Source organism: Fundulus heteroclitus, chromosome 24 (assembly GCF_011125445.2).
Source record: "Fundulus heteroclitus isolate FHET01 chromosome 24, MU-UCD_Fhet_4.1, whole genome shotgun sequence".
Taxonomy (NCBI): domain Eukaryota; kingdom Metazoa; phylum Chordata; class Actinopteri; order Cyprinodontiformes; family Fundulidae; genus Fundulus; species Fundulus heteroclitus.
In genome coordinates, this window is record NC_046384.1 from 4723833 (window position 1) to 4794880 (window position 71048).

Genomic DNA, 71048 nt, shown 5'->3' on the forward strand with positions numbered 1-71048 from the left:
GGAAGTGCCTGTAACAGGGATTCATACAGACTGCTGCAGACCGTATCTCCTTGAGCCCAGTAGAGACAGACATTGACCTTTGCAGCTGCTCTCTGTGTGATTTTCACAGCACGTTCAAAAAGCTGTTTTTTACCAACAACTGGAAGATGCAGGTCGTTTTTACACAGATGCAGTAATTCTGCACATTCTGTCTGCCCTTCACTGAGAAGGACAACCATCCACAACTGCAGAGGCAGACTGTCATGCCTGTAATGAAAATGAAAAAAAAATAACTATAGAAAATAATATAATTTTAGCACTGTATTTAAAAACAGATCATGTATAACTTTCATTTTGAGTATAGGTCTTAATCATGAGGAGTGAGTCAAAACAAAGCATGTAACGTCATACCATTCAACATTTTGAAGGCAACCAAAGAACTGTTTCATTCCTTGTTCTGATACAGTCACATCTTCAAGGTTCAGATTTATCTTCCTTTCTTTTGACTGAGTGACCACATAGGCCACAGCACAGCAAGAATGAGGGTCCAGATCCTCTCCACTGAGGTCCAGATAGAAGTCCAGTTTGTTCAGAAAGTAAACACAGGCTTCAGAGCTCTGGGACTCATACAAACACTGGCAAAGGAACAACGTGTCGACATAAAGCTCGTTGTCATCAGCTTTGGTGGAAAATGTATCAATCATCTCTTCCATGAACCAATTACGTGTTTCCTGGAGCTCCTCAGCTGGAGTCAGACAGCTCATCAAACATGGACTCTTCTCAATCAACAAACGACACATGAAAGGGATCAGATGCTTCATGTGTTTCATCTCCTCAGTGAGGCACTGCTGGAAAACCTCCCTGATCTTATCAGGATTCTTCAACAGCCACAGAGCTGCAAAAAACTCCTGCATGGTGTAATGGAGAAAAGCATAGACAGTCCTGGTTTCAGTAGGAGCCACTTTTACATCAAGTTGTTTCAGGAAGGAAAGGACGCAGCTGTCGTCACAGGAAAGTTCTTCCAGGTTCACAGTTTTTCTTTGAGTTGCATAAAAAGCAGCTTCAGCCAGAGACAGGATTTCATTTGCCTTGGTTTTGATGAACTGATTGAGATTCTTGATCCTGGGTTTGTTGCTGTTGATCTGGAGACAAATCCGAACAATATTGATGCATATTTCAGTTACAGTTCTGGGCTGCAGAGAGTCTCCTGATGAAAAGCTGGCAGCCACCATCAGTGCATACATTGGAACATGACAAAGAGTCATCAGCTCCACGTTACTCAGAACCTCCCTGTGATCGTCACCCAGAGTTGTAGATAAATATGTTTTTATTGTCTCCTCGCTGAAGCCTTTCACCTCCACTCTGAGCCAGTCTTCAGGACAGAGGTCTTCCTCATCATCTGGTCTGCAGGTAATGATGATTTTTGCATCAGGCAGCAGATCTTTCTCCACAAGTTTCTTTACCACCAATGATGAAAGTTCAGTGACTCCATCAAAAATGACTGTAACATTATCAGAGTGGCTCTTCATATCCTGTAAAACTTCATCCTTGTCCTCATCTGGTTCACTGTACCCATTAAAAAGAAGATCCTCCAACCCCAGGGTTGGTGGGATGCTGGTTATTTCCCTCATGTCAAAGTAAAACATGTAATCCAGATCCTTGTTGTCTCTTTCTGTCCACAGTCTCAATATTTCATGGCTCAATGCTGTCTTTCCAATTCCAGGTTTCCCAACCAGGAGAATATTTTTATCTGTTTTCAGAAGATCAATGGGGGATAGTTTTGGTTTGTCCTCTGGAAGGTAAGTCCTGAACTTTTTAGGGCGACTCAGTTTGCTTTTCCTGCTTTTTAATTTCTTTATTTTGGAAGGAGAGATTTTCTCTTGTGTGTCCAACACAAGTGAAGTGTACGATAGATCAGGACTCTTATTCTCCATAAATAGATTCCTGCTGACCCTCCAGAACTTCTTTGATAATTTTTTTCCTTTTGATTTCAACTTTGATTGATATCTGTGGCATGGCCTTGGCCCTAAGATGGAAGTAACAAAAGGTGCATTTATGAAAATAAACTAACATTTGTGTTGTAGCTCTCAGAATAAATAGTTTTGACATAAGCACACAAAAATACGAACATAAAGGAAAGTTCAAGATTATACCTCATAAAAATATATGTAGTGCTTCCAATAATCCTTCCAACCAAGATAGGGCCTTCAGTTCAACTATATCATATAACTTCCCTTAGTAGATTCTTACCTTAGTTTTCTAATGCTTAAACATTCAAAACTCAATTTAACAGCAGTACGTGAGTCCAAATTATAAAACAGATCTTTCCAAACACTACCTCATTTATTACAAGGATAAACTTTAAAAAAGTGTATTTTCTCCAATCTTTTCCAGAATAATAAACAGGTTGTATCATATTTACTTAACACAAATTAGATTCAGTTTTGTCAAACCAAACCTTACTTTTAAAATTAATCCTCCCAAAATATATAAAAACTGAAATTGGGTAAACCTCAATTTATCCCTCTGAACACAACCACTGGGTCTTTCTTTTTTCATTGCATTAATGACAAAACCTCAGACCTTAACCTATGGATCCATTTTAATCCTAACACCAGCCAGTGATACTAAATGACCATAAACACATGAATAAATTAATATCAGCGCCATTTGGGTAGTGCGACCCATGTACGGAGGCCTTAGTCCTCGACGTGGCCAACCTGGGTTCGAACCCGACCCACGGTCCTATGCCGCATGTCTCTCCCCCTCTTCCACCCCCCCCCTTCCTGTCAGTCTACTGTCAAAAAAGCGAGCCACTACAGCTGCGAAAAATCCCCCCCCCCCAAAATATCGTCTGATTAGCATATGCAAATTAGCCCCCTCATTGCAGGCCACACCGCTTCAGCCAGATGCAGCAGCATCTTATTTTCGCTTCAGTTCGGCTATTACACTGCTTTTGGTAGGAAATACCTTTCTTAAATGTGACCGTTTACTTCTGTAATTAGCTTACACAACAGTCCAATCAGTGTTTCCCCAAAAAGTCTTAACTTTTTTCAAGTGAAGTCGCTTTTTCCTTCCAGCCCTGTCTCTCGATTCTCTCCTTCTCCTCCCCTGCAGTGTTTTTTTCTTAGACCCTCCTCGCAGATAATCCAAAATTGATCGGTCATTCATTTACATCTCCAATCTCTGAATAATAATAAACCAATCATGGTTGCTTTTCCTATGAAGCACATGTCTTCCACCTGTATTTCAAACAAACAATGTCTAAAACTGCAGTACCCCCTGCTGGCATGTTCACTAACTGCATAAATAGTCAGTGCAGTTCAACACAACTATGCATCAGATTTATCCTGTTCATTACCTTGCCTGCTGACAAAGGTCTATACAGTTTTTGATTTTTTACCACCCTAATAAATATAATTAGGGCTATATATATTTTCAAAAAAGTTTACATATAAATACCTTGCATGTAATTTGCATCCATTTCTACATCTTCTGTGAAAGAGAAGCAGCTGATCCAGTGGTTCAGGTCAAACTTTTTAGTCTCAGCTGAAGCTTCATGACTGTTCTTGAAGACAGGATCGGGCCTCTCCAAGGTTCTTTTCCTCGTTTGGTAAATAATCTTCAGTAACTGATAGCAGGCTGCTTCACCTTTTTTAGTGACTGAAGACAGTATTGCTCTGGTTCTATCATAGTCATCTTTCTCTGCCTTTATTTTGCTGACCTCTTCATCATGGAGGACTCCTTGCTTATACAAGTTCTCAAGAATTATGGAGAGATTCCTTAATCCTCCAACAAGCTGAACTCTGGCATTCCTCAGATACTCCAAGGAAGACTGTGATGTACAAGCCATGACTCCAGATGTCTGTTTTCAGAAAAACCCAGATTCACTGATCTGAAAGACAAAACAACAGTTTAAAGGGTAGTTTTGGAAGACAACACACATGAACACAGGCCAATATATTGAAGACTGAATGTCGTTATAGACTTGTGCACCTTTGAATGCTACAAGAACAACTAAGTGAACCCTTCTTATGGTACATCCCACCAGGTAAAAGCAACATTTGTTATCTTCTGAGATCATGGATAACTTCAGTCACAGCAAGTCTTTGAAAAGGTGAAGAGCCCAACAGAGCAGCGGTGTCATAAAAGTTATTTTTACATTATTTTGAAAAATGTGCCCTGTGATGGACTTTAAATCTTATTTCAAGGACAGTGGCTGTTTCTCTGAAGTTCAGAGACCTGTAACCTCTTCTTTAAGAAGCTCTTCCCCCTCCCACCCGCTACCTGTATAAATGAACGTGTTACCTGTATAAAAGACACTTGGACACCTGCCCTTAAAAGGTTACATATTGCAAACGCAAGGTAATTAACACAGGCTGTAAGGTAACAGACATAAGGTGATTCATGCATTAATTTCTTCTATGCATTTACCCAGCGCTTAAATGGGTTCATAGTCTTCTGGTGACATTGTGATATAGAACTGTGGGTTGTCTGTATAATTATAGTAAAATGTGGACTTAAAACAGAGACTGGTGCAAATGCCTATTACGTGATTCTGGTTGAGTGTCAGGAGCGAATTTCCCCATGTGTTCGCCAATGCCATGAGAGTCCTGATCCCCTTCACCTACACTTACCTATGTAAATAAGGGTTTATGCTCTCACCATAAATAAAAACCATATACCGGTCCGGAATATACCCCCGGTATATGCATTATACACCCGGTATATGCGGGAATGCATTTTAAGATTTTCTGATTACAAGATCAGCATTATTTCCTACTGTATCATGTGGCCTCTTTCTGCAATAGCAGATGCGTAATGTTAAGATGCTGGAAATAAAGTTACAGTGCAACTTACTCGTGAACTGGGTCTCTCAGAGGCACTTCTTCATCTTCCTCAAGTTCCAAATCCAAGCTGCTGTCTGAAGATTCTTCGACTTCTCCATCACTTGTCCGCAAAATTTCCTCCAAAGCTTCCCAAACAGTTATTTTCTTCTTCTGTGCCATTATTATATTTGATGATTATAAGAGAAAAGAAACAACACCAAAAAGATTCACAACCAAATGTAGCAATCTGCTCTTGGGGCCCACTGATCTCAATTTATTCACTGGAATTGCTGATTGGCCCGAAAAACTGAAGTCACTGGCCGCCATCTTGCTACTCCCTACTTTCACAGAACCCCATAGGATTTGGTTGCAACAACAAGCAGCTTTCTGGCTGTGGGAAAACGTTTCACAGTTAATTTTACAGTGAGTGGATGTACTAACAGTATCAAATACTGAGAAAGTAATAATATTAATAAGATAATTGAACTTTTTTAATCTCACAATGGAGAAATTCACTTCTGCATCTTAACCCATCCCCTTGGGGAGCGGTGGGCTGCCACTGTGGGGCGCCTGGGGAGCAACCTGGGGTTAAGGGTCTTGCTCAGGGACCCAGAGTGCAGGCTGTGGGGATCGAACCGGGTACTTGCAACCTTCTCAGAGCTCAAGCGCACTGCTCTAACTAACCACTGGGCCACCACTTCCCTAGGGTCAGGTGTCAGGTGCTGAAATATTTTGCATATTTTGTACATATAAACATATTATATATGTTTATATGTACAAAATATATATATATATATATATATATATATATATATATATATATATATATATATATATATATATATATATATATATATATATATATATATACACTCACACACACATACACATCTATATACATATACACACACACACACACACACAGGGGTTGGACAATGAAACTGAAAAAATTCTCATTTTAGTGAGGAAGGTTTCATCTGCGCGTGTTAACCCGGATTGTATCCAAATAACATAAAACCACGGCTCCCCAAATCACAGCAGAATTAAATGTGCACCTCCACTCTCCTCTTTCCACCAAACCTGTCCGTCGGGAGCTCCACAGGGTCAATATCCACGGCCGGGCTGCTATAGCCAAACCTTTGGTCACTCGTGCCAATGCCAAACGTCGGTTTCAATGGTGCAAGGAGCGCAAATCTTGGGCTGTTGTAAACATGTATTGTTCTCTGATGAGTCCACCTTTACTGTTTTCCCCACATCAGGGAGAGGTACGGTGTTGAGAAGCCCCAAAGAAGCGTACCACCCAGACTGTTGCATGCCCAGAGTGAAGCATGGGGGTGGATCAGTGATGGTTTGGGCTGCCATATCATGGCATTCCCTTGGCTCCATACTTGTGCTAGATGGGCGCGTCACTGCCAAGGACTACCGAACCATTCTGGAGGACCATGTGCATCCAATGGTTCAAACATTGTATCCTGAAGGAGGTGCGGTGTATCAGGATGACAATGCACCAATACACACAGCAAGACTGTTGAAAGATTGGTTTGATGAATATGAAAGTGAAGTTGAACATCTCCCATGGCCTGCACAGTCACCAGATCTAAATATTATTGAGCCACTTTGGGGTGTTTTGGAGGAGCGAGTCAGGAAACATTTTCCTCCACCAGCATCACGTCGTGACCTGGCCACTATCCTGCAAGAAGAATGGCTTAAAATCCCTCTGACCACTGTGCAGGACTTGTAGATGTCACTCCCAAGACAAATTGATGCTGTATTGGCCGCAAAAGGAGGCCCTACACCATACTAATAAATTATTGTGGTCTAAAACTAGGTGTTTCAGTTTCATTGTCCAACCCCTGTAAATATATCTCAATAAACATAAATCAATATACACACATGTATATTGATTATAGTGATGCTGTATGGATGAAACAATGGGTGCAGAATGTGAGAAGTGTGCAATGGGTGCATACATATTTGTATGTATAGTATATGCAAATTCTCAACTAGAACAGCAAATATGTATATATTACATCATTGAAGATATTTGTTGGTAATTTGTTTACTTTCAATATTGTTATTATTATTAATATTATTATTATAATGCAGAAATGGGTGTGTTCATACACACGCTGTGTATGTAATGTATAGATATACATGTACACTTTAGTGTGTATTTTGCTAATTTATGGGATTTTCCAAGTGTAGAAACTGAAGCTCTGTGGAGTGTTTAAATTGAATCATTAATTTAGCTCTATTGTAAATCTATGTCAGCTGTTAAGGCTAATGCACAGAGACAGCGTAAAAGTATATGGCATTTGACATTTTAAAAGTCTTAAGCCCCCCCTGAATAAAAAAAATCATCATTGTTCGATGCTGTAGTGCACATATTCCCTAGTTACTGGAGGAAAATAGGGAGTACCAATATGGCGGCTGGTGGCCTCACAGCGACGTGTACTACCGACGGCCAATTAGCAATCCAGTGAATAAATACAGATCAGTGTTGGGGCCGCGTGTAAACAATATGAGTTCAATGCATCCATTCTACAGATTTTACGCACAGAGCATGTCTGTATTATGCACGAAAATTGCGTCACCGGAAATGATCAGACAATAACCCACGACCCCCCTGATGGAAAGGTAAGAGCCTCTAGTTTCCAACAAAAACAGCCATGAGGATGCGGGAGAAAAAACAGCTGCGTGCTTTTGCATATTTCCTGCAGAATCCGACAGCCAGTCATGGCAGACATTTGGCAGGTAGACAGGTAGACATTTGAATCTCATTTTGTTTGTTTACACTACTGTAGAAATAGTATTTGTGAAAAAATAATTTTGCGATATGTTTTAGAAAGGCATGTGGGAGAAAAAAAAACATCACCGTGTTTCACCCATATCTAAAAATAGCTCTAAATACGCACCGGTCTGCTTGATCCGAACTTGAAATCAAGTTAAATACTGTTTTTTAATTGAGCAAACCTGCATTATGATAGTTGTGCGATACTGCCGGTAGATGGTGCCATGTCTGTTTATACCTGGTCATCGACCCCAGCACTGGGGCTATATTTATTAAAAACATTATCAGGATGGAGGCTTGGTGTATATAATTTTCTTTTATCATGATAAACGTTTTTTGTGGTCTCTTTTATAAGCATAACGTGGCCATATACCTTTTAAATGTGTCGTCAGATGACCAATTTCTTCTGCAGTTATCTAGAACAGGGAGTAGCACGATTTCCCCACTGACATAAATTAGCACTAACTACAAGCTTGCATATTTACATTGTGTTCATTAATAAGCGTGTCCCTTTATAAATAAATAAATAAAATTACAAATCACCATACCCTCCCATAATTGTGTAACGCTCATATGCACTTAGACAAGTTACATTATATAGGCACATAAACAAATTCTAAGCACTAACGGAACCCCATACTCTTTTCCGGTTGACTAATTCAAAGTCCGTTACGTTCTGTTTCCGTGTCCATCCAAAGCTTCCCCATTTGTCTCCTTTATTTTTGTTTTAAGGTTCAATGTTTCTCCTGTTGCAGGATCTCTAAACAATGAAAATCATCCAGTTTTTTTTTTTTTTTTTATAACAACTATGCCTTCCTGAATTCTAGGAGCACTTTTCCTTTTTCAACCGGGATATCGACCCTCGTTCTGACCTGGTTAGTCTACTTTAAAGTCTGTCTGTGTCTTTGTGACTTGTAGAAACAAAAGAACAAGTCTATTGTGTTTCTTTTTCAGAAGAGATAGAAAATTGTTACCTCAAAATAATCATTAAAATCTTCTTAAATCCTACCTGTATGACCTCGTGTCTCACAGCTTTGTCGTTCGGTCCAACATTTCCTCATCGGAATGCTGAAACTCCGCCTGTACATATATTATTTTCCATGTGATCCCTGTAGTATCCACTAGATGGCGGTATTGCACAAGAAACCCCACTGACAGACCCAATAGTAGGCCTATGCTTGATTGATTAACTCACGCAGGAAAAACGCACCTGTAACGAGCTGAATACCTGCAATTAAATCCTTTAAACTGTGACGGTGTTAGGCTACTCCTTTATAAACAGACCACAGCAAAATGGTTCCTGTTAATCCCGTTTTGTTTTTGATTTAATCTGGATTTTTTTTTCACATTGAAACGTTTCAATCGGTTGTTCAATGAGGTTGTACAATTATTTATAACATTTATTCAGTTAGTTATTTTTTAATATGTAAAAAACGTCTAAGTATTGTTGTTGTTGTTATGTTATCAGTCACACGAGTGAAAGATTTAAAATGACGTATAATCTATTTTTTATGTCACCAAACCTGGTTTTTAGCAGGTTTTGTTTTGTTTTTTAACCTTCCATTTCCACTTATAATCCTAAATGAAGAATCTACATGTGACGCAGATATCGATCTACATGCAGTTTAAACTATACAACAGACCAAACATTAATTTACATGTAATATTAATGTCAAAGTTCAGAGAGGAACACTTTGATACTTTGTCTTTATTTATCCATTTTTTTTTTATTTATTACCAAGATCAGGAGGGAAAAAAAATATCAAAAGATTTCAGCATTTTATTCTTGCATTTTCCGTCCAGGCAGTGAGACTTTTATAGTTTCCAGAAAAATATCTTGTCTGAATGATGTGAATCTCCTTATGATGTCTACAGCTTCATTAATGCGATGATCCACCAACAGGATCTGATCGCATCATAAAGTCGCTGTCTAAAGTTTTGCAACACATTGTGGTGAAAAGGTTTAATTCATCCGTACAGAACCTCCATTGCGTGGCGCAGCCAGGGTTGCAGCCTGCAGGGGGCGCCACATAAAGCTCCATCTGTATTAAAGCGCTGCACCATCAGCCGGTAACTCAGTCCTCCAGACACAGTCGCTCCTGCCGGCCTGCGCTATGGGCTGCCGGGCAGCTGCAGCCTGGCCTCTCCGCCTCCCTGCGCTCTCCACCCGGACACTGGCAGCGCTCCGGCCCGGAGCCTCCGCTGCGCTCTGGACCAGGAGGAACCTGAAGGTGCAGGCGGCCGGTGAGCAGGCGGGGAAGCTGAAGAGCGTCGCTGATCTGCCGGGGCCCAGCTGGTCCACCACTCTGTACTGGCTCTTTGTCAAAGGCTACGCTGACAGGGGCCACTTGCTGCAGGTAGGCCTGGCCCTGGCTCTCTGCGCGCTCTGATCCATCCAGTCCCAGAGTTTGGCAGGAAAGCGTCAACAAGAGTGACGTCATCAGCCTGAACAAAAAGTCTCTGATTGTTGGACCCAGCAGGTGGAAAGTTTGGCATCTAAACTGATCTGAGAGCAGCTTTCTGTATTTTGTTCCTGTCCTGATGTTATAGCAGGATAACATATTTTCTACTTTGTTTCTCTGATCACTGTTAAATATTAGTAATAAATATTATATATATTAAAATAAATATTTTAGAACAAATAGAACAACAGATTAATGTTTGTTTCTTTACCCAGAAGTTATCAAAACGGTGAAGATGGGGTACATGTTGAACCGAAAGATTTTTATTAGATTCTCCCAAATTATCTCCAGAACATCAGATAATCATAAGAACATTGTTAAAATGATCCAAACTTCTCTGATTTTTATGGATAATTAATTTCAAAGATGCAGGATTTTGGCTGAAAACAGAGTAATTACATGTTAACGTCCACTGAAAGCACAGAACTGACACCAGAACCAAGTGACGATGCTAGCAGGCCTCATGAAGCCGGACTAATCAGCAGTGAGTGTAGACGGCCACCAGGAAGAAGAGCTGGTGGAGACGCTCCTGCTGGGAACCATTGGACCACGATGGCAGGACTCCCAGGGGTGTCATTACTTCTTGAAGCTCCCTGGAGATCCTCCAGTTTCTCTTTTAGATCCTTGTTCCTGTGGTTAATTTAGTTTTCTGTTCTGCAATTACGTTCTCAGTGGACTCTTCTATCTGTCACTTCCTGTTTCCGTCAGCTTCTGTTCTTTATGATTTCTGTAGTTCTGTTAGATCTTTATATGCTGCCGCCTCTTTCTTAGCTTTTCTGGTCTGGCCATTTTCATGTTTTCTGTTAGATTCTGTCATCCTCCAGCCCCTGCCAGTTCATCGTCCTCCCCTTCCTCCAGCCCAGTTGCCTTCACTCTCTTCACCTGTGTTCATTTACTCCGCGTCTCCTCCCCTATAAGTTCAGCCACTTCTGTCACACTCATTGTCAGGTCCTCCGTCATACTAACCCGGCTGTGGTCTCATCCATGCTATGTTCAAGGTCCCGGTCATCCTTGTTGTTTTGCAAGCCTTCTTTATTTAATAAATCGTTCGCTCATCATTCAGTGTGTGACTCCCGAGCTCTTCTGCCGCCTTAAATTCAATTCAGTTCAGTTTTATTTATGTAACACTAATTCACAACACATGTCACTATGCAAAGATACACAACAGAAAGTCTAAATTGAAACTTGTGCATTCAGCTTTTCAGATTTACATTAAATTAACTTTTATGTGACTAAACTAAATAACCAGCCATTAGTTATACTGTCTTGTTAAACGTTTTACATTCTACATTTACATGGCATGACGTCCAATGCCCCAGGAATATATGGGCTGACTAGAAATCATTTTCAGTCAAATTGAGAACCAGAATAGGCCGGTTTAGAAAATGGATGGACGTCGCCTTAAACCCACGTTTAACGCCCAGTCATCGTTTTTTTCCAGTGTTTACAGAAGAGTCGCTACGGCCCCATCTGGCGCTCCAGATTCGGGCCCTTTGACATGGTCAACGTAGCGTCGCCGGAGCTCATAGCCCAGGTGATCCAGCAGGAGGGTCGCTACCCGGTCCGGATAGAGCTGCCTCACTGGAAGGAGTACCGGGACCTGAGGGGACAGGCGTACGGCCTGCATGTGGAGTGAGTTCAGACCCTTTCATTTGGATTTCCATGATTCGGGTTCTTAGACGTCCAGGACATAAGAGGTGAATAGAAGACAGGAAGTTTTACCTCTGATCCAAAAGGCTGATTCATAATTCTCTACAAGAAGTTCAGCCTGGGGGTAGGGATGGGAATCGAAAACCGGTTCCTGTTCCGTGTGTTCCAATTCCACCGCACCGTTTGGCAGCTCGCTTATCGATTCCTGGGAAGTACTATTTACGTCACGTTTTTTACGCAAGTTACGCACACGGCATTCAGAAAGCAAGTACAACATGACCAGGCGTAAGTCTAGAAAAGCAAAACAAAAAAATGGCGCCCCATCGGGTAAAGCGATCAAAAGTTTGGCTTCACTTTAAAGGGGAAGTCCGGTCAACAAGAAAAATCAGTGGATCATTAGCTATACCTAAAACTAATACGTTGGTGGTGATTTAATGAATTTAGCGTTAATCAATAAGAAAATAAAAGCATAAATTGTCGTCTCGATCACTGTGTATGGGGGCGGCCATTATTGACCAAATATGGGCAATAATGGCCGCCCGACATCACATCCTGTGATGTAATGTTGCGGTAAGGCACTGCGCTCTACAACAACAATTATTTCGTATTTCCAGAGGACTTCACCATTGAAATTCGCGACAGCTATTGTTGAAGCAACAATGCTCACGTACATGGCCTTTGGATGTAACAATACATCGGGTAAAAGTGAAAAAACAGTTTGTTCACCTTTCCGATTCATGATCGACCAAGGGTGCTTTTGTTGGATTACCACAGTGAAGAGAGAGGATTTGCCATCGTGCTTCTGGCCAGAGAGAAAACACGTCGTCCGTAGCCAACATTTGGAAGAAGAATGTCTTCAAGATGACATGAGAGCGAGACTTTTTTAGTAGGTTTTTCTTTTTATAATGTAGAATTTGCCGGAACATTTGTTTACCCAACCAGAGGGGCGGAGGGATACGACACACTTCGATAGAATGCTCACTGTTGTGAAGCCCACTTATTTTATACAACTTTTGTTTTATTTTTTCTAAAGTCACTTGTAACTTTCATGAGTTGCGGGTTGCAGTTTATTTTGGGCTTGTTTCTGAAATAAAGCGGCTTGTTTGGGCTCTAAACTAAGTGATGCCGAAATATCCTGACAGGAGCAGAGAGTAAACTCAGAAGGAGCCGATCTGACCGTATTTTCTGCAGTTTACGGTTGCAATAACTGATGATAACTGCTGAAAGTAGATTAGGCGTTGCAGATCACCAGTTTGAGCAGAGATTGGTTCTAAAGATGGGTTTTATACTCATCTTATAACATTGCAGAACCCAACCTATAAACCGTACTTTAATCCTTATTTGTTGTCTTTTTATGTCTCTAAAATGTTAAATTAGTATTACTTTAAATTTAAATGCTTAATACCATGTCTATCTTTGTTTAAGAGGTTAAAAAATTTTCCCCAAATTGAAATCGATAAGAGAATCGATAAGGAATCGAATCGTTTCACTAAATCGATAGGGAATCGAATCGTTTCACAGAATCGATAAGGGAATCGGAAACGTGAAAATCTTATCAATTCCCAACCCTACCTGGGGGTTTTCTAAGTTTTACAAATTAGAAACCAACTCTAGAAGAAACAAATTCCTGGGGAATTTGTGAGCTTTCATTGCAAAATGTGAGTAATTTTAGAAACTACAATATGCAGACATGTTTATAAATCCTTGGTTTCATCACCGGCCCGGTTCTAGAAATGGCCTGTGCTTTGGATGTGATGGAGGGGCGTGGCCAGCTTACCTGCAGTGAGCAGAGTGCTCTAGACTGAAGAATTAATCAGATGTATTTACTTTAAATCTGCCTGTTTCTGTCAGGATCATCCTAATTTATTAACTAACCCAAATATATTTACCACAAAAAACAAATAAACTCTGTTTTAATGGAGCAATAGTGCTTCTTGGCAGCACATCTCATTTTGCCACATTTGGAAGAAGAAATGCATTTGTGGGCAGAGCAGCAGAGCCTAGGATGTGGGCTGCAGAGAAACCTGCTGAATCCTCTGAGCTAAAGACAGCCAGCTTTTGACGGAGGGGCTGAGATGGTTTGGGGCAGCATCTGCCAGCAATAAAAACAGGTTTGGTCATGACTGCAGGAACAGCCTCAATGACGAGAGAGATAAAGACGAGCTCTGTGAGCGGATGCACTCTCTGGTTTTAGTTCAGAGACTGCCTTCAGATCTTGGGACAGGAGAGGCCTGGTCTTCTGACTTTAACCCAACTGAACACTTATAGATGAGGTTGGATGTGCTGTTTGAGGCAGAGTGAGCGACACAAACCCGTTGAGCAAAGCGCTGGTTGAAGAACCGGAGCCCATCCAGCAGCAGTGTGTGACCAGGCTGGTGACCACCATGAGGAGGAGGTCCCATGTTGTTGTGCTTGTATACCACTCTCCCCCACGCAGTACTGAGACCTCTGTTAGATAAATAAAGCCAACCTTTCCTTCAGACGTCTATGATCCAGTCCAATAAACCAAACCCAACAGGAGTCAGAAGAAGAAGCTGCTGGCATCGGCTGAGGAGAGCTTTGGTGGCAACAACCCTTACTAACTCAATAACTGACTCCAATTTATGAGTCTGGTTACCCTGATCCCCTCAGAACTCCCCGATCATGGATTAACCTTCAAGAAAAACCTTTGATTTATGCATCCAGGCTTGTCAAATCGCTGTCAGATCTGGGTTCACGAGTCTGAAGACGTTGGCTCGTAGCCTGGCCAGCCAGGCTGACTTATGTTGCGTATTAGTCTGGTGAGGAGATGGTAGAGTCCGACTTTAAAGGCGGGACTAACAGGGTCAGCATTGTCAGGTCAGATAACTGCGGCTGTGACGTAAAAAAAAAAACTCCAAGCGACAAGTTCTGTTTTTTTCCAATCTGTAGTCCTTGAAACTTGTCATGCCATTAAGCTAACAATCCAGTTTTTTTTGCCACTTTTGTCTAAAAAATTCAGAGGATACATGATGTACTCACATGCACTTTCTTAATCTTCCAAGGCATCAACAAAAAAAAACTATGTATCTTCACTGTTGCGGTAGCAGAAAAACGCTGCTGCATTATGGGTAATTTTGCGGCTAAGACTGACGCATCGTACAGACCCGCCTCCTCCTGCGCTGTGATTGGTCCGGTCTGTTTTAGACCGGAGCGTTACGCCAGGCTAGTTGGCTCGAGCTCACTGAAGCGTTTAACCGTGAAACAGTTTCTTCTGATCCTGCAGCACAGGACCAGAGTGGCACCGCATCCGCAGCGTCCTGAACCCCAAGATGCTGAAGCTGCGGGAGGTGTCGGCCTACGCCCCCATCATCCACCAGGTGGTGGGAGACCTGCTGGGACGGGTCGAGCTTCTCCGCCGTCGCAGCCCGGACCAGGCCACCGTGTCGGACCTGGCCGCTGAGCTCTACAAGTTCGGCTTTGAAGGTGGGCGTTTTGGCCGGTACAGACTTGGCAGACGATTCAGGCGGAGCGGACGCTGACTCTTCCCCCCCCTGCAGGTATTTCAGCCGTCCTGTTTGAGACCAGGCTGGGCTGCCTGCAGGAGGAGATCCCTGAAGACACCCTGCGCTTCATAACTGCCGTCAACAACATGCTGACGCTTTCCGACATCGTCATCCTGTTGCCCCGCTGGAGCCGCAGCGTCCTTCCCTTCTGGAAGCGCTTCGTCCAGGCCTGGGACGACCTCTACGGTGTCGGTATGTACCGCAGAAGTGGACGCCCTCCCGCACCGTCATGCTTTCAGTCAAGATGTGTTTCGTTCTGCAGCTCAGAAACTCGTGGACCGAAGGATGGCTGAGCTGAAAGCTCAGGTGTGCAGCGGCGAGCCTGCGGAGGGGATGTACCTGACGTACCTGCTGTCGTCTGACAAGATGAGCCGAGCGGAAGTCTACATAAGCGTGACGGAGCTGATGCTGGGAGGGGTGGACACGGTGAGAACCGCGCATCATGGATGTCTGGTTTATGAAGAACGCTGTATGTTTGTCAGCAGGTTGCACATAAAGTAGAACGGTTTAGGACGTGAGGTAAAACCAGACTAAATCAAATGCAGGATTTTGAAGATCATTATCTTATTTTCGCAGAATAGTTTGTCTTTGTGAGGAAGGAAGCTCCCTGCACCGTCTTATCTGAGGTTTGTCTCTAAGTGTGGTTGCTGCATGCTTCTGCAGACATGTTTGTGCAACGCTCCTACGCAACCCAACCTACTTCCCTCGCCTTCAGTCTTGTTCTGATGCAGTGGTTCTGTGACCCTAATCTGTAAAACTAAACAGGAGGGCTGTGAAAACAGCATTTTCTTTTTCTTTTAGAAATGTAGTAGTAATTTAATCTAAATTTGTAACATAATGATCTAACACTGTTATCCCCAGTGTGTACACACTAAGAAGATAGCACACTAGTTTGTGGTTTCCACAGCCTATAATTCCAAATGTATCATTTTGAATACAAATATATGTAATGTATTCTCTATGTCTTCAACAAAGTCAGTATTTTTTCCTGAACATACAATTTACAACATAAAAATTAATATATATTTACACACCCTATATTAAAAATGCAGAAGACATGAGGAAAAATACTTTCTTTTGGTCTAGCGTATCAATCATGATGCAAAGCAAATCTGAAAGCCTGACTTTTTATTATTATTTTTTTTAAGCAACCAACTACGATTTTCTTTTTTGTAAAAATGTAAAGTTTTCTCTCAAGCTACGTTTATACGGACAAAAGTATTTGAATAAACGGCTGATCGGATTAAAAAAGCGTCGTGTAAAAGAGACAATCGGGATATTGTGATCGTAAAAGACGACCCAGTATTGAGCCAGACAAGTTAATCTGTTTGAGAAGGTTTATTTATGGACAGGCTGGTGTGTAATAGTAACAGGGCAAAACGGAGCTCGTGGGGAGTGAAAATCAGCTACACAGGGGTCAAGCTGGCTCAGATGTCAAAGAGGCAAATCGGGTCAGTATCTACAGGTCAGTCAGAATAAAGCATGCTGGTTAAAACTCACCGAAAGGCTCGTAATGATCTGGCAACGAACAGAGGATTGAGGCAGGTATAAATAGTGAAGTGAACAGAGCAGAAACTAATTATGGGTGACACCAGGTGAAATGAACCGAACTGATTGGTTAGTGACTCGTGACAGGGGAGTGGCAGGCCAACAGACTGAAGTGAGCTGATGACTGAGAAGTAAAGTGCAAAACCGAATCAACACAAAAAACAGCCTGAGACAAAAACTAAAACTAAGATAGAACTCAAACCAAAACAGAACCTAAACTAAGACTGAAACAACCTTTCAGTTTGAAAGATTAAAAAGAAGCTCAAAGTTGTTATTTATTCACTAACGTTTCAACTCTAATTAGATGATTGTGCAAGTGCAGCGTGGGCACTCGTAAGACAAACAAACTCATGCACTCCTGTTTTGTTTACCGTTTTGTGTTGTTCAGAAAAGACTGAAGTTCTTCTGCATTTTTGTTGTCGTCTTTTTGAGGAAATTTGATAACTGCACATGTCAGAGTGGTTCTATTCTGAATATAAACTATCGTGGTAATCGGATACATTTTTTTTAGCTTTAGTTCTTTAATCCAAATACATTTCAATCCAATCGTGAAATGTTGTGCATGTGAACAGGGCTACCGTTACCTGTACCTGGCTTTAAAGAGCTATTTGAGCCGATGCACCTACTGTGTAACAATGAGACGTTTAAGTTTTCCTTTGTTAGGAAGTTCTGATCAGAGATGAAACAAGCGTGTAAAAACGACAGGATCTACCATGATGGGCTGATGAACTTGAGCTAAGAGCTGACATTAATTACAAAACTGGCCGTGTAGTTAGAAACGCTGTGATAACAAGTGAAATCCAACCTGATTTCAAAACAGGAATCAGCACTGGGGGTAATGTTGCCGTGGAGAAATGTCACTAAGCAGTATTAGAGGTGTGGATCTGCTTGCCTTGCCGTTTTGCTTCACCTCCAATCAGCTATCCGTGCTGAGAGAAACCCTCGGTATGAGTCAGAGTCCGAGCATTTCACCAGGCTTCTCTGCGCCTCGGCTTCTTGCTGACAAGCCCGGACCTGCTGAGGAGGAGCTGGAACAACAAAGAAAAGACGTTATCTTCTGGTTACAGTGTTCAGAGGCTGAACACAGATCACAGGGTGACATGAGGGGACCAGAATCCCCGCAGACGAGATCAGGGCAGAGCAGGAGCACGCAGAACCCGTCTGGCTGCTCGCCCGGTTTGGGCTGAGGGAGAAATGTGGGTCATTCCAGATGTGGCAGAGATGAACTTCAATGTGGGTCATAGGGTGAAGAAATACGGAGCTGAAAAACAGCAGCAATCATTTGTATTTCAGACAGTTTCTCATCGTTTCTAAGGTTCATTTTCTTGGACATAATTTATTGTTTTTCTTCTGTCACCTGTCCAATCACATCTTTAATTGAGGCCTGAGGGGACTCAACAGCTGGAGGTTTGTGAGTAGAAAAAAAAAAAACACGCCATGTTGTCGTAGTATTTAGAGCGAAGCGTAACGCCTCCAGTGCCGTTCTCTGAACTTAGTTAGCTTTCCTGCAGCAGCATGAAGCATTTCTAGCAACAGAAACCACTGTGTCCTCAGCGTGCATCTGGAGGACCCACATCTGGACACAAATCTGAGTGATTGTTTATATCTGATCTGATCCCTTCAACTCCTGTTGATGCATTTTTTTTAAATAATAATAATTTCCTCATTATAATATACAATTCTGTACATAAAATGGTTTTTGTATACTGTGACTTTCTCCTGCATTGTTTACATTCAATTGTTTCCTATACTGTACTTAAATCTACTGTTTACTTTTAAATCTCTGCTGCACCTAAAACTGCAATTTAACTTCTAATGCAATTCACAAGCTGTATGCAACGAAATTTCGTTCTGTATGCACTCTGTGCATACAAAATGACAAATAAAGTTGTCTAAGTCTAAGACTCTCTAAGTCTGTTTCCTGTCTTTTAGATGTGATTCAGAAGGCTTCTCAGAAAGATTTTATTTTCAGTTTGAAGATTAAGCCGTTTATAATGCTCTCAAATGCCTTCTTAGATTCACTATAAGTTAAGATGAGAGGTTTAGAGCTTTCGGGCCACAACTCAAACTAAAAATTGCTCCTTCTTTTCTTTTCCGACCTAATTCCAGACGTCCAACACCTTGTCCTGGGCGTTGTACCATCTAGCGAGGGACCAGAGGGTCCAGGACCGCCTGCACAGCGAAGTGGAGTCTGTGTGTCCTGACAGGAAGCAGCCGAGCACAGGCGACCTGAGCCGGATGCCCTACCTGAAGGCGATCATTAAGGAGACGTTACGGTGAGAGGAGCGGATGTGAAAGCAGGAAAACGTCTTTGTGCTTCAGACGAAGTGGTTTGGTTGCCAGGTTGGCTCAGACTATGCAGCAGCCAGCAGGCCGGCTGGCGGGTTATTCCACGTCTGGTTTCAGAAAAGCAGAAAACCTCAGAAAGTGGTTCACATTACCATAACGATCACTTTGGTCGTTTCGGGATCTTTCAGGCTGATGCTGAGTAGATACGTGGCAGCAGAGCCAATAAGTGGGGGCAGCACCGTCAGCTCGTCTGTTGTGACGGACCAAGTAAAGAAGTGTTGCTCGATGTTGACGTCACTCTGTTAAAGTAAACCACAAAAACGCTGACGGCGAGGCTTGTTCTGCTTTGTATCTCAGTAGATATTTAGGAGGAAAAAAAATCAACGCGCAAAATCATAATATTCAAGAATAATTTCACATATTTGTATTTTTCTGAAAGTCGTGGTTTAGCTACCACACTGCAAAAACGGAACTAAAAATAAGTAATATTTTCTTGAAATGAGTGCATCTGTTCTTGATTTGAGCAGGTAAATAAGATAATCTGCCAATGGAATAAGATTTTTGCCCTTGAAATAAGAACAATCCATCTCCATCATCTTATTTCAAGTGCAGGATATCTAATTATTTTTATTTTAGGGTTGAAAACACTAATTCCATTGGCAGATAATCTTATTTACCTGCTCAAATCTAGGACAAAAACACTAATTTTGAGAACATTGTTCTTATTTTTAGATCCGTTTTTGCAGTGAATCAGCGTAAATGAGTGGGTATGTTGTGTTTTCAAGGCTCGGTGGACTGAAAAGGCCCTTAAACTCGTATATTATGACCCTTTTTCATATCACAGAGTAAACAGAACCTAAGAAAAGCAGAATAAGACTTTAATTGAGCCGTAACAGATCTGCGTCGCAGATCCATCAGAAACACCCTGGTTCAGTTTAAAAGGTCTCCTGCTTTTCATGTTTTCTTTCACAGTTAATGAAGCAGCGACAAACTTCTAGGTATCTGCACTTTTTTCCTGCCTTCCTGTTTGCACAATTATAGCACGCTGCCAGTCTAACACCTTCTTCTTATCTGCAAGTTTGTTCCTGTGTGTGTTGCTTCACCTTAAAATTAAAACTCATGCTGAATGAATCACACTGTGAAAAGGGAACTAACAGGAAGTTACATTTTCTTGAAGTTTGTGTATTTGTCCTCGATTTGACCTGGCAAGTTTAAATGACCTTTACCCTTCTGCACTTAAAATAGGAACAACTCATCTCTATCATCTTATTTCATGTGCAGTTTATCTAATTATCTTATTTTAGGGGCCAAAACACTCGTTACCTTTGGCAGACAGCCTTACTTCCCTGGTAAAATCAAGGACAAATACACTAATTTCAAGAAACTTTCATTTACTTTTAGTTCTTTTTTTGCAGGACATCGGTTCTATCTGAGAATATGGAGGCAAGAACCCCATTTTGGATCATTTTGAGGTTTCATGAAGACTGAAAGTGTGTTTGTAGCAGCAAAGTTTATTTAATGAAGATAGAAACCAAGTGAAATTCGACTTGGGGAGATAATGGTGGGATAAATTTAAGTAGCATTCTTCAAACATTCAAACCGTGACATTTCTGGGTTAGTTGCTCGCAACATTTACGTTTATAATATAAATATAATTTTTACTTTTAGCAGGACTAAATGTTCTGTAGAGATTAAGATGTACCATCGCCAGCGTGTTTTATGCTGGAATCCAGTGTTTTTCTTCCTGTTTTTATCATTTACCAGGAAACTTTATCTCATTTTTGTCTTTATGAAGCTGTAGAGCAGATCAAGCCATCTACCAGCTGTGGACCAGCATGAAACCAATATGTCGCGCCAACAACCACGTACATTACAATTTTAAGCTGTTTCTCTTTATCGTGAGAATCACAGGAGAAGTTGTGTCTTTCTGAAACGAACCCCGGCTGCTGTTTGGTAACTTTGTTTCTCAACCCGTCTGCACGCCGTTTCCTCATACAGGAGCTCTGCTCACACATCAGCTCTGTAACGCGAGCACAGCGACATTTAGAGCGGTTACTTCTGCACTGTGGTGGCGCCTCTGATCTGCCGTTTCCTGCAGCCTCGCTGTGTGTTCACAGGTTCCTCGTCTCAAGCCTGGCTAAGTGTCTCACTCTGGGTGCTGTTTCTTTTCCTCAGCCTGTATCCAGTGGTGCATGGAAACGGACGCTTCGTCTCAGAGAACGAGGTGGTTTTGGACGACTACTGGTTCCCAAAGAAGGTAGGAACCCTGATCGCTCTGATTGCTGATTAATCGCCATGATTTCTTCTGTTTCTCTCTGGAAATAAACATTATTCCCGTTTCCCTGCAGACTCAGTTCCACCTGTGCCACTACGCAGCCTGTCACGATGAGGCAGAGTTTGCCAACGCGGAGGACTTCATCCCGGAGCGCTGGCTGAGCGTGGAGCCTCCCAGCCGCCACGCCGGCAGGGCCAATCCCGGCTTCTACGCGCACCATCCGTACAGCTTCATCCCGTTCGGGGTCGGGGTCCGGGCCTGCGTGGGCAAGAGGCTGGCAGAGATGGAGATGCACTTCGCTCTGTCCAGGGTGAGTGACGGAGACGAGGAGCCGAGACGAGTCGGGACTCGGGGTTCTGACTGCGCGTGTTTCCCCTGCAGCTGATGCAACATTACCAGGTGGAGCCTGAAGACGGAGCGCCGGCCGTGGAGCCGAAAACCCGGACCCTGCTCATCCCTTCAAAACCCATCAACCTGCGGTTCCTGCCCAGAACCTGAAGGTGGCAGCACTGCAGTAAAAACACCTCTTCTTTGTTCCTTAATCTATATTTACAGCATCTTAAAAGGTAGAGTCGGCTATTTTTTTGGAAGTTTCCCCAAGTCCCTTTTTGAACAACTGCACAAGACCATCTTTCCTCTTCCGTTCCTCAGAGGGATTATGTGAAGAAAAAAAATCTCCTAAATCCACTCTGGTCTTATTTCTTTCTACTGATTCCTTCCTCCTGTTCTCATAAACCTTAACGCTGTTCGCTTCTTGTGACTGGCGGCCATGTTCAAAGTCTACGGTGACAGAGGAGGAGCTACAGTGAACGGCTAACAGCGAAGCTAACCACTTAGCTTTGTCAGGATTTTGAAACCTTACAAGCAATGTCTGCTTCTCTGTGATTTTTAAGTTACAGACCAACACAAAGTAGAGCATTAAATTAGTAACCAGAGCCATCCTTGGTGTAATTTTGTTAAGCTATCGACGGTCTCCCCTGGTTTTTTTTTTTATCTGGTAATGTGGTGTTTCTATTGTAGACTTCTTTTAGTAATAAAAAGACTCTTCAAACCGTAACTATATTTTACCATATTTAATATAAAAGGCAGAGGGATGTTTATAGTTTCAGTACTGGGTTCTCATAACAACACAATGCAACCGGTACCTGAGAACCCCCTTTGTTCTCCCACACAGACATTAAATAGGAAACATTTTCCCACCCATTCAGGGGTGATATCACTGTTCTGTTTAATACATTGGTGAAGAAGATCATGCCATAATGCAGATGTGTCCTTGCTGACACATTTTCCCATAAACAGTCATTCTATGCAGTCTAAGTATGTCAGACTCTGCAGAGTCTGTTTATCTGTAATTTCCATGGCAACCACCTTTGCAGTCCAGTCTCTGTATTTATCTCATCATTTACAACAATTTCATGTAAGTGCATCTGTCCTCTGAAGGCCACAGAGGTTCTTCAGAGAACGTTAGAGAACAACCAGCACCATGAAGACCAAGGAACCCAGCAGAAAAGGTTAAGGAGGAAGTTATGGTCCAGTACTTTAAAATCCTTCTGTTAGTCTATAAATCTCTGAATGGCTTTACGCCTAAATACATCACAGACTTGTTATCAGTGTATAAACCCTCCAGACCACTAAGGTCTTCTGGCTCCAGCCTGCTCTGCAGAACCAGAACCAGAACTAAACAAGGAGAAGCAGCATTTAGTTCCTATGCTCCACTGATTTGGAACAAACTTCCAGAAAACTGTAAAAGTGCTGAAAGCCTTAGTTCCTTTAAATCAAGATTAAAAACACATTTTTTTAGGACTGTTTTTGACTGTTCTAGTTGAAATGTTCTAGTGAAACATCATTAGTTCAACTTTGTAGTCCAACTGTTTTTACTTGTTTGCTTTTAATTTTTATTTCCCCATGTTCTATTTTATTTCTACATTTTATTCCTACTTGCTTTTATTCTGTTTTATTCTCCTATGTTTTAATCATGCGAAGCACTTTGCATTGTTTCTGTACTGTAATGTGTGATACAAATAAATTTGCCTTGCATTGCTGAGTCGTGATTTTTAGCTGGTTTCAGCCTCAACGCTAAACGCTCTGTTTTTTGTTTTGTTTTCAGAGGAAGAGGCGACATGCTTCCCTCCCGGCTCCGTCGCTCTGCAGACTCAGACGTGAACGCCGCACCCGAAGCTCGGGCTCCGCTCGCCGCGCTGCAACGGCATGAAATCGGGAACATAAAGAGTTAAATTTTAAGGATTTGTTGAGCAGGGCGTATAACCCCTTATTAGGTCCTAAAAGGAGATTTAAAAAAAAAAAAAAAAAAAAAAAAAAAACTTCACAAAAACAGCAACACATATTGCACTTTATCTACAAATATCCTGCATTAACAGACTGTCTTTCTCTTACATCTCTGTGGAGCGATTCTGGCCCACGCTGCTTTACAGCGATACTGTAATTCACTGAGCTTTGCAGATATTAGTTACTGCACAACCCTCTAAAGATCCTAACTGCACAGCCTGGGCTTGGACTAGGCCATTGCCACGCCCTGATTCTCTGTTCCAGCCATTCTGTTGTAGCTCTGCTGAACTCCAGCTGTTGGACGGACAGACGGATGGATTCACATCTGACTCTGAAATGCTTTGGCATATGGAGGAAAAAGCAAAAAGCAGCCCGCATCATCATCCCCCCTCCACCGTGCCAGGCAGCTGCTTTCTGGTGTCTGGTTTCTCTCTGCCGTGCTGAGCGGCACTCGCTCCACTTGTCCTGTCATGCTGACCTTTAATCTGCTACCTGGACTAACAGCAACAGGAGGTTAGTTTACTGTGTTTACACTTCAACATGGAGGTTGCTACCCACCAGGTACTGAAATAAAAAGAATACTTTGTAGATCTAAACCCACAGTTTAACCTATTTAGGGGTCAGGGACCTATTGCTTGTGGCCAGGTTTTAACTCATGTACTGGTGTCTAGAGATATGATGTTTTTTCCTCGTGGACACCTCCCCAGATTGAAGAACGTTGATTTTTATAATATTAAATTTTACAGTCAAACAGATGTGAAGCATGCATGGAGGCAGGGAGGCTGGGATGGTGCTCTTTTCTGATATTTATATTCACAGTTTAGCCTTCAGACTTTTACAGAGTTTTTAACTTTTACATGTGCTTACTTGCCAGTTTGTTTCTGATTTTTTTTTCACCTATACATATATGATTATTAATGATTACAGAGAAATGAACATAACAGAATGATGTCTTCACTCTTTCATTTGTCTTCATCGTACCAACTCCAGCCTCGCCACACGTTTCCTAACTCTTTTAAACCAAAAATTGTGAGATATTACTGGATTTCTTGTGTGTTAGTATTTTTTTATGATTATTTTGAAATGAAGACAAAACCCTCATTTGAAGATTCACGATAAGGAAAAAGTTAGCTTAAACAATCAAAATAAATTGCCTAATTGGTATATTTTTATTCAAAGCAGCTGATATTGCTGCGTTTTAGACTTGTTGCACATTTTTTATGTTTTTCTGTGTGTCTTATTTCTAATCCAGTCTGGAGTTTTATGAGCTGTGACTCTCATGCTAAATAAAATATTTTAATGATGTGTTTGAAATGTTCTTTTTCCACGGTGGACCGGTTTCACCACATGTCCCAGCAATGATTTTTGAAAACAAGAACTAGGTCTGCTGGTTTTCTGTGTTTTTTTGATTTAATACTCTGGATTCAGAGACGCTGCACCACTGGACTGTTCCTCCTGGCCAAATGGATGACGTCCATTTCAGCCCTGGTTCTGTATAGATTCCGGGGTTCAGTAAAAATCTTTATGAGATTCCCTGGTAAATATCAGGGTTGTGTGACGTAGAAAATGAAACCAAAATAATTCACGTTGAACCTTTTTCCACACCTACTATTACATCTGTCGTGTAAAATCTAACAGTGAAATGATCCAGGCGCCACTTTAAGCCCGTAATCACCTTCTAGTTCAGGTTCAGTGCTTATACTTGACCGCCGCCTTGCATCCCTTGCCCACATCCACAGGTTTCACTTCGTTCTGGACGTGAAAGCAAAATCAATCTTTAGCTTTAAAGGCATACTATGCAACATTTTTCAGTTAATTAATGTGTTCCATACCATTTTGGATGATTAAATGAGTCATTTCAGGTCGAACAAAGGTTTTCTCGGCCGCCCTGGGGGTCTGTGGGGGAAATACCGCACTTGCAATTGCAAGAGCTCACGGCCCGCACACACAGAAGTCTTGCTTTACGGTGAGAACTCCATGTGTTTTTGCCCTGCCATTCACTATATGCACGCGCGAAAGCAACAACAAAGAACCGCGTGTTAACGTCAAATAAACATGCAAGCATATTGAGTTTTATTATTATTATTATTATTTTTTTTATTATTATTTTTTTTTTTTTTTTTTATGTTGGCGAGACGCTACCGCCGCGGCAAGGCGGCGGCGGTAGCGTCTCGCCAACATAAAAAAAAAAAAAAATAATAATAATAATAAAACTGGCGAGGCCGCCGCCGCTGCCGCCGCCGCCGGCCGCCTCGCCAAGATAGCGCTGCGGGAAGCTTGATGTTCATACCTTCACTGTGTTAGTCATTGTTTGTACTGCCGTTTTTTCCACTTTTCGTTGCGTTTACCTGTCTGCTAAGCTCAAAACAACCGCGCCTGGGTTGATGGAGAAACAAGAACAGCTGAGCATCTTTACAACAGTGCACTTTTACTTTCGCCCTCTGGGGGGAGCCTCGCTGGAAAATCAACCCTGGTTGCATAGTGTACCTTTAAGGCAAATTTCAGCCAATCATGATGGTTCCGTCCTTCTTGACGAACCCCGCTGTGTTTCACTCTGACCATGCTTTTTCTTCTTCGGTGTTAAGCCAAATGTACCTGTTAATAATTTTGCTCCAAAAGTTAAAGTTGTGTTTTATCCGACCGAAAAAAACTATGTTTTAGAGATTTGAGAAGATTTCTGTCTTTTGCCTTTAAATCCTCAAATAGGTGGAGTAACCGCTTGATTGTAACGGCTGATTTAGATTTAGAAAAACGAGGAAATCTGACAGAGAAAATACGCAATATTGTGAACACTGCAGTGTTTTTCAGAAACAAAATATAAAATTAGCTTTACAAGCGCTGGCGCCTTGCAGCCAGAAGGTCCTGGGTTCAAATCCCAGCCTGGGGTCTTTCAGTATGGAGCCACAGGTTCTCCCTGTGCATGCAAGGGTTCTCTCTGGGTGCCCCGACCTCCTCCCACAGTTCCCACGCTGTTTGGTTGACCGGTGTCTGGTACACAGGCTAACAACAGAGCAATCACAACAGAATGCGCTGGATATGACTTACCAGTAGGCTCGAATGATGTGGCACTGATGACTGGTCAGAAGGCTGGTTATATGCTAACAGATGCAGGTGGATCAGATGAGCGGGTAATGAGAATTGGGCGGAGCTAAGCAGGGTCACCTCCAGTGACTCTGCCTCTCAGCCAATAGCAGGTACGCTCCAGTGACCCTAAGAAGCAGGTCTAGGCCATGGATGGATATGGATGGATGAATTAGCTTCACACACAGAAATGAAGGCATGAGAAACACAAACAAGCAGGGCTGGACAATATAGGAAAAAAAGCGTATTAATAAAATTTAAATCATGTCGACCTATATCAATGATTATCAGCAAATTGAAAACTTATATTTTAAGTGCCACCCTGGCCATTTTATACTGTTTAGTAACCTATTTGGAGATAAAGAAAACACAAACATTGAATTCAAACATCTTTACTAAAACTACCAAGTTTTAAAAAAAGAAAAAAGGACATATGCTCTCCTGGGTCTGTGTTGTGATTGGTTGGGAAGATGAACAACTGTAATATTAACCTACACGATAGTCTAGAATGCAAAAAGGAAGGAAAACTTTTATTCTGTTGAACATTTTATTTACTTTTTTCCCCCTATCATCGATACACGTCTATCGATCGATCGATATGTATTGTTATTGAATTATCGTCCAGCCCGACAAACAAATTCTTTCTGTCTATTCAGCGGCCGAATAGATGAAGATCATGTTCAGCTAAAAATGTTGGTGGTTTTAGTCTTAGCATTTTACGCTGCAAACGGGGCAGAAAATGCCAGTAGGACGACCGAGCTCCATCCCAGGCTCATTATAACGAATGTCTGGTGTGAGCCACAGGAGACCGGATCTTTCCACAGAGTTTTTATCCCAGGGTTTGCACTCTTCTAACCAGAGCTACAGCTCTTTTTACTGCGTACATGTCGCAGAGTGTTGTTGTTTTTTTTCCCCCTTGTTGAGTCATGGAGGATGGGTGCTTCGTTTAAGGCGGGGTGAAGTTAGGAAATCATTATTCATGGTCTAATTTTGCATCCTAAAAGCCCAGGCTGTTGACGCCTCGTCAGATCCTCTGAATAACTTCTGCTTCTCCAGGAGCGGTCAGCTGCTCTCCAGGGTCCTCGTCTGTCCTAGGTCAGGGGTCAGCAACCTTTACAACCCGCAGAGCCCTGCCCTGCCCTCGGTCCAGCAAAACAAATGTAATTTAGAGCCACAAAAGTTACACCTCTCTTTGAAACCAGAGCTTGTTTTTACAGTATACTATAGGAATTTAAATTAAAGATCAAATTTTTTTATTATTTAAACCAACAGTATTTTTGTATTTAATAAATTTTCTACAATTGGAGATTCGATTTTTACAGCAAATGGCATCAAAATAATGAAAACGCAACCTATTGACAAAACGATACTTAATTTATCTATAGTTCTATATGCCATTAGTTTCTGTGGACAGAGTTCTAAACAAAAACTGACTTCCTAGAGTTGCTGAATAAGGAGACGGTGAAGTGATGAAGTTCCAGCACTTTTATTGAGAAACAGAGCAGAGATCACATAGATGGAAAGTAATCGCATCCCATGGTCCCGCTGCAGTCTGTGTCTTCCCTGTTTCTGCCCCTCCTCGCTTACGGCTCCCCCTAATACTCTCTAGTGGCCTTGACATGAGACAAAACAAAGACATTCTATCCTAGAAAATCAACATCCCACACAGTAGCTACGCAGCATTTGGCCTTGGCAATCAGCAGACCAGTGCTCACATGTCCAAGTGGCGAGAGGCCATAGTGACTTCAGAATGATATTGCCACAACAGTTTCTTTCTGCAAATGTTATGCATATATTGCAGAATTAAATGCATCATAACGCTAGCAATTTTAATTTACCTTTACATTTAGAAACATTGACCAATTTCTTTCCTTCCGGTTTTTAAGTTCAGCCAAAACTGAAGGTGTAAAAAGCCATATTCTGTCATGTACCAAGACAGAGGACCCAGTATTCAGTCAGGCAAGCAGTTGTATGTTTAAGATTAAGGAACGGTTGTGGGATGGAAACAGGCAGACAGATAAGCAGGACGGCTAGACAAGGGCGGAACACAAATGGGCTGACAGGCTGAACGAGGACAGGTAAGCCCGGTGGTCAAGTAACAGTCCAGGTCAGTACACAGGCAGGGATCAGGCAAGCTCAGAGAGTCCAAAAACTGGCTAGGTCTGGTACACAGGCTAACAACAGAGCGAACAGAGCAGAATGCGCTGGATTGGACTCACCAATAGGCTCGAATGATCTGGCACTGACGACTGACCTGAAGGCTGGTTATATGCTTACAGATGTATCCGACAGCAGCTGCTGATCCAGATTTATAAATCCCTGAATGGCTCCTAAATACATCACAGACTTGTTATCAGTGCATCAACCCTCCAGACCACTCAGGTCTTCTGGCTCCAGCCTGCTCTGCAGAACCAGAACTAAACAAGGAGAAGCAGCATTTAGTTCCTATGCTCCACAAACCACAAACTTCCAGAAAACTGCAAAAGTGCTGAAAGCCTGAGTTCCTGTAAATCAAAATTAAAAACACATTTGTTTAGGATTGCCTTCGACTGTTTTAATTGAACTTTATTACTGAAACATCATTAGTTTGTAGTCCAGCTATTTTTGATGTTTGCTTTTAGTTTCTATTCTCTCATGTTCTATTTTGTTTCTACATTTTATTCCTACTTGCTTCTATTCTGTTTTATTTTCCTATATTTTAATCATGTAAAGCACTTTGCATTGGCTCTATACTGAAATGTGCTACACAAATAAATTTGCATTGCCTAACAGATGCAGGTGGATCAGCTAAGCAGGTAATGAGAACTGGGCGGAGCTAAGCAGGGGTGTGAGATGAGTTTATCAGACCAGGCATCAGAGCCGACATCCTGCCAAAAACCAAGACTGAGACAGAACATAAAATATAACAGAGACAATACAAGAAAAAAACTGAATTTAAATTAAAACAAACTAAAACTATGACACATGCGGCTCTGGGGCCACAGGTTGCAGACCCCAAAAGTCTTCCGCACTACTGGCGAACCTTTCTGCATTTTGTTCTGTGCTTGAGATTATTTTTGCAAACATTTGAGTCAAACCTTGATTTAACTAAACCAGGGGTCACCTACATGGTGGAAATATAACAAAGTCTGCGAGCCTGGCTGGATTTTAGAAGCTCAAACATTTAGTTCACTCAATTAAAAACCTTTTTTTTTTTTTTTTTTTTTTTTTTTTAGCTTTTATCGAATGTGTTTTTGTTCACCTCCAATCAAAGGAGGCGACCATAAAGACAACAGCGCCCCCAGCTGGTCACACCTTGTTGCGCATTCAGAAGCTCCGCCTGCAGGTGGCGCTGTCTCTCTGCTTGTAGCCAGTTAACGCAGCTTGGCACAGGTCTGAACTCATCAGCAGCGGAGGCATCCTCCTCCTCCTCCTCCCCCTGACGCACCGCCTCCATCTCCTCCACCATCAGCGCGTCCTCCCCATCTGGACCGCAGCCTGGCGCTTCAGAGCGCTCGTCTTTATTGCCCAGCCCGGTCCCTGTCCCCGATGGATGGTTAACCAGGTCGGGCATCCAGCGCCCTGCAGCCCGCCGCGGACCCGGGGATGAAGCCGATGGGCCTGGTCGGTGTCGGGGCCTCCGCAGGGCTCCAGGGCCGCGCCGTGAAGGCGGAGGAGACGCGTCCAGCTGCGGGGGGCAGATGGTGAGTGCCTTCATTGTGCCGCCGCTGCAGGCCGACGGAGACGTTTGGTCCGGAGGGTGGAGGCTCTCCGCGCGGAGAGGCTCTGACCCGGACGGGCGCGTCGGCACCGGCCGTCATGTTGCTGCTTCTCATCAAAGCGACCGGATCGATGCGCGGTGCGTTTAGGTCCCGGTGTCTGGGCTGCCCCACGGTCCGTGAAGTGGTCCGCAGTAACGCGTCTTTTAATCCCGCAGGCAGAAATGTAAAAGCGTCCTTCTGCTTGTTTCCGGAAATCTGCGCTTTTCTCTTAGATTCCCGCTGCGTCAAAAGGCAGCAAACGTCCCCAAAGTTCAGCAGAACCAGCGCCGTTTTCTGAACATCTCCAGCTCTAAATGTGAAGGAGTGGTTCTAAAATCCTCTCACATGCGCGATTCTGCACATTTGGCCTGTTGGCAATTAATAAATAAAAATCTAATTGAATACAAGCAGTGGCGCCAATAGAAATGTTTCATAGGGGGGGGGGGGGGGGGGGGGGGGGGGGCAGATGGAGCCATCGCAACTCTTGGGGTGGTACTGAAACTAAAAGTCTTAATTTCAGGTTTTTATTCTACTGTCATAGTAAAGCTGCATGTAGAAAACAATCTTAAAGACTTAAATGAACGCCTACTAACATCTTTTGGTTTATTGTTTGATTTTAATGTTCCTAATGATCTAATGTGCAAAGACCAATAACACAGTTAACATTTTGAGTGGAACAACCATTCCTCTTTATTCTGTAATTATATTTAGAATAAGGTGTACATTTATTATTTTTTTTTTGGAAAACTAGGGGAGAGTAGATACTGGCAGATACAAATAAAAGCGCAATAGAAGCTCAGGAAGAGCAGCTGCCTTGCTGGCTGTGCATAATGGGATGAAATGTTAAACGGATGCTAGTACAACTTATACTGGTGAGTAGAGTGGCCAGGACATGAAGGGGACGGGGGGGATGAGAAACACAATTAAAAATTCCAAAAACACCACAGAGACGTTCTGGTTTTCCAGGCTTTGCTGCAGGAAGCGTGTTCTGATGTCTAAAGAGGATGAGAAGCCAACGACGGACCGGTCTGGAGTGATCTGGACTCGGTTTGCCTAAAAGAGCTTTTACACTGAGCTGGAAAGCTACAAGGTCCGAGTCTGAGGCTTTAATACGTTTCTATTTCTGGACCCTTGGCTCTGTCTCCGGGCTTGGAGGGCCCCGGGGCCCCGGTCTCTGTTGTGACTCTCTCAGGCGTACGATGAGGTCTTGGTTTGTGTTTTATCGTCACAGGAAGCTCAGCCTGCTCCTTGTCTCTCTGAGAAGCTGAACTCTGAGAAGCTGAACTCTGAAGGAGCTCAGTTCAGTTCGTTAAGGGATCCGGTTCCCTGCAGCCAGAATGAACTGGAAGGAGACCAGAGGGGAAATGTTTGGTCTTAACGCACAGCGGCTATGTGGCACGGAGGCGGAGAGTTAATGATGCGGGCTTGTTCTGCAGCTGCAGGCCGTGTTTGGCTCATCCATCAGTCATGAACTCTTCTGAGTGTTTGAGCTCCGGCTTTGTTTAATCGTAGGTGGGTTTGGTTCCTTTTAGAGAGGCCAGGTTGGGTTTGCTGTCTTCTCTGTGAGCGTTCACCTTCAGGGGCCCGTGGCAGCTGCAGCGGTCCTCATGCGGACCAGGCGAGCTTTAAAAGCCTCCAGGTTCTGAGTCAGATTTCACCCCTGATGGATCCGGTCAGATCAACTCGTCTGCCGTGTGTCTGCAGCAGGAGTCAACCTTTTAATGCGCCCTGTGATGGAAAAATGATTCACTTAACAATGTTTCCTTAGACTAATGACTCCATAGAAGTCACGTGGTAAACGGGGCGGAGCCTCTGGGTTTGTGTGAGAGGTCTCAGAAAATATGCTCTGCTGGCTGTAGCTTCGGTTTAACCGCTGCTGTCTGCATGAACGATGCCAACCATAAAGGAGAGTTTTAACTCTCCCTCCGCTTGCCGTAACAAGAGGACGCAGAATCTGACCGACTCCTGCACAGCAGTGATCATTTACACCAGTTCAACTCCCCAAGCTGCCATCTTCTCAGCTTTCTGCAGCCGAACAGAGAAAGAAAACCCGCCCGGTTTGAAATGCAGTGAACCTACAGTCCAGGCCACTGGAAGAAACGTAGCTCACAGGGAACTGAAGCTGCAGCTGTGGAGTAGATCGAGTCGGATCAGACTGCCGAGCTGGACCGGCATCAGGTGGCGGCAGGGAAAACATCCGCCGGCAGGAGAAGCTACAGAGGCTACAGAGAGTTTACTCCTGGTTACCTGCAGGGAAAATAACCCTAGACTGGACTCAACTCAGAAGACGTGACTTAAAGTCAGCCGGAGCCCAAAGAGTCTGAATCTAGACTGAGTTCAGACTCCATTCTTGGTGTGAACCAGCCTGAATGATGCCTGGATGAGACCAACCCAGAGCTGTCTGGCTTCTGTCTGGAGAAGGAGAGCAGAGTCACCGGCACCGTGCTCCGCCTGCATGCCAGAGTCTGGTTGTTTCTTGTCCCTCCAGATGTTTCACCTCCAGATGTTTCCACCCGACAGTTCTCCTCCAGCCAGACAGGTTAGACGATCTGAGGACCGTTCCTGAGACACGCCGGTCCTCTGTAGGCGTTACGGTTCTGGGTTCTGGACCCTGCGGCGCCTCAGATCCTTGTTCAGCTGCTGGATGGCGGATGGAGGTCAGCAGAACGTGGAGCAGGAGGCTTTGGTTGTTTCTGTGGACGGCTGCTGGCGTTATGGACGCCTCCATCAGGGAGTTAGTGAAGCCGGTCCATCGGGGCGAGTTCTGCCCGCCAGCGTAATTAAAGCGGTGGCCGCAGAAACCAGCGCCGAGCTTCATATTTCAGGCAAAATAACAAGTTCCAATAAATCTTTCACCCTCAGGCTGTCTGGTAATTACGGCCCGCTTTTAATGGATCAGTCGGAGGGTTTCTGCTTTCAGAAGTAACGGGTCGGTTCTCCCGTCCCTCGGCTCTGCTGGAGAAGCTTCTGGTCTCTGCGGTTTTCTGCAGGGTCAGGTTTACCGGAAAAGTTTCCTTCAGAGGCGGCTTTACGTCGACTCAGTAAGATTTGAGATTATTTTCCAGAACTGGACGAATTCTCTTGTGTTTTCCCGGCAGATTATGGAAGGCACAAGAAAACAGGAAGGAGATGTAGATGGATGTAAAGAGAAAGTACAAGACAAACGTAAGATAAGTTGTTTCAAACACGGGGAGATAGAAAACGAACAAATCTACAATTTAGACAATAAAATCTGACACAGAAAGACTTTAACCAGTTTTGAAATGTCAGAAATTAGACAGAAAATGGCCAAAATGGAAAGTAAGCAAAGATTGAAGGGTAGAAAAATACTGAAAGATGCTAATTAATTATAAAAAGTCACAAAAAAGACAGAAGATATCCTTAAAAATGTGCAAAAGACAAAAAAAGTCAAACTAAACCAACATAAAGAGACACACAGTGATGAGAAGTCAACGTATGAAGGTAATAGAGAGAAATGTAAAAATATGATGGGAAAGACAAAAATAGAAGCACAGAGAGGCCTGAATGACCACTGCTGCAGTTAAGGACGCAAAATAACACAAGAATGGAGGCAGAACATGAAAAATAACCCTAATTAAACCCAAACTGGCATGAATCGAGCAAAACAAACAGAAAATAGTCAAATAATGTCAATTTCTGTTAGTTAAGTACGCAAAATAACACAAGAATGGAGGCAAAATATGAACAAACAGATTAAAAATGGCTGCAAAATATGAAAAATTACCCCAATTAAACCCAATCTGGCATGAATCGAACAAAACAAACAGAAAATAGTCGAATAATGTCAATTTCTGGTATAAAAGTGCTACCAAATAAGAAAACTAATGTCAAAAAGCTGTTAATGGAAACAAAAAGCAAAAAAAAACACAAAAAAAACACAAGAGCCTTGAGACACAAAACCTTTTAAAAAGAAACATGAACCAGCAGAATAGCGAGCACAGAAAAAAAAGACATAATTGTTGTAAAAAGGGTTGGAAACAGAGACAGCATGAGTAAAGACACGTAAACAGAGACCAAAATAATCCAAAATCACCTGAAAAGTTTCAACAACGTCCACAAACGAATGCAAAATAAGGTGCAAAGACCAACAGATAAAAACAAACCATCGCACCAAGATGCAAAACCCCACCATTATGGTGTTTAGTAACAAAAAGAGACTTTAGATGAAGAACGATCAGGAAGAAACATGGAATAATGTGAAAAGCAGAAGTCAGGTTGATATATATAAAAAAAACACAAAACGCCTCAAAAACCATGAAAGAAATGAAGTTTTCAAGCCACGCCTGATCAGCAGTGCTGATGGTCGACCCTCAGGATCCCCGGCGAGGTTCTGATGCTGTTGGGTCTCCCTGGGAGGAGGAGGAAGAGGAGGAAGAGGAGGAGGAGGAGGAGGAGGAAGAGGAGGAGGAGGAGGAGGAGGAGGAAGAGGAAGAGGAGGAGAATCTCCTCCCACCTGAAGCAACAGGCGACCCTCCGTCTGCAGCTGCTCTGGGACACAAAGTGTGTGGAGCTGAAGTCGGTCTTTGATTCAGAGCAGCCCATTAACACCCAGAAAAGACACGGCTGATCCACTTCTGCTGGATGAAGGTCCAGCTGCAGGTTTCTGGGCTCCTTATTGAACATAAACGGGTTAAAGAGGCGTCCGTCTGGTCTGTAACAACGTTAAGAGCTTCTTTACTTTCTAATCCGCTCAGCCAGCGTCTGCTTTGTCCTGATCAGGGAGAAGACGGCGGCTGGAAAGTAGCAGGGATTTAATTTAAACATCCATACGGGCCTGGATGGAGCATTTCTCCCTTCACTACAGCAAAAAAAACAAAAAACTGCTGATTTCTAACCAGAAATCTCTGCTGCAGGGACCTTTGCCACTCAGTCACCTTTAGCCCCTCCATAGAACCCTGCACTGCAGAAATAGACCTAAAAATAAGTAAAATGTTCTTAAAATTTGTGTTTTTGTCCTTGATCTGAGCAGCTAAATAATATTATCTGCCAATGGAATGAGTATTTTGACCCCTAAAATAAGATAATTAGACATCCTGCACTTGAAATAAGATGATGGAGATGAGTCGTTCTTATTTTAAGTGCAAAAATCTTATTCCATTGGCAGATCACATTATTTACCTGCTCAAATCAAGGACAGATGCACTAATTTTAAGAAAATATTACTTACTTTTAGTTCCGTTTTTGCAGGGCAGGTGTCACATGGCTGATTTTTAGCAGAAACCGGTTTGTTAACCCAAAAGAAGGCCTAGAAAGGGTCGAGTTGCATGACTAAAACAAGAGAAGATGAGCAGAAAAATGAAAATAATGGCCACATTGTGAGAGACGCAGCTGCAGAACGAATGGAACGAGGAGCGATCTCAGGTTCTCGTGTGAAAACCATCCCTGCACTGCAAAAAGGGAACTAGGACTAAGTGAAGTTTTCTTGAAATCAGTGTATTTTTCGCTAATTAGAGCAGCTAAATAAGATTATCTGCCAATGGAGTAAGATTTTTGCACTTAAAATAGGAATAACTCATCTGCATCATCTAATTTCAAGTGCAGGATGTCTAATAATCTTATGTTAGGGGTAAAAATACTCATTCCATTGGCAAATATTACCTTCTTAAATCAAGGAAAATAAACTCATTTCATGAAATTTGTACTTACTTTTAGTTCCCTTTTTGCAGTGTGACCACCGTCATGGCCGACCTTTCACGGGAACGTGTCATGCTGGCTGCAGCGGTTCTCACACTGCAAAAACTGATCTTAAAATAAGTAAAATGTTCTTAAAGTTAGTGCATTTATCCTTGATTTGAGCAGCTAAATAATATTATCTGCCAATGGAATGAGTATTTTGACCCCTAAAATAAGATAATTAGACATCATCCACTTGAAATAAGATGATTGAGATGAATTGTTCCTATTCTAAGTGCAAAATTGTTATTGCATTGGCAAATCATCTTATTTAGCTGCTCAAATCAAGGACAAATACACACATTTTAAGAACATTTTACTTATTTCTAGATCCGTTTTTGCAGTGCAGACCCATGTTGCTCTGCAGGGCTGGTTCTCAGGGGGGCTTCAGGGGGTCTGGGTCTGACCTGGGATCTGTTTTCTGGAGGTTTTTCAGCCACAATGTATCAATCAGAGCCGTAAAACCCTCCTGTGATTGGTCAGTGTCTGTCTGGAGCTCATCCAGACTCCCCAGATGCTTGTTGGGAGATAAATGCTGCTCACAGGAATTCTCCCCGGCTCACACGGGTCTGTGGAAAGGGGAAAAGTGTTGCGACTGCTTCTGGTTGACCCCCCCACCTGACAGGAAGTGACATCAGCAGCGGCGGCCAGGTTCTCCGTGCGGATGCCTTATGTAATCTGCTGAGGAGGTGTGAGAACGCCTCGGCGCTGCTGCCTCGTCCTCACGGAGTCACGGCGGCGTCCACGGGGGCGTGAGCGCCGAAAATAAGCTGCGTGAGCCGCAGAGCGCGTCAGGAGACGTGACTCGCCTCCTTCCACTCTGAGGCAGCTGCTGGCTGCATGACTCCTGTTTTTTCTCACATCTGTCAGTTTTTCAGGCGGTGTTCGAGGTGAAACCTCTCGAATCGATTTCAGCACCAGAATGAGTTTGCAGTTTTTGTTCTCACACTGCAAAAACTGAACTAAAAATAAGTAATATTTTCTTAAAATGAGTGTATTTGTCCTTGATTTGAGCAGCTAAATAAGATGATCTGCCAATGGAATAAGATTTTTCCGCTTAAAATAGGAACAATTCATCTCCATCGTCTTATTTGAAGTGCAGGATGTCTAATTATCTTATTTTAGGGGTCAAAATACTCATTCCATTGGCAGATAATATTATTTACATGCTCAAATCAAGGATAAAAACAGAATTTCTAAGAACATTTTTACATGTTTTTAGATACGTTTTTGCAGTGAAGAGTTTCTGGAAGCAGCTTCTTTAATTGGGAGAGTTTAAAAACATTAAAACCTGGAAGGCTGGAGGTCTTCTGCTGGTCCTCGCTGCAAGAAGGGAAAAACAGGAAGTAAAGTCTTCTTGAAATGAGTGTTTTTGTCCTTGATTTGATGATGATACGACTCCTAAAACACAATAATTAGATGATTAGATAAGCTGCACTTGAAATAAGGTGATGCAGATGAGTTGTTCCTATTTTAAGTGCAAATAAATCTAGTTTACCTGCTCACATCAAGGACAAACATTCATTTCAAGAAGACTTTCATTACTTTTGGTTTCCTTTCTGCAGTCTTAATCCTCATCATCAGGAGTAATTATGTCTGGAAAAGTCTGAAAGTAGATTTTCTTCTTTTCCAGCTCTAGATAACGGTGATAACAACAATCTGAAAACATCTGGAAAACGGAAATAGAGTCAGGAAATGTATTTTTATCAGCATTTCTCTTCCCTGGGGCAGTGCCATCCATCCGGTGGTTCTGTTACAACAAATTAGAGTAAATGTTTGCATTTATACCTCCAAAAGCAACTCAAGCGAAACAGAAAACCTCTGAAAATCTGAGTTTGGAAACCAGATTATGGGTTTAAAGCTGGCGGCTCTTGGTTGAGGTGTTGCTCGGTGATGCAGATGTGTCAGCAGCATCAGTCCGGTCAACGTTTCCTCCCTGTGGGCGCGTGTTGGCCGTGGCCCCGGACACGCCGTCTTTGTCCCTGCCTCTGCATGTGCCGCTGCGGCCTCGTTTCGGTCACGTTTTACCCATCAGCCCCGGCTCGTATTGATGAGCAACAACAACGCGGCTCCGTCTGCAGAGCCGATCGACGCCAACAGAGCTCTCCGGAAGCTGACATGTGAGCCGGTGACACACTGAGTCCTCGGCTGTGAGCGGCGGGACGCTGGCCGCTCGCCCACCAGCCTGCTACCTCCTGAATAACTGAGAGAGCGCGGCCAGAGCGCCGGCGTTCAGGAGCGAGGAGGAGCGGCTGGGATGAGGACCAGTCAGAGCCGGGCTCCTGCCTCTGAAAGCCGGATCTGTGGCCCTCTGAAACTCATTGGGTGTTTTGATTTTATCCTGACGGGTAAAAGAAGACAGGCGCTGACCTTCTGTGCCGCTTTCTGGACCTAAACTGGAGCTTCACTGGAAAAGGTGCGAGTAATTTACAGATTTAAGTCTTTGTTTCAACAGTTTTAGGAGTTTACCTTCTACCTTTCTGCTGGTTTTAGGATCTTTAGTTAATGCAATGATGATTTATTGAGTTTCCATCCACACTGCAAAAAAGGGAACCAAAAGTAAGCAAAACTTTCGTGAAATGAGTGCATTTTTCCATGATTTGCGCAGGTAAATAAGATTATTTGCCAATGGAATAAGATTTTTGCACTTAAAAAAGCAACAATTCATCTCCCATCATCATTTTTAAAGTGCAGGGTATCTAATGGTCTTATTTTAGGGGGAAACACTGCTAAAAGAGAACTAGAAATAATTAAAAATGTTCTTAAAATTAGTGTATTTGTCCTTGATTTAAGCAGGTAAATAAGATGATTTGCCAATGGAACAAGATTTTTGCACTTAAAATAGGAACAATTCATCTCCATCATCTTATTTCAAGTGCAGGATGTCTAATTATCTTATTTTAGAGGTACAAAATATTCATTCCATTGGCAGATGATATTATTTACCTGCTCAAATCAAGGATAAATACTCTAACTTTAAGAACATTTTAATTATGTATAGATCCGTTTTTGCAGTGAAACTACTAATCCCATTGGCAAAAAGTCTTATTTACCTGCTCAAATCAATGGAAACTACACTAGTTTTAGTTGCCTTTTTGCAGTACAAGTCATGTCAGGTTTTTATGGCGCTGAGGTTTCTGAGTCAGTTGCTGTAATTAAATCCCATTTTCACATGATTCGGACGTATTTCGTAAAACGCGCGGCTCTAAGAGAACACAGCGTTATTTATTCTAAGCCTCTGAGGGTTTATTTTGCCCTCGCTGCACCTGTTCAACATGTGCTGCCGCTCCGTGTCGGCTCTTCCTGCTCTGAGACCCGGCGGTCGCTGCCAATACAAAGTGACTTGGAAGCAGCTGAAGAGCCGTGAGTAATGCTTTATGAGGCTGTTGCATAACTGAGCTCGGTGGGAAGGACACGGCTGCTTTTATGCCCATTCATCCTTTTTATTCATCCCTCCTCCTCCATCTTCTGCCTCCCTTTACCTCCTCTTTGTTCGGGGGTTCTGATGTGGTTTGATGCGGGTCTAGATAAGCCATCATCTGAAAAACGGAAGAAACTCAGACCTTTAAGAAAATTCAAAAGTTGTCCCAAAATTTCAGGCAAAATAACTTGAGCGGAGGGAGAAAAGAACTTTTGCATTTTGGAGATTACTGATTTTTCTATGGAAGAGGATTAGGGCCATTAAAAAAAATTAAGTCTATTCAATTCTGAATTTTTTTTCTCAGAATTCTGAGAAAAAAAATCAGAATTCAGAAAAATCTGAATTCTGAGATTAAAGTCAGAATTCTGACTTTTTTCTCAGAATTGAATAGACTTTTATTTAAATTTTTGAATGGCCCTAATCCTCTTCCGTATTTTCCAGATCAGGGAATGTTTGGAAAAATAAAACGAGCTGCAGAAACGTATTTTTTTTTTCAGACTTCATTTCTGCTGTCAACATCATCAGTATCTGAGTTTCTTAACCAAAAACCTGCTCCAGTCAGAGCCTTTTGATTCTGGGTTTGTTTAAAGGGGCAATAACTAATAACGACCCCTAGTGGTTCAAATCGGTACAACAGCCTGCCGCTGACAACAATCCAACATGCCATTTCTAAACGGTCCGTTGTTGCTGTGAAACTCCACTGAATTTTCACTTCCACAGAACATGTCTATGTTGTATTCTCTTCTACTTCTGGTCCGCTTCTCTTACGTGTGTCCATGTTAGCAGAATGCTGCTCTTTTGCCAAAATACAATTTATTATGCTGCACTTTGTTTTTGGAACCCTGGGAACTCTCATGTGATTGGCCCAGGAACCAGGAAGTAAACATGCTCTACACTCTGAACCGAAGTCATTCTGGACTGTACCTCTAGGTTAAAAAGGATAAAAATGTGATTAAGACATTGTTGATGGAGAGGACTGGTTGTTTCTCTAATGTTACTTCCATCCAGGGTGAGAAATGAGAATGATTTAGGTTGACTTTACAGTAAATATCTTACTTATAGTTCATTTAATATGTTGGATTATCTTCTTTATCGACCACATCAGCCCTTGAGTTGATCATCCTAGCCAGAAACCTCTCTGTTTTTTTTAGTTAGCGACCGAAAACCACAGATGCAGCCATGCTCAGACACCTCTAAAGGTTCCTTGATGTTACTCTAGTGGTAGGAGGTGATTATTGCTGATAATCTGATAAAAAGTGTTGAATCCATCCTTTTTTTGTATCAATTTGTGTTAAAGTATCTCTTATCTCAAAAATTCAGATATTTATTTCTAACAATCCAGGCATTGCATTCAAACTGATGCGATGTGGCCCAATGCTTCCCAAGGTCTCCATCTGATTGGTTGTTCAGACCCCCGTGACGATTCCTTCCCAGAGCAGAACCATCCAATCAGAAATGGACTTTTGAAATGCACCTAACTGGCTATTGAAGTGTTTCTGGGATGGACGCATAAAGGGAGCCTCGTCTGATTGGCTGATGAGAAAAGTAAACCGCCCCGTCCGACCAATAGTAGGGACTAGGGCTGGGTATCATCTAGGATGAGCTGATTCGATACGATTCTCGATACATAGCCCAGCTTGATTTGATTTGACTCCAATATCCATATTTCTTACTTTCAAATTGATGCTCAAAGTCATTCAATCAACAAAACCAGCCAAATGTTATATTTATGTTACATTTATTAAACACATACATTCACGGGAAAATAAAGTGCATTTGGTTTAATGCATTTAACGTAACACAGAAACCAAAAATGTGCCCAAATGTCTGATTTTAGGGACGAAGGAGCTTCTAAAATCCTGTCGGTCATTCCTTAAATTCATCTCACTTGCTTCCTCATGTGAACAGTAATGGGGCGCTGTAATAACGCCCCCTAGAGGCTGGGAGGTATATCAATATTGAAAGCCAGAATATCGATATTAAATTGTTTTTAAAAACAATCGATATTAATCTTTGTAGCGTTTTTTTTTAATGCACACCTAGTAGGGACCTAAAAACTAAACAAAATGTCAGATGTTAAAACTCAAAATTAGGCCTTTGAAGGCAGATGTTAAAACTAAAAAAAGGCCTTTGAAGACCGACCAATAAGACTTTAGATAAGTTTTAGTTTTTTCTTCCACAAAATTGTTTTTAGGCTGTAGAAATAATGGTTTGGTTGGTTTTACTTTCTTTTGACTCAACTGAGTCATCCAGAAAGAGACATTTGGAAGCTGTGGGACATTCTGTCCTGCATCCAGCTGAGCGTTCAGGATGATCTCACTCTGCAGCAGCAGGTCCGTGGACGCTCCTCACCTCCGCTCGGGCCTCCATCACCACTGACACACTCTCTCACACACACACCGGTCACGTTGTGAGCTGTCACAGAAATCTGTTCAGTGACACATCAACAGCCGACGCCGTGTCTGCTCAGCCGTGAAGTTTTTCACGTCTACAAGAAGGTTTTTTTTTTTTTTTTCTCACTCAAGGTGCAACAAAGATTTATTGTTCTGCTTGTTGCCTTGGTGGCAAAACGTCAGCAGCCTTTGTACTCTGAGTTCATGTAGAAGAAGAAGATCTTTACCTTGAATCCTGTGTTGGCTCAAATTTGTTCTGTGTTTCTAGATTCTTTTTTTTTCTCAGGTTTTTACCATTTCTAACGTTTAAGTTAAAAACCGCAGTTCCTTCTGCAGCTTCCATGAAAGCTAGTGCATTGGTTAGGTGGGTATACACAGGGGGAAATTAATGGGATTTCTTTTTAAACTGTGCGTCGGTGTGGAATCCCAGTGCTCTGCTGCATCAGAACAAGGTGCATTAGTTTTTATTAATTTCCGTCTTCTATTAGTTTAAGTTTTTGTTAGTTTAAGCAGCCATCTGGGAGGGAGATGTGCGACGTGTGCCCCCAAGTGGTCTGACATCTATCAGCTGGAACAATCAGGAAGTAGGTCAAGCCATCAGTTTCACTCTGAGCGTACCGTGTTCATCAGGGCATACAGGAGAACACAGAGTGGGACTGAAACGTGTTACTTCTGGTTCATTGGTGACATATCGGAGTCAAAGTCTCACAGAATAAAAACTTTGGCAGCCGTGGTCACCATAATTTTTCAGTAAAAAATGTGAGCAAGGTAACCGACCCACCTGTATATTTTACATAATAAAGCTGGTGACTGCCTGCTATCTTTACAGTTTTGAATGTATATTTAACAGATGGTTTTTTTATTTGTTTTTTTAGGATCCTTTGTGGCATTAGTGGCCTTTTTATTAAAAGTAGGCTGAGAGAGAAGGGGAAGACACACAGCGAAGTACCGCAGGCTGGATTTGAACCGTGCGCTACCTCTGCGCCACCAGCGTTCCCTAATTGTTACTTTTAATTACATAAATCATGATTTTAAAAAGTGTGGTCAGGGCACTGGTCATAATCCTAATTTATGTATTTAAAGGTAATAATTAGGGTGCATTAGTGGCACAGGGGAAGCTCTGTGTAGAGACCTCAGTTCTTAGCTTAGCAGACCCAGCTTCAGTTCCAGCCAGCGGTCCTTTGCTGCAAGTCTCCTCTCAGCCCAAGTCAGCACTACTTTCAAAATAAAGATCCAATAGTGCCACAAAAAATCCTAAAAAAATATCTAAGATAGCAGTTAAATATACATTTAAAAATGTAGTGATAGCAGGTTAAAAATACAGCCGGTTCTGTCAACTTGCTCACATTTTAACCACAGCTGCCAAAGTTTTCCTGCGGGAAAAAAAAACAACAGATTTTTATTTCCAGTGTGGCACAAATGTCCAAAGTACACGAGGAGAGCCGTCCTGCTACACGTTTTTTTCAGCATGATCAGGACAGGTGTAGCAGCTCGGCTCACCTGGTGACCAAGGCGTGAATGCTGCATTGTTAAATGAGTTGTACGGTCATGCTGGATTTATTTATTTATTTATTTATTTATTTATTTATTTATTTTACCATGCCATTGTTCGCCTAGGTCACACGTGTCAAACTCAAGGCCCGCGGGCCAAATCCGGCCCCTCAAGGCAATTTATCTGGCCCTCAAGAGGCAAAAAAGGCATATCATGTAATAAAGTAGAGGTATATCTCCTTTTAAAGCGTATAAAGTGACTAAAACTGAGCCTCCTGTAGCGAATGTTAATTTTTTTTTTTTTACTGTGTAGTAACAGCATCCTGCTACTAGATGTCAGTTTTCCCACAACACATTAAAACAACTCAGAAATGTCCAACAAGAGAAGAAGTGATGCAGAATGATGAGTTTAACTCACCTCCAATATCACCTTTCTTTTTAGATAAACGGTATAAACTGGGCATAAGGTGCTACTTATATGCTACTGTGCATTTTTTATATTTCTATGTGAACTGAAATGAAATAATGAAATCAAAAGTATAGTTTATACATGAGCAACCAGGCCTTTTAATGACTTCATGATGCCAAAGTGGCCCCATATAGAAATGAGTTTGACACGCCTGGCCTAGGTCAATGAAATCGAAGACAAATGCAGCAGTTTGGCAGCAGTGTCCATGAGGGTTTTGGCTGCTTTGTACTTTATCGTTGCTGCATCGACACTTCTTCCACCTGAAGCCGCCCAGTTCTAACCTGTTATTTTTACACGCAGCATTTTAACAAAGAGTTTTGCTCATAAAGAGCACGGTTCTGGTCTGAGTGAAGCTTGATGCACTACAGAGTGACTACATGACGACTGCATCCACTGTAAAATGAAGAACGGATAAAATCTGTTTATTTTACCTTAGAGAGCTGCACATGTCACATCACGTCATCATCAGTGCATATTATTGCAATCTTAGACTGCTTTGATGCAGCATTTGCTAGTCGGCGATATTTCAGGAGCTTTGCATCGACTCTCTGTATCCTATTAATATCTGGATGAACGTTGATGCTGCTGATGCCAACACCTGATGTGGATATTTGTGGCTGAGATCCTAAAGCTCAGTGAGAAAAGGCAGAGTGCTGCTTAATTTGAAGGGGAACAAGTTTTTCTCTGCTGAAAATTACATTTTGTCCTCAAATTTCCACAAATATACAACCTTCCTAAAGGTTTTCCTTCCTGCTGGATGTATCCAGGACGTTCTGTTTGAAATTCACCTAGTATAGGTGTTATCCTAGATCTTTTTACAAGGTCCTCTCAACTCCTGCTGTAAAAACATTAAAACTTAGCACAAAATGTAAGGAAATCTGTGTTTTGTTAATTCATAGTATAACAAACCATACCATATGTTTATTTATGAAGCTCTTAGCCAGCGGACTGAAACAACGTGCTGTGCATCGCTGCAAACTAAAACACATCCAATAAAAAAAAACAAAAAATAAAAAAATAATGCATAAAAACAACAAAACCAATTTAAAACAAAAACTAAGCCAAAGAATAATAGTATGTTTAAAGTCGGGTTTTAGAGGCAGGCGGTGAAGGAGCCCGTCTTATGTGCAGGAGCAGGTTGTGTCTAAATATGCCTCTTAGCTTGTATATTTTCATTTAGATGTCGCGACAAGAAAATGCGTTTGTGAGGTGAGCGGTGGAGTTCATCATTGAAACTAAGCGTATTTAAAGGTGAATTCAGACACTCAGGTATACATTAAACTGCTTTTTACCAACATCTAAGCCTTTATTACCCACCAGGGCCTGTATTGGGTGTCTTGTTCTTTTTCCCTCCATCCTGCCCTCTAATTAAAAAGATCTTGGTTTGGTTGACACCTAAAAAACTTTCATGCAAAGAAACACTGGTCCTTTGCTCTTTGGTAACCGGAGAATCTCTGTTTCCTGTTATGACAAATATAGTGAGAAATCAATTTATCCCGCTAATGAGGTCACTAAGCTGCCTCTCCTCTGATTGGCTGTAGTAAAACAACAGGAAAAGACCCAAACCATCGGTCCTTGGACTCCGACCAGGTGTCAGTGAGTTTGTTCCCAAAGCAGGGAGTAGTACGGCTAAAAATAGCGGCACGGTTTCATTCATGTTTAATTCAGACGGCGCTGCCGTCAAAGAGGCTCTGCGTTCTGGTTTATTCACGGCGTAAAGAGCAGCGCGGTTCCCCGTGAGTCAGAGGTTACGAAACAGCTTCAACCTTCTGCCCACTGAGCAGAAACTGAACAAATTTAAGCCGATAACTCCGTGTGAAGATGGCTTCCTGTGAAGGAACACAGGTTTTTACAAGACAAACAGAAACCAAAGTCTCAGTTTGGAGGCTGAGAGAAAGAGGAAGGTAAACGGATTCCCTCTGAGGATATATTTGCATTTAGAAAAGTAAAAGTTTCTAAACTGGAGACGGGTCTGTCTGATCTCCTTAGAAGCAGAAATGGCAAATTTCAGACAAAAATCTAACTTCTTTCACAGACAAGCTCTATTTAAATATGAAAGAGGGATGGTTCACTATTCAGCCGTGAGATGGTCTGGTCCTCTATTGGAGGGACGAGTAACCGAGTTTATTTAATTTAAGAGGAAATTAAAGCATAAAATCAAACCCAGTGATGGAGACACAAACTAGACATGGATATATTTGAATATATTTGACTTTTTTTATATTCTAATACCCATTAGTATCTAAGTAAGAATTTAAACGTCCTTCATACTTAATGGAGTTCCTCAGGGATCGATTCTTGCACCTCCTTTATTTCTCATTCTATCATTTAGGATCAGTGAGCGGAAATAAAGGTGAAGCTGTTTATGTCCTGCTTTGATTGTAGCAAATGCTCAAATATAATCAGAAATATTATATTAAAGATAATATAATATACTTTATTTCCTTCTCTTTCCTTCGATTTACTAGTTTGCTTAAACCTATGGAAGTCCTCCCCAATCCTCCCCCATTAACAATGTCTTAGTCATGTTTTTCTCCTTTTAAACCTAGAGGTACGGTCCAGTATAAAGTGTTCAAACACTTTATACTGAGAGTTCATGTCACTTTTGTCTCATCAAAGGTCGCATGCTGCAACCTTAAATTTTAAATCTTCCTCTTCCCAATTTGGTCCCTCAAAACGTAACTTTTAATTTAAAAAAAAAACAATGCAAACAAACTCTACACTTAGAACAAATAGGAATTTAAACCTTTATTCAGATTTTTTTTGTCTTATTCATCTTAATTATGCACTTTGTGAGTCTTTCATTGTCAATTATTAAGAGCAAACTGTTGTGGATATATTCCAAAACCTACTTTAAACTAGATTTTTTACTGTCAATCAATTATTGGATCCATATTAAAGTTTAACACATATGGCAGCCATATTGGATCAGAGGTCAGGGTTGGTCTAACTTTTCATGCCAAATATTCCGTTTTAAAGAAGTTCCTGTAGTTTTTTTTTTCCAATTTAGAATACAGTGTTTACAACTTTTGAACACCAATGGTTCCGACCTTCATCGTTAGACATCTCGACACCAGAAAATGACTGATTTAAGAGATCGGTGATGCACGGTCCATTCAAAACACCAATCAGAATCAGAGGCAAAGCTGCAAAGGTTTGATGTGAACCAACAACTGATCTGCATGTTTAAGAAACACAACTCCACGCATAAAGAGCAAATAACGCATTAGCTTTGGTTAATGGAAAAATAAAGTACCAGCAAATGTTTGAAATTAATGGGCTGCAGAACCAAGTAACTTTTGCCAGCATCCAAAAATTATGAAATGCATTTTCTGCAGATAATGTACCAAACACAAATCTTGTTTTTGGTTAGTTTTATTACTTAATTTATGTGTATTCTTCATTTTTGCCAGAATTAAAAAAATCTAAACTTTAAAAATATAAATATAAAATATAAAAATATATAAAAAAGAATCATCAATCACTTCCTAAAAGGCTAATCTTAGTAAATACCAAAAATAATTACTGGACAACTAGAAATAAATGTCAAACGAAATGTAGGCCTGAGGAAATGCCATCAGATGATGAGGGAACAACAGATTAAAGCCTAAAAAAATCCTTTTATTCTGAAATTACTAACAGATCCGTGTTAAATGTAAGACAAATAAAACAGAATGCTGAGACCTAACATAAAAATCTAAGCACAATAAAATGCAGTAGAATTAATCATTGGTAGGCTGATGAACAGAAAATGAATTAAATTGAATAAACCTAAAAAGTTAGAATGAAAGCTTTAGCTTCAGGTTAATGTTTTGTGATTTAAAGCTGATTTAAATCACCAGATCCATCTTTCAGCCTGAGCTGCCGACGCTTTAGGGTCACACGGCCGCCTCTTTGAGTGCCGGCGTGTAAACAAATGAAGGTCCTCACAGCGTGAGCAGCAAAAAGGCCAAACACACGCTGACGGCCTCCCTGATTGGCTCCCGCGCTGTTGCTATGGGAGCTCCGGGCCGGCTCCTGATTGGTGCGTTTCAGCCGGAGATTAGTCTCCCTCCTGTCAATCAGCATCCAGGAGGCTTGTTGTTGCTGCTGCTGCAGGTCTGTCAGCAGCAGAGGAGGAAATTCCTCATATTTATTTTTATTCCTATATCAGGGGGATGATCCGTCCACAAACACAAACCCGCCGCTTTCTCATCTGCAGAACAAAATAGCTTAATGCCTCCTGAACACACGAGCTCTGGCAGCCATGCTGTCGGGTCACTGGGCTGCGACCTGCTAAGCTCTGACTATGGGATGATTATTAAAATGACATGTTTGAAAGGAAGAAGCGGATAAAAGCGTTCAGCTGGCTCTCTGAGGCGCTCGCTGCAGTCCTGTCAGCGCTGCGTAGCATTTTTTACCCATCAGCCCTCCGTCTGTTTTCAGCTCTGCAGGTTGTTGTTGTTGTTTTTTTTTCAGCAGGCAGACATGAAGCCATTCATGTTGTGGAGGAAACCTTCATAAATGTTTTGCCTTTTGATCAGCAGGATGTGTCACACAGCTTTTTCTAAACGTCTGTCAGGCTGCTATGAACTTCACAGACCAGCAAATAAAACTAATATTTAGTATTTTACACTTAAAGTCAGGAGCTTTACATACGAGTTTATCACCTAAAGCTCTTCATAAAGGCACAAAAAGAAAACACCCACTATAGTAACTGTTTTTTTCTCTGTTAATGTCAGACTTTTTGGATTTTATGCCTTTATTTTTGCCGTATTTTGTGCTTGTTGCTGTTTCATGTTGGTAAAGCATCAAATAGGAGGAAACGGTTACAGACGTTCTGAGTAGTGTTTGCTCTGCTGGCTGCAGGCGGTGAGATGCAGGCCAGAGCTGATTTGAATTTGTCTAAATTTGCACATTTCAAATGAAGCGAGTCTGCCGAGTTACATCAGCCGCTTTGTTTTTAATAGTTGATTCATTTCCTGAGAGGTTTACAAGGCAGATATAATAATTTATGTTATTATAAATCATTCAACATTACTTATTTATAAAATATTTGTTTATGTTGTTGGTTTTTTAGATTATAAATTATTAAAATATTTCATGTGTAAACTGTTCGTATTATTTCTATGTATTATATAAATATAAATAATTTATATTATTAGTAGTATAATTTACTTTACATCAGCTGCTTTCTGTTTTTAACAGTTGATTTAATCCCTGAGAAGTTCCATTAATTAGCAAAAAAACGTTTGAAAGTAATTAAATGATAGAATTAAAAAGCAGATATGATATATGAAGTTATGTTATTTTAAATGATTAAACATTTAATTATTTATAAAAATATATATTTACAATTTATTATGTTATAAATTATAAAACATTTTATATAACTTATTCATAGCAATACAATTTATTTTACTGATATAAATTAAATGCATTATAATAATTATTTATATTATAAATTCTTATTAGAATATATCTTTCTGAGTTAAATCAGTCTCTATCTGTTAATAAGCAAAAAATGTTTGGTAGTAATCAAATGATAGATTTACAAAGCAGATATAACGATTCATATGATTATAAATCATTAAACATTATCTATAAATTATTTGTTTATATTATTGTATTTTTATATTATTATTAATTATTCAAATGTTTTATGTTTACATTGTTCATGTTATTCTTATTTATAATAGTAACATAAATTATTTAGATTATTATAAATTATTAGTCGAATTTATGTTTATTTCTGCGTTACATCAGACTCTTTCTGTTTTTAATAGCTGATTAAATCCCAATTCAAAAAGCTGCATTTAAAGGAGTATTTCAGCCCGTGTCTCAGGTTTCGTCCGCATTTGGACAGTTTAAATGTAAAAACAAACAAAAAAAAACATCTTTAATTGTTTAACTCTATGTGGATGATTCTGCGATCTCTCTTCATAGGGCTGACACAGCTTCTCCCGCTGCTCTCTGGTTCCTCGTTATCCACAAAGGCCTGACGTCACAGAGTTACACTCCTGTGTGGGTCGGTCAGCTCTGCCCTCGTGTTTTTATAAGTTCAGGTGAACCGTACTGAAATGGGTCAAAAAGTTTTCGTTTACTCGCCGCCTGGATGTGGCATCGGATCTGCTGAAGGATGACTGGAAATCAGAGCATTTAACGTGATACGGAGGGGATTTTAGCTTAATTCCATCATATTCATGTGTTTTTATTAATATGGTTTGTTAGATGTGTTTTATGTCGTCATGATTGCAGTTTTCTGGTGTCGGGGTTTAGTTTGTAAACATTTGGTTCTTGGATTGGATTCTTCTTCTTGTGTTTGTTCACACTTGGCCGAGACGTTGAAGAGTAGATGGAGCATCCAGGTCATGATTACCTTACTCACCAAGGTATTCCTAGAAAAAAAAAAAAAAAAAAGCAGGACTCAACAACACTTCCATTAATATTAATAATAATACCAATGCAAGATGCAGGTATTGAATTGTATGTAAATTTAGCTAAAATCTTTACACAAGCTCAGTTTGTGTATCGACTCCTGCGGGGCTGTTCTCCTGCCCCCATTCCGGCTGTGAAGCACAATTAGTTTTCACTCAGGAGTGAATCTTTCAGGGAAAGTGGCTCCAAGAAACCCAGGAAGTGTTTTTTCGTGGTGCTGTTAGTTTTCTACCATCACGGTTTGTATCCTCGCCGTTTTGCCATTCCCATACCTGTGTTTTTTGGGTAAAAATTGTTCTGTCTCCTGCAGGACGTTTGGTACTCACTCTGACGATTATCTATAATAATTTTCCACATTCTATTTTTGATCTGCTTGTAATAAATAACATTTAATGAACGCAATATATATTGTTCACCAGGAGGAGGGCACATAAAGGTCATTTTGTTATTAGGGGACATATTCTATAAGAGTTAATTGGGCCGAAATACTGATCAGAACACAAATATAGAAAAATAGTAAAGCAACATTTTCGTAATATGTTAAACAATTGACTTAAAATACATATGATTCTGTTTTAATGAACATTTAGCTCCACAATTCATGAAAACGTTTGACTGCAATGAAAGCTAACAATGTGCACAGCACTGCAAAAAGGGAACTAGAAGTGAATGAAATGTTCTTGAAATGAGTGCATTTGCATGCGTTTCATGCATCGAAGGCTGAGTTAGGAATCAAGATCATGATGTCCTAATTTTTTTGAGACTAATATCAGCATATGCTGTGCTTGTTTGGCTTTAAATGTAAAATGGGTGATATTAGCCAAGTCTCGACTTTATTACATTTGCAGGATTCAAAAAGGAAGGAGGGTTATCCTGTCTGTAACTCAGGAAACGATTGTTACTTTGGTCACAGAAAAAAATCTTTAGTCTGTTAAACTGAATTTAATCAGACATTAAACAAAGTACGGGTGTAGCATAATTATCTAATTTCTTTCTGAAGTTAACTGAGCCGCTAGGCTGAGCTTTGCATGCCTGTTCCCCCCAAACGCAAAATGGAAAAAAATGGAAAAATCCATTTACTGCAGGAGTCCTCATGGCTGCACTAAACTTTAACTTCACTCGTTTGCTTTAGCAACATTTTCAGGGCTTGATTCCTGTTGAGAAGAAGCTTTTCTACTGAAAAGTCTTTTGAAAGCTGGTTTTTGGGGTTAAACTCGGCGCCGAGGCCTCATCAAACCAGCCGGACCGGTTTCCCTCTCCCTGCAGGTCAGAACCTCCCCACTCATGTACGACCCACTGGGGGTGGGGGAGGTGGTTCACTGCAGGGAAAAGGGATGGTTCAGTGTTGGCTGAGCAAACGGGTGGAGAAAGGAGCGATTCCTCTCAAAGAACAGAAAGTCAGGGGGAAGTTTCCCTGACAGCGGCTGTATAAGCACCTCTGACCAGGTCAGGTGACCTGCAGGAGAAGATTAAAGCAAAAGAGGCTAAAGGACTCATTCTGGCTTCATTTCAACAACATTCTTGCTTTTTCTTCCATAAAGGCCAGATTTCTGTAGCGCTCAGATAAAAGACAGATTCTCCCACCTGAGCTCTGGGCCCCTGCAGCTCTCCCAGAGTAACCTCATCATTTTAGCAAGCTTCTCATTTCTCTGTCACCGCGTGGCGCTCTGTCGCGTAAACCAGAACCAGAAGCCTACACTGCAAAAACGAATAAAAAAATAAGTAAAATGTTGTGTTTTTGTCCTTGATTTGAGCAGCTAAATAATATTATCTGCCAATGGAATGAGTATTTTGACCCCTAAAATAAGATTAGACATCCTGCACTTGAAATAAGATGATGGAGATGAGTTGTTCCTATTTTAAGTGCATAAGTCTTATTCCATTGGCAGATCATCTTATTTACCTGCTCAAATCAAGGACAGATACACTAATTTTAAGAAAATTTTACTTGTTTTTAGATCCGTTTTTGCCGTGTACGGTTCAGACGGGTTCTGGTGGACAGAAGAACCGGACCACGAGACCAAAAGCTTTTATTTACCAGAACAAAAGGCGTCTTTGTTGTGATTACTAGGGCTGAACGATTTTGGAAAATAATAAAATTGCGATTTTTTTTTTCTTAATATTGCGATTTAATGCGATTTTTTTTTTTTCAGTTTAATTTATCATGTGTTTTTAAAACATATACAAACAACAAATCAATTTGTTTCCTCGCCATGTGGATTAGTTGCTAAAAGACCTGCAGCATCTAAACTCAGAGCAGAAATGATTGCGTTCTGCCTACGATATATTTCAACCAAAATTGCAATTTTGACTTTTCTCTGCATTAACCACAAGCAACAAAAATGGCCTCTAAATAAAGATGTTTTTAAACAAGGACTATTTAAAACAAGAACTTTTAATGTTTCTATTAATCAGAATATTATTCAAGAGAACAGCTTTTAATTTAATTGGACATCAATCCTTGTTGAACATAAAGTGCAACCAACAAGCAAGTCTATGTATTAAACTGATTGACCTGTACTTAATGCTATGTATGATTATATAAACTCTAAAACAAGTAATAAATTAGATTATCTCACTGCTGCAACTGTCTTCCCTTCCATGTGGAGGTAAACCCACTTTAAACATTTTACCAACACCTAATGGACGTGTCTAATTCCCTGATTGTTACATAGCCAAAAATTGCAGACTCTGAGATTTGGAATTTGTGTTTTTTTTAAATGGCGATTATATTGAAAATGCGATTAATTGTTCAGCCCTAGTGATTACGCTTGTTTGGCATCTTAAAAAAAACGACCATCCTGCTAATCTGATCCTCTCCTCCTCTCTCTCTCTCTCTGCAGGTGAAGCCATTCGCCTGAGCGTCGCTCCATAGCCTCTCTTCTCCCTCAGCTCCCTCCCAAACGCCTGCGCTCCCTCCTCCTCCTCCTCCTCCCGTTGCCATGACGAGCACCCTGGAGACGATGCTGCTGCCCCCGGACCAGGAGCTGAGCCCCGAGCGGCTGGACGCCTGTGAGGACCCCGGTGGACGCTACACGGTGGTCCCCTCGGTGGTCTGCTCCATGTGCTGCCTCTTCGGCATCATCTACTGCTTCTTTGGTGAGCGATGAGGCTGCGGGGGGGGGGGGGGTTAAAACACCATGTTGGGACGGCGCTCACTCGTTTTTTTTTTTTGTCATTTTCAGGGTACCGCTGCTTCAAGGCGGTGATGTTCCTGACGGGCCTGATGTTCGGCTCGGTCGTCATCTTCATGCTCTGCTACAAGGAGCGCGTGCTGGACACCCAGCTGAGCGTGGAGGCCTCGGTGGGCATCGGGCTGGGCATCGGCACGCTCTGCGGCCTGGTCACCATGCTGGTGCGCAGCGTGGGCCTCTTCATGGTGGGCCTGCTGCTGGGCCTGCTGGTGGGCGTGGCCACCCTGGTGGGCATGGCGGAGCTCTCCGAGAGCCCGTCGCGCTCCGTCTGGGTGCCGCTGGGCGTGCTGCTGGGCCTCGGCATGCTGTTCGCCGTGCTGACCCTGCAGTGGCAGCGCCTCTTCACCACGCTGTCCACGGCCGTGTTCGGGGCGGCGGTCATCACGGTGGCGTTGGACTACTTCGTGGAGCTCTTTGCGCTCCTGATCTACATTTACGAGCGGATTAAGGTGGAGCCGGGGAAGCCCGTGTGCTGGATGACGTGGCTGGTGCTTGGGGTGTGGCCCTCCCTCACCCTGCTGGGGGTAATAGTCCAGTGGAAGGTGACGGCTGAGGGATACTCCCACACCAAAGGTGAGGAAATCTGGCATTGAAGTGACAAATCCTTTTCAGAAAAAAAAAAAAAAAAAAAAAAAACAGCTATATGTCTGAGTCCAGCTTAAATGTGCACTGTGACTTTGGTCCAGCAATAATAGTTTAAAACATGAAGAAACTGACTTTTTTTTTCAAGCTTTCCTCAAACTGCATGACATAATTGCATATATGCAGGATGCCATGGTAAAAATAGCCTTATTGTGCATTTAACGCTGTAGCTGGGCACACACTCTTCCCCACAAACGATAAAGATATAAATCACATTGATTAATATTGATAATTATCAACAAATTAAAAACACATATTTTAAGAGCAGCCCTGGACATTTTATGCTGTAGCTTAGTGAACTTTTTGGAGATAAAGACACACACAAACACTGAATTCAACCAACTTTTTATCAAAACTGCAAGTTAAAAAAAGAAGAAAAAAAAGAACGCGTGTTTTCTGAACTCTATGAAGGGGGCGGAGCTTAGTTCCTGGGTCTGTGATTGGTTGGGAGGATGTAGTGATGTAATATTAACCTACATGACTAGAATGCAAAAGGAAGAAAAACTGTTATTCTATTAAACTTTTAATTTACCCATTTTTCTATCATTGATATATATTGTTATTGATTTATCGTCCAGCCCCATGTGTGCCACATAATTGCCCCTGCTCAAATTTCACAGCATTGACCAACACTGCAAAAAGAGAACTAAAAATAAGTAAAATGTTCTTAAAGTTAGTGTATTTACCCTTGATTTGAGCAGGTAAATAAAATTATTTGCCAATGGAATAAGTATTTTTACCCCTAAAATAAGATAATTAGATAAACTGCACTTGAAATAAGATGATGGAGATGAGTTGTTCCTATTTTAAGTGCTAAAATCTTATTCCATTGGCAAATAATCTTATTTACCTGCTCAAGTCAAGGGCAAATACACTGTTTTCAAGAAAATTTTACTTGTTTTTAGTTCTATCTATGCAGTGAAAATAAAACGTTAATCTCACGCTGTGCAAAGTCGCTGCTTCACTCTCCTCGGGATGCCAGATTATTGAAAGTGAAACTGACACCATGAGCTAATGTCTGATCAATTTAGCTAACAACAGAAATAATAATCATCTGACCTTTCTTATAGAGGTCAGATAAAGATTAAAACTTTTTAAAAATGTATGTGTACTTACAAAATATGAATAATTCGACTATTCAGTTTCAGTTTGAAAAGATGAAATTTCGTAATTAAAGATTTACAGATGTTAAACGTATCGGTTTCTCTTGATGGAGTTCCTCATGGTGGGGTCCTGGAGTCCCTAAAGTTTTCATCGGTGGTTGGTCAAAGGAAGCTACTAGCTCTATTCACAGCTTTTATACAAATGAGAATATTATGGAAAAGTTAGTTTATTTCATAATCTCAATTCACTAAATGCAACGCGCCACATAGTTTAGCTACACAATGATTTTCTTTTTAAGCCTTTTATTTCTGTTAACTATGAGGGTTTTCTGCTTACAGATAATGAAAACATGACATTTAAGATTAGAATATTACATCAGACTAATAAAAAAAACATTTGTACAGAAATGTGGACTTAATGGAGAATATGTTTAAAACCTGCTTATAGGCCGTTATTTTGAAAAGGTTCTTTTAATCTGACAAACATATCTGGATATTTTAATCTGGATATTTCCCCCGTTAACCCTCCTCCGTCCGTCACAGTAATCATCAGCCGGCAGCAGAGGCGCATGCAGGTGATGCGGATCCGTCAGCGAGACGACCGCTACCGCAACAAGAGGAAGAAAAAGCAGCAGCATGGCTCCTCCCACCATCACCAGGCCAAGCAACTCAACGCAGAGCCCGCCTACCGCCGCAAGCCCAACCCCATCCGCCGCTACGACACCGACGTCCTGTCGCCGGTAGCTAGCGTCTCACACCTCGTCTGTCTCACCACCTTTGACCTTTGAACTCCCCACTAAAGCCGTTTTTTGCTGTTTTTGCAGAGCTACATCCAGAGTTTCCGGGACCGGCAGGTTCAGGCGCAGCCATTCCCGGGCCGGCTGGTCGGAGGCGCTCACGCCGTGGTGGAGATGGGCTACGACTGCGGCTCCACGACGCCTCTCACCGGAGCGGCGGGGCCTCCTCTACGGGCCTGACCGCTCCTCCACCTCCCGGAGGCTTGACCAGGGAGGCTCCTGACTCTGCCGCTGGATTTGCAATGCAGAAACAACTTTGGTTGTCGACTTTAAAATTGCGTAGAGATCCTGGTTCAAACAACCTCAGCTGGCTGCGGTCACGGTGGTCCATAAATTAATCAAACCTCTCTTTTTGTTTTTTGTGAAGCGAAACGCACAAAAAAGCGCATGCTAAACACAAACACACGCCGCAGCTACAACCCTGACGGGTGACATGGAAACCCGAAGGAATCTGCCTCCACCTTCGGTCAAAGATCGGGTCTCGGCGTTCCACTTGCAAACCCATCTCAGGTTTTTAACACGAGATCCGTCCAAACCCAGCTCCTGTTCTTTCCTTTCAACCGAAGCTGCATCCTCAACCTGTCTGGCCTGAAGGAAACCGGGACTTTCCTCGCTGAAGGGACAGCCGAACACAAACTTTATGCTCTCTGTGCCATCCGGACCACAACGATCCTCTCTGAGAAGAGACGGTGTAATGTTTTCTTCACTTTTATGGAGGGGAAACCCTTTGTCACCCATGGTGCTGGACAGTGCTCTGCTTCACGTCGTCAAACTGCCCTCTGAATACCAGGGAATATGTTTTAAAGGGGCGGCTGGCCTCTCCTTGGACTGCTCAGGTCAGCCAGCAGGAGGGGGTCCATGGGAGATTTCCCTTCATGGGTTTGTTGAACCAACCAAACAGGGTAGGAGTTGCTCTGCTGTCTTCATAGATGGCTGCATGGAGGAGGAAGCTCTGTTTACACTGGCACCTCCAAAACCTCCTGCTGTCAAGCTAGAATCAATCTATAAAATATGCATCTGTGTCGGGCTCCTCAGACCGGATTGTTCTGGTCCGCCTTGTTAGCCGCTTTCCTTCTCTGAAAGTTAAGTGTTTTAACGCTGCATCATGATCACTGACAAAAGCCGGGCTGTAATTTTTAGATGCAATAGAAAAGGTCAAACAAATGTTTTGTTTTTTTTTTTACTTTTTTTTTTAAAGCAGTTTGCACTGCAGCCATATTGGATTTCGAGGTCAGGGTTTGTGAGGAAAATCTGTATTTCCAAGGTAAAAGCCTTGGTTTCAGGTCGATTTGTTCTTACACGTGTAACCTTATGCATTGATAATTAATTAATGGGGGAACAGCTCAAAAAAAAACAGTGGTGCTACATCTTGGCTGCTACCAGAGTTAGCCAATCACAAGAGGGGAGAGTCTTAAAGAAACAGCAGCTGATATGATTCATTTTGGGTGAGGGTTAGCTGTACCGACACTAAACAGACAGCAGAGATTTTTGGAAAAAAAAACAGACTGATATTAGCCACAGAACAGTCAAAGCCATAGGTGAACCTTTTTAAAGCTAAAAATCAACATAAAATGTGATTTATGTTTACAAAAAAAACCCAAATTCAGATCCAGATTGAGGTGCCAGTGTAAAGAGATGAAATGGACCAGCTGCCATCCTAACCTGTACTTAGACCAACTCTTTCCATCATGCACATTGGATTTCTTTATTTAGGACAATGTAACATCTTTTTCTGCAGTAAAAAATGTGAATACGTTGACGTCTTGACCTTTTTAAAGAGGGGGAAAAAAAACAATCAACTGTACAGGGACAGGGGGACCCATCTGTGAAAAGCTGAGATGCATGAAGAGCACTCCTGAGTTACCTGCTGTACCCCCCCCCCCACCCCCCAGCTCTCATATGCATCAACTTTGTACATAAAACACAGCACTTAGTTTTTTTTTTATGTTTTAATATAGATCGGGTCATGCCGTTTTCCAGTGGGATGTATTTATTTGATGTTTTTATTTATTTTCTCAGACGTTTTGTTTAGCGGAGTTTAATGTCATCTCTGTCGGCCATCATGCTTTTCTAAAAACCTGAACTACGACTACGATAATTAAAGCATGTGTTCCTATGGGCCTGTACACAGCTGACGTGTGGGAGTGGTCTTTTATAGTCGGGACACCCTGAAAATCCACTTCCTTTTATTACACTGCAAAAACGGACCTAAAAATAAGTAAAATGTTATTAAAATTTGGGTTTTTCTCCTTGATTTGAGCAGGTAAATGATATTATTTGCCAATGGAACAAGTATTTTGACCCCTAAAATAAGCTAATTAGACATCCTGCACTTGAAATAAGATGATGGAGATGATTTATTCCTATTTTAAGTGCAAAAATCTTATTCCATTGGCAGATAGTCTTATTTACCTGCTCAAATCAGGGACAGAAACATTAATTTTAAGAAAATCTTGCTTATTTTTAGTTGCGTTTTTGCAGTGTAAAGAGGCGCCTCTCCTACCAACAGGACTGTCTCCCTGCAGCTTCCTCTTCAGCTTTCTTCATAATTTAGGTACGATTCATAAAGTTCCTGATTAAATCTGACAAAGATACAGCCTTTGTGATACAGATAAGATATCAAAGCAGTCAACGTTCTTCTCTCCAACTCATACATCTCCTGCAATTATTTTCCCCCTAATGAAGCAACTCTTGAACAGATAAAATGAAAAAGAATTGGATTAGATGTGACAGATTGCTTGGTTCAATTAAGATATAAGACTTAAAAGGTAAAGTATACAAATAAGAAATCTTGTTTTCCTTAAGAATTTCATCAATTTAGTTTTAGTATTTTAACTTCAGATGATGTCTTGATTATGGAGGGCCAGAGGTGTCACAATTTAGTACATAAAATAGTCCTTAAATACATATTTATATATGTGATTAATATAAATTCTATGTATTGCACAAAGAATTTCATGTATATGAAGGTACACATTGTTATGTATTTAATATGCTAATATCAATAACACATTAATATCTTTAGTTTTTATATCTTAAAAGCGTACATAACTGTTTTGGTAATTATTTAGTGTAATTATTTAATTGTGCTGTGTTACAGCACCATGTCAGTGGGCGGGGCTTACACAGCTTCAAACACAAGCTGATTGGTTTGTCGTAACGTTGCTGTGCAGATCAACCAATCAGACGTCAGGGTCTAGTTGACAAGTCATTAGGTCAGTTTTTATTTGTTTAATTTGAACGAAATGAGTGTTAATGAAAATGAAAATTATTGAATTAAATATTTGATTTATTGCTGAAATATTTACCAGCTTAAAGTAAATCTAATTTTTTAAAGCTTTTTTTTTTACAATTTTTATTAAAAGATCAGAAATATAAATATGTATTTAGCTAATGACTGAATTGTGGCAGTTTAGGTTCACCATGTTTAATTGGGTTAGGCAACTCAATTTTAATTGTTCCTTGTTGAATGAACCAGTTCATCTTTTGTCACCTCAGGCTTGTTGTTTTAGTTTTATCTAAGTTTGTAACAAGAACCACAAATTCACATAAAACTCACTGAAATGTTTGAATTGAGTGAATTAAAACAAATCTGACGGCACTTAGTTAAAAAAAAAAAAGCCAACATGCTAAATTATAAAATAAAACCCATATAATATCTGATGGTTTAAAGTAGTTCTGGGGACTTTTTTCTGAATTATATTATAATAATTTAATTATAATTACTATTTAGAACCAAGAGTGACCCATGCGTACTTTCTAGTCTCTTCTCCATCTTTTTCTCATGATGTTTCTGCAGAGACGACCTCGGCGTGATTTTATAGTAATGCAGATTTGACTCAGTCTCACGTTAGTAAAAAAACACAACATGCTGGGTGAAATCTAGCCAATAATGAGATGCAGAGACGGCTGAATGTGGAGAAAGTTTCTGTGATATTTGCGATAAACTGCTGAACAGCTGCGGTGACTCATTAAACACATCATCTGTCAGAAAGGCGTCAGCAATCCGTCGCAAACATGGGTGAGTAAAGACAAATGAATCCATCAACCTTCAGATGAAATCAGTCTGCGGCAGAAAGTCTGTTTTTTGTTTTCGTTTTATTTGCACATCTTTTGTTTCAGTAATTTCAGACGGCTGCTGGGGAGCGCCTTCTCGTCTCCAGCGGGTCCTCACATGATGTCCTGCTGTTGCTGCGTCGACTCGCTGACCACCTGGGGGCAGAAACACAAGTCAGGAGCAGAAACACAAGTCAGGAGCAGAAACACAAGTCAGGGGCAGAAACACAAGTCAGGGGCAGAAACACAAGTCAGGAGCAACACCAGCTAGTGCTTTGCTAGCTGCACAAGTTCAGCACCAGGAAGGACCCATCTGGTTTGGTCCACCAGCAGACGGTGGGGAAAGGTGATTTTCAGGAAGATGGAGCGGTAGGAATGAGCATATTATCAGTTCTCCAGGGCTAAAGTTCAATTTTGCATCTTCAGAAGAGTTTTTATTGGATCAGAAATGAGCTCAGCTAGAAGATTTAAAAGTGCTTCAACAGTTTCCCCTCTGCAGTCGGTTGTTTTCATGGAAACGTAGAAGGTCAGGCTCTATAAACCTCCCTGTGTGCTCCTTTATGCAGACGATTCTGTACTTACCAGTAATGGGCGTTTACCACAAAAATAAAGTCTAACTGCAGGAAAATGGACCTCAGATCAACATAGCAACAGCTTTCATGACTGTGTGGACTTTAGTTCTGGTTTAGTGTTTTGATTTGGGTCTGAACTTTCTTCTATTATAAGCGTGGCGGTCCCCAGCCCTGGTGCCTGGGGTCCACAGTCCTGTATATCTGAGTTGATTCCCTGCTGATGTATGAGTGGGTGATTGATGAGTCAGCTGTTCAGGAGCAGAGACGTGTCTAAAACCTGCAGGCTGTGAGGACCAGTGGGAACCACTGATTCAGCGTCCTAGTCTTGGTTATTATGTTATTGTAATGTTTGCTCATTTCTATATCCAGCTTCCCTCCCTGAACGCTATATTCCAGGATTTATGCTATGGTCCAGTTAACTGGAGCTGTGGCTCCATGTTTATTATCAACCTGGGTGGAGAAGGTCTCAGTTCCTGTTTCATTCAGAGAATCTGTATTTTTCCCATAGGCTGTGATTCATTCGCCTTCAGTTTTATTCTTCTGGTCTCTCTCTTGCCTCGTTTTGTCCCTGTTGGACTTTTCAGTAATGTAATTTTCCAGTTTCCCCGCTACTTTTATTCAGCCTCCTGCTCTTCCCCACATGTTCTCTACCCAAGCAGTCACCTCTCCCTCCCTTAAGTCTCCCTGTTTAGTCTCTCCTTTGTCAGATCCTACTGGTCTCTCCTTTGCTCCTGCTCTTTTCTCCACGTTACCTGCTACCCGATCGCTTCCTGGTCACCGGAAGTTGGGACTTTTCCTGCCTGTTATTTCACTGCATTTTGTTCCCAGACAGCCTTACCTTCGCCATGATGAAAACAAGGCAACTGGAACGTGTTCTACCTCTAGTCACTTTGACATTGTTGGAAAGGAACTAAAGGGGGAACTGGAAACAGCTTTGCTAATGTCCATGAAGGGGTCAACACCACATGGCTAAAATTAAAACTTCTGGAGAGATGTGCATCAAAAAGACCTCAATGCGACAACAGTTATGCTGCTATAGGCTTAGGCTTAGGAGGACATCAGGGCCTATTTTTCTCACTCTACTGAGTTCTACTGTTCTCCAGTTTTGCATTGCTTGTTGTCGTTTCAGCTTTTAACTTTTTTTGTTCTCTCTTTCTTCTTCATAGTAGGTACACCTGGTCTGGCGTTCTGTTAACTGTGACATCATCCAGAGAAGACGGCTCACCCGCTACTACCATCTAATGTAGAACAGATTACTAGATCAATGTGTGCTTCTGTGCTTTTTTGTCTCTCTTGTTGTGTCTCTGCTCTGTCTTCTGTAACCCCAGTCGGTCGAGGCAGATGACCGTTCATACTGAGCCCAGTTCTGCTGGAGGTTTTTCCTTCCCGTTAATGGGGAGTTTTTCTTCCCACTGTCGCTTCATGCTTGCTCAGTATGAGGGATTGCAGCAAAGCCATGTACAATGCAGACGACTCTCCCTGTAGCTCTACGGTTCCCCAGGAGTGAATGCTGCTTGTCGGGACTTTGATGCAATCAACTGGTTCCCTTTATATAGGAAATCTGTATAATCTGACCCAATCTGTATAATCTGACCCAATCTGTATAATATGATTGAATTTGACTTTGTAAAGAGCCTTGAGATGATATATTTTATGAATTGGTGCTATATAAATAAAATTGAATTGAATTGATTTGTGCTGCAACCCGTTGCCCTTTACGGAGCTGAACCTGTCCCAGAATAATGAAGCGTTGGCAAACACAGCATGAGATGAAGCTGCTTTGTTGGATGCTGGTTTAAAAGGAAGGCATGATATGAAGACTGAAAACCAGGAAAGCCCGGATGGATGGCGATGGTAAAGGTAGACTTAGCCAACGACAGCTGAGACTATAAGCGATGGAAGAAGAGACCGAGCCACTCTGCAATCTTTATGCAGCTCAATGCCAAGAAAAGAAAATACTCTCTGGATCATTTCTGGGGATTAAAAGGTCCGTCGACGTGAAAAATAAAAGAAATACTTCATACTTCATTGACACAAAAAGCTTAAAATCTAAGCGAACTGAATGTTATTTGAACATATCGACTCTATGAATCAACCTTTTCTTTTCCACCCTGGGGAGTCATTACACAGCAGAAGGAGCCTGTTTCAACAGGAAGGCATGCGGTGAGTAAAAGACGGAGCGCTTTTCAACACGTCGGGGACGCGTCTTCCTCCTGGGAGCGCCGTGCTTCCCGGGTGGGTGGGAACGGACGTTTCTCTGGCACCTGTTGCTGCGAGCGCTGGGCTGTTGACTCCAGAGGGCAAAACCTGTGACAGATGACGTCATTACCCCGGTATTTTAAACGTGTCCCCTTCACAAGAATCAGAGGGCGAAAGGTTGACTGGATTTTATAGATTTAGAGCAGAATTAACTGAAAATCAACATCTGGAGGCTGATCGATACAGACCATTAGCCCAAACAGGGGAGATTAAACCCATCGATTATGCTGGGAATTAAACAGTTTTTTTAATCAGGAAAAGGATTTAGAGACATAAACGTTTCATTTTAGTTTCAGCTGTGGGGTGTTTGAGGGGCTTCCAGCATTTAAGGTCACCCCACAGCATCTCAGTGGGATGAAGATCTGGACTTTGACTAGACCACAGCTTTCCATCTCCTTTTCTCGGCCAGTCCCATTCTGTCTCTTTCTGATTTAACAGAGATTAATGTTAACATAAAGAGCGGCGCAACACAGCACGCAAGTACTGAAGGACTTTTTTCAGGGTAAACTTCCTCAGACAGTCAGACCTGTGCATGTTTTAACTAAAAATAAGCATCCGTGTGTCTAAATATGTTAAAGAGCAAAGACTTTCGTTGGGTGTCCTACATTTTTCCCCTGACCGTGGCTTTTGCTGGTTTTTATTTATAGGAACATTTAGCTCTGTCACTACATTCTTCTCATCCCAATACAATATTATAGAATAAAATCAAGTGAATTAATCAAAAATATATACATATACTTTGATCCCAGACTTGCCCTTTAGTCCTTTTATATGTTGGCTCACAATAAAAAATCTGTGTTTGTGTTCACTTGTGCTATACAAATAAATTTGAAGTGATTTGACTACACTGAGGATAAAGAATGAGAATAAAACAGAAATACCTAAAATAATCTGAATATAAAGGGACGTGGCCCATTAAAACCAGCATAAAATAAACTGTTAACCATTTTTCTGTTTCCTTAAAGCTGTTCAGATTTAATGTAAATGCTTCCTGACTACGGTTAAGGGGAGAAATGTCGGATTAGCAGAATAAAAGTTTCACCTCTCCGTCTCGGGTCTCGATAGTCTTGATCAGGACCGTCTTCTTTGAGTGGAGCTCAGAGGAGCGCTGCTGGTGGTCTGGGTTGGCCTCTGATTCAACAAAACACAACATTTCAGGATGGAAATCACCAAGTTTGTAATTTGGCGGTGAAACTTTATCTCTGGTCAACAGAATGCATCCTCTGGTGGTGCTTTCAGGGACTACAAGCAGAGTCCGTACCTCGGAAACTCAAAGTCGAGTAGCTTTGCATGGGCAGGGTGATCCTGGATGGAAACAGTGGTTAGAACCGCAGAGATAGTTAAAAAGGGACCAAAAAGTCTGCATCATTGACCCATCACCTGCTCTCCTCCCCTTCCAGCAGCTTCCTGTAGGTGGCGATCTCCACATCCAGAGCCATCTTCACATTCAGCAGGTCCTGGTACTCCCGGAGGTGACGGGCCATCTCGTCCTTCATGTTGGCGATCTCGGCCTCCAGCCTGGCGATGGTGTCCTGGAAGCCTCCAGCCTCGCGTCCGTGGCGGTCCTCCATGTCCCGCATCTGCCTCATCAGGGACTCATTCTGGATTTTTAACAGACGGAGGGAAAACGTAACACCGTACACGCTTCCCTGAAATTACAGCCTACCTCCTCTGATGTACAAGATAATTACCAGGAACTTGGAGGTAATTTTCTTTGGACTAACAGAGTTCTTTTCCTGAGCTCTTGTGTAACTTTTCAGAGACTGTAACAGAGAAGCACTTTCCAGGATTGCATGGTACTTGTCAGCTTTCCAGGGAAAGAACCCTGCAAGTTTCAGGACAGTAACCCACAAGATCTAGGAAAATAACTTGTCCTGGAAAGTTACCCTGTGCTTAAGGGATAAGATACAAAATCCTTTATTGTCCTGCAGTAGGGAAATTTGGGTGTGACAGTGGCAAACACACAGACACTCACACACAATTATTAGCAATGAAAAGGAAGAAAATAACAAATTAGTCTAAGAAGAAGAAAAATGACAAACTAAGTATTCTATGGTGGACAAGATCCATGTCAGTTTAAGGAAAGCATCCTGCAAGTTCTAGGAAAGTAACCTTTAGGTCCTTATAAAGTAACATGTGGTTCTGGAGAACTGACCTCTAAGTTCTAGTAGAGCATATTGCAGCTTTTATAGATAGTAGGAAGGTAATATGTCTCAGAGAAGTGACCCAAAGGTTCAAATGTTCAGTAATTTCTGGGAATATTTCTCTTAAAAAGTACCCTGTAGTTCCTGGGACAGTAACCTGCAGGTTCCAGACAGTAATGAGCGGTGAGGGTTTAGGCGTGTGTCTTACGTACTGTGCCTTTAAGTGAGTCAATCTCGCAGGTGTAGGCCTGGATCTGGTGTCTGAACTCCATGGTCTCCTGGCGGGCCTGCTTCAGGGCTTCGTTGTTCTTACTCACAGCCTGGTTCAGGTCTGAAACCTTAAAGGGGGGGAGGAGGGAAGTCCTGCAATGTTTTAATGCGTTCCAGCACGTTTTCTCATAGCTTTTACAGCCTCTATTATCATTTACACAGCAAAAAGGGATCTAAAAATAAGTAAAATGTTCTTAAAGTTAGTGTATCTATTCTTGATTTGAACAGGTAAATAATATAATCTGCCAATGGAATGAGTATTTTGACCTCTAAAATAAGATAATTAGATAATCCTGCACTTGAAATAAGATGATTGAGATGAATTGTTCTTATTTGAAGTGCAAAAATCTTGTTCCATTGGCAAATCATCTTATTTACCTGCTCAAATCAAGGACAAATACACTAATTTTAAGAACATTTTACTTATTTCTAGTTCTGTTTTTGCAGTGTAGATTGTGTATTTTAGTTTGTCAGTCTGCTTTAGAGCTCATTTAGTGTTTGCTGACCCCTAGTGGTAGACTCGGTTTATGTTCAGAGAGAAAATTATTTGGTTTTTAAGCCAGAAAGCTGGATGAGGAGCACCGGCTCTGCCTGACCTTGGACTTGTACCACTCTTCAGCCTCTGCAATGTTCTTGGCAGCGATGCCTTCGTACTGCGCCCTGATGTCTCTCAGCGCCGCCGTCAGGTCCGGCTTGGACATGTCCATCTGGATCTGGACCTGAGTCTCCTGCATCTGACTCTGCAGCTCACGGATCTCCTGCAGGGGGACAGTGAGGAGGGGGTTACAGCTTTTGATTGACGGAGATCAGCAGGTTTGACTGGGACGAGTATTGAGTCTCAGTTCAGTCAGGATCTCAAGGCAGATGGAAAAGAGGAAGAGGAGGAAACCTCTTCGTGAATCTTCTTCAGGAAGGCGATCTCCTCCTGCAGTGTCTCAATGCGTCTCTCCAGGTCCAATCGGGCCAGAGTGGCAGCATCCACATCCTGCAACAGTCGGAAACAAGAAGCAGCTGAAAGCAATTCTTCCTCTAAGCAGAAAAAATAACTTAACAGGCTGAATATTTGCCAAAACCTGCAGATTAGATGTGAAGTTATAGTGAATTTACCTGAGAAAGTAATATTTTCCCTTTGTTTCTATTCTGCAAATGGGAAAATATATCTGCCTTCCTTGATTCAATATAACCTAAAGTAAAGGGATTTTTCTGACTGTGAAGAAATCATACAAAATGTTTAATATAGGAACTTACCTTAAAGCCTTAAACACAGTTAAAAGATTATATGACTTGTTATAAAAGGTTATTCAGAGCTAATAAAAGCCAATGAGAAAACAGTTTTCTGTTCATTTTGTTTATGTTTTAATGTTAAACATAAAAGAAACTCTTGTGTGTTTTCTGTAACTTTCACATACGTTTAAATTAACAACTGACCGTTGGACTAATATGACGATCCACTTATTTTTAGGGCTGAAATGGAAAAGAAAGGGATCCCGGACGAGCCCCCATTAATGAAAGCAAACCAAAAGCCTTTGCATAGCAAAAAAAAAAAAAATGCAGACTATAACATTTAAACAAGGAAATTCTCATTTAAATGCTGCAAAAAAACTAGATGTTTCCAAACCCTATTAAAGCAAAAAAATAGATTTATGGTGAGCTTTTTGGACATGCACTTCCAGGTTTGTTTTAGAGCTAAAGTGAGTTGAGGAGCTTCAGCTCAGGGCTCACCGCTCTGAAAGCAGCCAGGTTGTTCTCTGCTTCCTCTTTCTGCAAAATCTCCTCCTGCAATCTGAACAAGAGACAGAAAATCCCCTCGTATTTATACAAAGACGGCACTTCATCTGAATAATATCTGCGTCGGGTTGCGTCACGTTCTGTTTAACGTACATTCCTCACAAACAGGGTTTTCTTATGGCTGACGCTCATCAACTAAATGCTTAAAGTAAAACTGATAACAGAAACTAATCCTGCTGAAAAATGACCATTAAACAATGATATAGTTGTCTTGTGTATAAACAATGCCTTGTTTCCTTACCTGTGTTAAATCTACTTTTATTTCTAAAGTCCTGAACATTAAACTAAACAGTGAAGGAAAAAAAATCAAGATGTATAATTAAAAACTAAAAAACTAAGATTACCTAATAACCTAATTCTGCTGCAAATTAGTGCTTATTTTATTCACTAAACCTAAACTTGGCTTTAAAAAGGAGAAAAGAGAACCAAGCACTGACGCTCATCAACTAAATGCTTAAAGTAAAACTAATAACAGAAACTAATCCTGCTGAAAAATGACCATTAAACAATAATATAGTTGCCTAGTGTATAAATGATGCCTTGTGTTTCCTTCCCTGTGTTAAATCTACTTTTATTTCTAAAGTCCTGAACGTCAAACTAAATAGTGAAGGGAAAAAAAAACTTAATTAAAATACTGACAAACTAAAATTCTCTAATAACCTATTTCTGCTGCAAATTAGTGCTTATTTTATTCACTAAACCTAAACTAGGCTTTAAAAAGGAGAAAAGAGAACCAAGCCCCTCCAGAGATCTGAGACTTTCTTTACTCTAACCTTTGAGCTTCATATAAACGTCTCGCTTATTATAAATGCGGTCGCAACTTCACGATGTTATGAATCATTTTAAAACTGGCACCAATAAGGTAAACTTCAGGGAGTGATAGAAAAAGGACAGATCCCCGGAGATGGCTCAGAGGAGCCATATTCCTCTCCTTTTATAGACGAGTGCAGCATAAACACGGGATGAAGACTAACTTTGGTCCGATTTAGGCAGCGACACACATCAGTGATCGCCAATGTCCTGGAGAACGTCGCCGATCCGACAGCAAAGCATTGGTTGTTGTCGACAACATCAGCTTTAGGAACTACACTGCAAAAACTGAACTAAAATGAAGTACAATTTTCTTGAAATGAGTGCATTTGTTCTCGATTTCAGCAGTCAAATAAGATGATCTGCCAATGGATTGGGTATTTTGACCCCTAAAATAAGATAATTAGATATACTTCACAAGAAATAAGATAATGGTGACGAGTTGTTCTTATTTTATCTTATTCTGTTGGCAGATAATCTTATTTACCTGCTCAAATCAAGGAAAATACACTAATTTTATAGAAAAATTTACCTATTTTTGGTTCCCTTTTTTGCAGTGTAGAGCAGTTTCAGGCCTGAAGATTTAAAATCTAAACACACATTACTTTATTTCAACTATGATTTAACAATACATGAGCTTTTATAGTAACTAGTTTCTTAAACCTTTGATTAAAAGCCAGAACCTGTAGTAGGGACTGTTTTTGTATCACTTTCTCTTAATTTAAATGAAAAATGTTTAAAGCTGAACACTTAACAGCTCACAGTCCTCAGCTGATGCATAATTAAGCTAACTTGCTAACATACAGAAGCCTAGCATATAAAAACGGAGTAAGAACAGAGCGTGAACGTTATGCTAATTAGCTTTAATTAGATAATTCAGCTCTTGGTGTCTAACAGATTTAACTTGAGAAATCCTTTAAATCTCATAGATCTCAGTTTTTCTCACTTTCCGCAACTAGCTTGACACGACAGGCGTTGACATCGGCTGCCATGTACGGCGCTAACTGAGCGCCAACACAACAAACTACAGAGTCAGGAACTACAGCTTTGCTTTTAATTAAAGCTCTTAAATGCTTCAGCTTACTGATAACCTGGCCAGCCATCTTTGATGTGACTAGCATTCAGCTATGCAGTCTAACCAGCCAATAGGGACCAGGATCCCCCTTAAGACCCGCCCTCTCCTCATTGATGCATAAAAAATTTAAAAAGGAGAGGCGGAAATAATCAATAGGGGGAATAAATTACAAAAGAAGAATAAAACACAGAAAAGATTGAAACAAAGAAATAAATACATTTAAAAGTCAAGTAATTAGTAAATTGAGTAGAAATTTCTGACATATAATGAATAAATAAGGACATTTTACAAAGCTTGATAAATAAAGACGCTAATGAAAACAGATAAATGCATATACATTTCACTGTATCATATATTAACTGCTTACATTTGTTTATTTGCTGCATAAATTTAACATTATTTTCTGTATCTATTTTTAAATATGTCAGAGTCGGCCCTCCGTAATCACAGGGATACAAAACGACTTAACTAGTCCTTTTCAGACGAGACTACGCGTCAGAGTTTAAAAATACCTCCCGTAACCACAGCAAACAGATGCTAACGCCGCCGCTCTCCACCGTGGGAGGCTAAATGCAGCAGCTTCTGTTTCATCACATTCCTGCACTCCTCCATCCATGTGTTGAGCGTCAGCAGTGACACCAGGCTTGTTAAAACGCCTCTCCACTGTGTGTCAACACTTCTCTGCCTTTATTCCCTGCCAAGGTCAGAGCACCTTACTAAGTCAGCATTTATCACCTTCAATCGGCACATTTGTAACGTTTTTACCGCAGTGTTTCCACCTTCTATGAGCATCTGCTGCGGTTTCTTGCTCTATTGCACACAGATCTACGCAGAACTAGAAATGGATTTTATCCCCACCAAGATCTATGCGTCTAGACGTGTTAATTTCTTTTTTTATTTGAGAATTTGATCTTAGATGGCAATAAGTGTAATCAGATTTGGCAAATAGAAAATAAAGCTGAAGGCAACATGTATCTGAAATTAACTTTAACTTATTCTTTAAGCTGTGAAGTTTTTTCCAGATAATTGCTTCTTTCTGGAACTTTTATCTGCAGCACCTTAAAAAAAGTATTTCTACCCGTTAAACTTTTCTGTATGGAATATAATATTACAAAAAGAAACAGGCCTGTATTTCATATGGTTTTATGTGATAGAACAACAGAAAACCGTGCATAGTTTTATAGCGGATACATGTAAATAAAACCTGAAAAGCTCGTTTTGCATCTCTGTCCCGCCACTTTTAATCCGATCAAACCCAGAGGAACCGATGTTATCAGAAAATAACTGTTAAACAGAGTTGTATGTAATCTTAGTACAGCTGCAGTTGTTCTGGTTCTGGCCTCAGAGGTTCTTTAGAGAACCACCATTATCACGGAGGCTGAAGAGGCCAGCAATTAAAATGTGTCCCAGTTTAAAGCCGGGTCAGGTTCTAAAACATCTCCATGAGCTCTGATCCATCGTCTGGACCTGGACTGACAGGCTGGACCAGGAGAGCATTGATCCGACTATGGAGGAGCTGCAGAGATGCACAACTCAGGTGGAAAAAACTACAACTATTAGTTAAAAACAAAGTATTCACCTGACCCTGAACACACCATCCCCAGGGTAATTACATTATTGGTGTAGTTACAGTCTGAGTGGATGAGAAGGTGGATCCAGGACCATCCTGGTGGAAAAAGACCTGAGACTGAGGTGGAGGTTCACCCTCCAGCAGGAGAACCGCCCTGAACATGCACCCAAAGCGGATTTATGTGTTTGATTGGCCTAGTCAAAGTTCAAAACTAAATCCAACTGAGGCAGGACTGGAAAATTTACTTTAACCGTCACTCTCCATCCGATCTGACTGAGGCGGAGCTGTTTTATTAAGGAGGTTATGGAGAGACTTCAGTCGGCAGACGTTTAAAACCTGTAGAGAGAGCTGATTCTACAACACACTGACTCAGAGGGGATGAAGGTCAAAGCGAATCATTTGTTCTTATCCTGTCAAACGCTTGACCAC

General features: G+C 41.5%; 4 protein-coding genes across 5 annotated transcripts in view; 2 read left to right on the plus strand and 2 right to left on the minus strand.

The window, feature by feature from the left end:
- Positions 1-21: 21 nt before the first annotated feature.
- LOC118557965 (protein NLRC5-like) lies at positions 22-1610 on the minus strand. The gene is made up of 3 exons (XM_036128499.1): positions 391-1610; positions 134-246; positions 22-92 (listed from the first exon to the last, which is right to left on the minus strand). Exons 1-3 carry the CDS (start codon positions 1608-1610, stop codon positions 22-24), a joined length of 1404 nt encoding a protein of 467 aa, XP_035984392.1.
- Positions 1611-9659: 8049 nt separating this feature from the next.
- si:ch211-113j14.1 (sterol 26-hydroxylase, mitochondrial) lies at positions 9660-24942 on the plus strand. The gene is made up of 10 exons (XM_036128392.1): positions 9660-9956; positions 11503-11693; positions 14956-15155; positions 15230-15427; positions 15498-15661; positions 18893-19059; positions 21248-21329; positions 21421-21657; positions 21729-21847; positions 23455-24942. The coding sequence occupies exons 1-9, from the start codon at positions 9714-9716 to the stop codon at positions 21843-21845; spliced, it is 1599 nt and encodes a 532-aa protein (XP_035984285.1). The 5' UTR covers positions 9660-9713; the 3' UTR covers positions 21846-21847; positions 23455-24942.
- Positions 24943-30287: 5345 nt separating this feature from the next.
- Positions 30288-56633, plus strand: tmem198b (transmembrane protein 198b). Of its 2 annotated transcripts, none has more exons than XM_012850950.3 (5): positions 30288-30397; positions 53183-53438; positions 53525-54106; positions 55822-56018; positions 56103-56633. In XM_012850950.3, exons 2-5 carry the CDS (start codon positions 53282-53284, stop codon positions 56253-56255), a joined length of 1089 nt encoding a protein of 362 aa, XP_012706404.2. In that variant the 5' UTR covers positions 30288-30397; positions 53183-53281; the 3' UTR covers positions 56256-56633. The 2 variants fall into 2 exon arrangements, with proteins under 2 accessions (XP_012706404.2, XP_035983999.1); XM_036128106.1 differs by lacking the exon at positions 30288-30397 and adding an exon at positions 38382-38564.
- A 3521-nt stretch (positions 56634-60154) lies between these two features.
- desmb (desmin b) overlaps positions 60155-71048 on the minus strand; it is a 12536-nt gene continuing 1642 nt past the window's right edge. Inside the window, exons 2-9 of the mRNA XM_012850951.3 lie at positions 67099-67159; positions 66266-66361; positions 65973-66134; positions 65319-65444; positions 64343-64563; positions 64224-64267; positions 64005-64093; positions 60155-60287 (exon numbers count right to left, since the gene is read on the minus strand). Coding sequence (XP_012706405.1) covers positions 60246-60287; positions 64005-64093; positions 64224-64267; positions 64343-64563; positions 65319-65444; positions 65973-66134; positions 66266-66361; positions 67099-67159 — 841 coding nt within the window. The 3' untranslated portion in view covers positions 60155-60245. The remainder of the gene's footprint in view (positions 60288-64004; positions 64094-64223; positions 64268-64342; positions 64564-65318; positions 65445-65972; positions 66135-66265; positions 66362-67098; positions 67160-71048) is intronic.

Coding starts and splice junctions, on each gene's coding strand:
- LOC118557965 (XM_036128499.1), bottom strand. CDS start 1,610: ATGAGGGAAATAACCAGCATCCCACCAACCCTGGGGTTGGAGGATCTT. Junction 247..390: donor TGCCTTCAAAATGTTGAATG/GTATGACGTTAC, acceptor TTTTCATTACAG/GCATGACAGTCTGCCTCTGC. Junction 93..133: donor CCTGCATCTTCCAGTTGTTG/GTAAAAAACAGC, acceptor AAAATCACACAG/AGAGCAGCTGCAAAGGTCAA.
- si:ch211-113j14.1 (XM_036128392.1), top strand. CDS start 9,714: ATGGGCTGCCGGGCAGCTGCAGCCTGGCCTCTCCGCCTCCCTGCGCTC. Junction 9,957..11,502: donor ACAGGGGCCACTTGCTGCAG/GTAGGCCTGGCC, acceptor GTTTTTTTCCAG/TGTTTACAGAAGAGTCGCTA. Junction 15,156..15,229: donor CTACAAGTTCGGCTTTGAAG/GTGGGCGTTTTG, acceptor CCCCCCCTGCAG/GTATTTCAGCCGTCCTGTTT.
- tmem198b (XM_012850950.3), top strand. CDS start 53,282: ATGACGAGCACCCTGGAGACGATGCTGCTGCCCCCGGACCAGGAGCTG. Junction 53,439..53,524: donor CATCATCTACTGCTTCTTTG/GTGAGCGATGAG, acceptor TGTCATTTTCAG/GGTACCGCTGCTTCAAGGCG. Junction 54,107..55,821: donor GGGATACTCCCACACCAAAG/GTGAGGAAATCT, acceptor CGTCCGTCACAG/TAATCATCAGCCGGCAGCAG.